This window comes from Phalacrocorax aristotelis, chromosome Z (assembly GCF_949628215.1).
Source record: "Phalacrocorax aristotelis chromosome Z, bGulAri2.1, whole genome shotgun sequence".
NCBI classification, from domain to species: Eukaryota; Metazoa; Chordata; class Aves; order Suliformes; family Phalacrocoracidae; genus Phalacrocorax; species Phalacrocorax aristotelis.
In genome coordinates, this window is record NC_134311.1 from 17,347,237 (window position 1) to 17,407,569 (window position 60,333).

The following is a 60,333-nucleotide window of genomic DNA, read 5'->3' on the forward strand; positions in this document are numbered from 1 at the left end:
TGTCTCCGTACCCAGTGCAGTCATCACTTACATCAGGACTTGCACAGGAGTGGTTTTGGCACTACCTCTGTTTCAGGAAAGCCCTGGAAGTAGGTTGCTATTGTTAAATGTATAGTCCCGGTTCACAGGAATAGAGATACCCAGTACATTAAGCAGCTCCTAGAGGTCCCAAGGAAACATATCTACATCTCGCTGAGATGCACTTATTTCTGTTCCCTCACTTAGGAATACGGGCAAGTGCTTTTTAGTGAAACTATGTTTGGCTTGTAACAGCGTCTGTTGATTTGTGATTGCTGCTTTCTTGTTTTTTGTTTTTTTTTTTTTTCTTTTTGCTTGGAATCTTTTTGAGATTTCTTGCTTCTCTTTATACTCACTGAGCTCATACATTTCGTTTAAATGGGGGGAAATGTACTTTTCAAAACCTACTCCTCCCCTCTAATGAAAGCACTGAGTTTGATGTTGTATCTAGCATTCGTAAGGGTACATTCACCATGCCGTGAAGATAGAGACCTTATTAACTGTGGATGAGGTACCTTCTGCCAAAAGTCCCTAGGAAATTTCTCAGAAGTGCTGACATAGCTCAGATCAAGGGTTTTTTATTATAATTTCTTAAAATAACTCTGGGGACTCTTTGAAACCATTCAGCTGGGTCCCTTTGGCTGCAAGAGCTATCGTAACAAGAGGTATTATTGTGTGTGGCTTATTTCTCTCCTTTGAATTTTTCTGCTAGGCCTCCTTAGCACCTATTTGTTTCCCAGTGTGATGTCCCTAGGGCTCAAATTAACAGAGAAGGACCTTGCTATACTGACAATATTGCAATAGGATTTCTAGGTTTTTTTCTATTGAAAGTCCAAACATTGCACCCATGAAAGACAGCTGCTGGTCCCAGCCATGCAAAATTAAGTCCTATTTGTACCTTGGACCTGTACAGGGAAATGTGCTGCAAGCACTCTGCCAGCATGAGTTACCATGGTCTTATTTCATTCTTTCCTCATTTCTTTCCTGAAATTCTCCACATGGCACCAAACCAGTAAGGACAGTCTAAGGTGCAGATATTTGTACCTCTTAAACCAGCCAAAGTGCTACCTAGGCTAGTAGCACTGAGCAAAGAGCCTGGCTTCTATCATCAGCATTACTATCAGCCATCTATCATCTACATTACTTTGAGGGATGCAAAACACTGAATACCTTTTTCATGCACAGCTTGGTGTGCAAAACAGGTTCTGTAAATGATACGGTTTTCACCCAGGGTGTCACCAAATTATCTTGGGCTTTTGCCACAGACCACAGTCTAAAGGGGCTGCCTAGGAACTCAAATGAGCATCTAGGTGGATGACAAACCAGCACTTGAGCTATAGACTTCTGCTGCAGTCCAAGAAAAAGTCACTTAACCACTCGACCTCCACTTGGTCTTAAAAAGCTTACCTTCCTCTGACCCTGAGCAGGGTGCAAAAATACAGCAGAGGGGAACTGTGCACTATCAGCACAAAGCAACAGTAGTGGGCTTTGAAAATCAAATGTCTGCTGGAGCCACACTGCTAAACGCAACCCAATGATTGCCATGTAGAGGCACAGGTCTCACTGCATCCCTCACCTTGCCCACATGACACTCAACATCACTTCAGCAGCAGGGTCAGGGCCCTGCTTCTGGTTTTTAAGGAGAAGATGCAAAGAAGTTAAAACTAACCACTTCCCTCCCCAGCAAACAGTTCCTTGCTGAAGAGGAAAAACCCAAGGCAAGAGCACCCTTCCACATGCTGAGCCATGCCAGCCAATGTCTTAGAGCCAAAGACTTTTAGCCTAATGAAGAATAAACGAGACTGTCCCAGCAACCCTCCATATGTTTAAAGCCAGCTGCATACTTAAGTGCTTTCTTAAATAACATGTCTTAAGGAGGCTGACAGTGGTTGAAAGATCTATTCACTGATCCCAAGCCTGTTCTGCTAATGCAGTATTTCTTCCCTCCTTGAAAAAAGGCACATCTGATATTACATGAAAGTTAGGTTTAAACTTCAGTGATGGGCTGATTGGCTGCCTGCTGTTCTATACAGAAAAACACATTGCATGCTTACCTGCAGTACTGTTTTCTCTAACCAATTCCTTCCTAAAGGTATTTTCCACTCCTCCACCTCCTTCCTTTGCTCTGATTAACAATCGTAGCATGATCTCATCAGGCCTCGACAAGTATTGATGGGCTGCAGTATCATGAGGCTAATAAAGTGTGTTACCCAGTATTTTCTGGTGACACATAAAAACTCCCTTATGAAAGACACAGGAGACAGAACAATATAAATGCCTTTCTAGTAACAGCAGAGTACCGCAGAGCCTGCGGCGCTGGGTGCGAGTGCGTTATTAAATGGATCTCTGCTGGGCAGCAGCACCCAAGTGTGTGGTGGAGGGAGGCAGGGAGGGAGCAATGGGGCTCCCAGGGCTGGGCACCCTGCTGTTCTGCAGCCGTGATGGAGAGGATGGGGTTGGGCAGGGCCCAGAGCACTTTGTGGGAAATCAGAACACCCAGGCAACCTCCCTGGGTGCTGCCCCTGCACCTGAGCAAAACCTTCCAAGATCAGCAGACCTGCAACTCTGTGTGCACTGCCTTCACTTGCTGTTGCTGTTTTCTTTTCTCTATTACCTCCACATTGCTCAGTTAATACAAGAACATTATTAGAGTACAATTTCAAACTTTTGCTGTGTAAGTCCATTCCTTTAAAAAGGATGGGTGGAAATATATATGAGGTACTTTGCTTGATTAACCTTCCTCCTATTTACAGTTATTCCCTGAGCATGTGTCAAACATTAAACAATAACGGTAAAAAGGCTAGATTATTCTACCTTCTCTGCAGTGTCATGACACAAGTGTCAAGCCCAGCAAAGATACAAGCTATGAGGACAACAGCGTCAGTTCGAGGCCATGACCAAAGACATGGTCCCAGCTCTGCAATTCTCCACTGGCCCCTCTGGACCCTCAGCTACACCGGGGCTGGGAGAGGCTGGTCCCTGCGCCAGGGCAGGGTGAAGAGGCAGCTCCCCCAAAGACTGGGCGAGCACACAGTGCCTCTGCAGGTGTCCTGTTTGCACCAGTGTCCCTGGGGTGATGTGCTCATGGAGCCCAAGGGGAAGCTGGGCTGAGCCACCCTCCCCAGACCCCCACTTCGGGAGGAGCCTCGCAACTCCCCCTTGCAGCTAATCCAGAGCCTCTCCCTTCCCTTCATTTGCCAGTGAACTGATTGCTCCTTATTTTAATAAAGTGCAGATCCTGAAATTCCCATTGCTGAGTGGAAGGCAGAGGAGAGTCACAAGTTTAACAGCTTGGGGGCTTGCTGGGGCGACTTGTGTAATAGAAGAAAAGAGAAAAAAAATTCAACAAGAGGTGCAGCAACAAAGAAAATCCCTTTTCTATCTATCAAGCCCTCTTTACCCCGCCTCTGTGGATGCTTCACCTCCTGCATAGCCTCTGAATATAAACTTTGCTCAGCACACTCAGGGTAATCTTTTCACATCATAAAACTTATAATCCTCCTAAAGTGGTTTCCGAGGGTTTGAGGTATGATGCACTTATCAAATAGCTGAAACAAATAAATCAGCTTATTTAGGCTGTGGTCAGTGTGTGTGTATCTCTGTGTACGCAGGGAGGAAGCCAGAGCCATACCAGCATTTGTATACATTAGCAACAAAGCTGTCTGTGACAAGCTGTCCTCTGCACAACTAAATATTTAGTTGCGTATCATAAGTAACTTCTTAAGCGATTAAAGCAAGAGGGTGCTCTCTGTCCGTGCTGGTGCAGGGAGCCAGGGTGTCGGGGCGAGCAGTGTGGCAGTGTGGCTGGGGAAGAGACCCCTTGCCATAGCGGTGCGGATGTGGGAAGGAAGGATGCCCATGGCAGCCTCCATGCACCCGCGCTGCAGAGCCCCAGGACCTGGCGGTGCAGCTGCACTGCTCGGGGACAACCCCAGCTCCTGCCATGGGTGTGCGGCTTTGGGCGTGCTCTGCTGTCACCCATCTCTGCCTGGAAACTGGCTCTGACCAGGGTCCATGTGGCTTTCTTGCATAGTTGTACAGAGTTCAAGTTTTCAAATATTTGTTGCTAGCTTTTATTGGTGTTAGAGCAAGGTTTATTTTTAACTGGGCCTGTATTTATGGATTCCCGCAGCTGCATACTTTTTGCATGTGCAAAATTAAACTAATAAAGCAATTTCATATTTAAGAATTATAGAATATATGCTTCCCATTCAATATAAACACATTGTTAATAAGCTCAAAACCTATTAGCTTATAAAAATTAACTTTAAACAACAAGCTAAAAAAGCTATCCTAAACTTGCTCCCTGCATGTTTTCTGGCATGTACAGTAAATGCTTTCTTCAGTGTTTAAGTACCATCACAACAGTGCTCACTTAAAATTTTGGGGTTGCTGGGCTATAGATATATGATTAACAGAATATCTTGAATTTGATATTTTACCTAAGGAAAAAGAGATGGAAACCAGCCTGCCTCAGGGACATGGGCCCAGTTTTGGGGTGTGTGGGTCCCTGCTCCTCCTACTGCCTCCTGCCCCTTCCCCCAGGCTCTTGCTGCCTGGCTTTGGCTCTCCAGAAGATATTTCAGCTTTTCCTTACTCTGAGGGGGAAACTCCAGAGGCAATCTGAACTATTTTCAAGAATATTGACGTTGTTCCTGTTTCAATATGTGCCATATGCAGGCAAAGGGCAGAGCAGCATAGGGCTGTTGCCCTGCGTGGAAGGCTGAGGGGTCTGATGGCAGTGGCACCTGTGGAGAACGGATGGGCTCTCCCCTGCACCTGGCACATCATCCTGTCTCCAAGCGCCCCTGGAGGCTAGCCTTTTCCTGTCCCAGCCCTCCCTCGGGTGCCTTGGCCACCTCTGCCAAGGGCCATCCTCGGCGCACGGGGTACATTTTGCAAAGGCTGGTGTGGGGTTTGGGAAGCAGCTCTCAGCTCTCCCTATTCCTTGTAGAGGTGTTTGTTTACTCCCAGATGCTGGACTCACAAAATGGTTTCAGCTACCAAAAAAAAAAAAAAATGCCAAGAGTTTGCTCCGGTATTGATGGCATGGAGAAACATCTAAGACTTCGCTTCTACAAAACCTTTCTCAGAGATTTTGTTACTTGCATCCAGGAGAGCACCATGAGGAAGACAGTAGCACCATCATCTTCTTTTCTAGAACATACTGGGTTAACAAGAAAATTAAAACTCAAATAAATATTCACCAGAAAGTAATTTCAGTCTGTCATGGAAATAATCTACATTTATAAGTTATCTAAAGTAAAGTGAGCTGTACTAGCCTCCAGCAGCTCTGAAACCATTATGAATTATTGAATAAGTCATCTTTTTTTTTATCGTTATTGACATAACAAATATATTTGCTTGAAAATATCCGGAGCTGCATTGGCATAGAAGTATTTATGAGCTAGTGCTCTTTACAGCACCGTTTTACAGGGTGCTGTCAACTGTGGAGGGGAAACAGAATGACAGAGAAGAAAGTTTCACCTCTGATGTTCTTGTCAGCAGATACAGTGCTTCAGTCAGCCCGATCTCTACAGGCTCTTGTCTTCATGGTCCAAAAAATAAAATTAAAAAATAAAATTAAGTTGCAAATGGTGTGGCTGGATTTACTATTTTTTTTTAAATGGTTAATTCTCGAACAACTAGCAAGTCTATGGTCCTGCAAACTGAAATAATATTGCTTTTGGTAACACAGAGAAGCTTAGGCTTCAAGTTGCCAGTTGGCACCACTGGGGCCAAACACTGACATCTTCTGGGAGACTTCAGGTTCCCCTCTGGATACTCCAGGGTGCAAAGTACTTGAGGGAAAAAACTTCTGCAGTAAAAACTGCATTATATTTTTTGTCTCCCTAGGCAGTAAATATATCATCAGTGGCTCTTCAATTTCCCATAAGTTAAAAAATTAGCAATTACTAGCTATGGATTCACAGGAGTGCTTGCTATAAGCAAGAAAAAACAGCAGCATATTTTAAAGAGCGCTTCTCCCTGGAATGCAAGCCCAGACAAAGATTTAGCCCATTTTTTTAATTTAAGTCTAGTGGAGCAACATGTCATATCTCAGAGGTTGACAACAAATCAGCCTTTATTCAAGTGTGAAAATTAAGGCATAAATTGCTGGCTGCTTAGCTCTCAAAACAATGTCACATTACAAGAAATGTGATATTTTGAAGAGAAACAGGAAAAAATTTATCAAAGTTTTTGTTATTACTGCATTATCCTCCCGCTTGATCTACTAGCTATAGATACTTGGTGTCTGCTTAAGTGCTTTCCATTCTTCCCATAAGCAAATTCTGGTTGAAGACTATATATCATTTTACTCTTGATCACTGCTAGTCTCGGTACCTCATTACAGCAGAGCACTTTTTGAAACTGAGCTATAGCCCAGATAAATGATTGTATAAAGTTTTAAATAAACATACAACATTTATGTTATGTTGTTTCACAGGGATGATTTATAGTCATTTTCTTCTTCCAGTCCTGAGCTCTGGACATAAAAGACACTGAGCTCTCTGCTGTTTATCCAAGCTAAATCCTCTGTTTGTTCTGCATAAGCGTTCTTGATTCTTTAATATATTGCAGGCTTTAGCTTCAGGTTTATTCCCTCTGGGATGGTGGAATTAGATACATTAACTGACAAAGATAAGGTACGGACATTGCAGCTTAATAGCCATTAAAATAGATACTGGGATAACAAAAATGAAGCTAGAAAAGGGAGTCAAGCTTGTGATATTTTAAAAATATGTATTTATGAGACTTAGATGAATAAATGCAAGATTTCAGAAGTCTCCACAAGGAAACAACTAAATGACAGTGGTATTTTGTTTGGGTTTTTTTTTTGTCTTGTAAGAATAAAAGAAACAGAAACGGAAGACATTGTCAACCAGATTACACGTTGTCTCTTGTGTCCCCAATTTCTTCTTATTAAAGTGACATTATGTAATCTGGATGCTGAGCCACTGAAATACTGCTCTGTGATACAGAAGAAAATTAAGAAAGTGCTGTAAGATAAAGCAAATCTCCCTGCCTTGAGAAAACCGGGGTGGATTCTGCTAACCGTGTTCTTTCTTTCACTAGTGTATTTAAATACACACATATATATGTTGAAACCGTACAGGGTAGTCTGTTTACTTCATACTGCTATTCTTCATCGTAGCCCTTGTTCCTCTGTTAAAAAAGCAAACACTAAGTGGCTGGTATTTTTTCTTTTGTGAGCTTAAATAGAACAAATTTTGAGCTAAGCCTACTACAAGTTGCTTTGTAGTTCAACTCAGTATTCATTCTTAAACTTTTGCGTAAAAACACAGTTAACGTTTAAAGACCTAGTGCTTGACACGGAAGAAAGATTTTAAGAATTATAGTCTTAACGTGACATACCCTAAATCATGTCTTACCACAGTATAAAAGTTAAGCTAAGATTTTAGAGGCCCTAAATGGACTTCAATTTTTTTCTAAGTCAGGATTAACTGGTGTGTAAGTAACAGGCTGGGTGTTTTCACTGCCAAAAATTATCTAACTAAAAGTTTGAATCTGGCAGTATAAACAGCAGCTCTGCCTGTACTCATACAAGCTTGTTATTTTGTGGTACACAAGTTGGTATGTTGTCCGTGCTCTGTAACAGATTGCATTCCATAAAGCATGAAATGCGTTTTTATCTGAAACTTGAGTGGTAAAATAAGCAGCAAGCAAAAGAAAGACATGGGGAGTATTTTTTTAGATTTTATTTTATTTTTTAATTCCACAAGCATTTATTTTAGCTAAGATACTTTCCTTTTATAGTGGTGGGATACTTCCAGGAGTGATGGTACAGATGTTGTGAATGACTTGTTCAATGAGCAAGGGCAAAAAAGAAAACTCAAAAAAACCCTTCAGCTCTTTGTGAAAGACTGCTTGAGTGTGCACAGAAACTATCTTTAAAAAAAAATAATTTCCTGTAGATGCTGCTTTTTTAAAAAGAATTATCTGATCACGATTACTTTCAATATACAGTGTAAAAGTAACATGTGATTTCTTTGCATATGTAATTACCAAACATTTTTCTGTTATTTGTTGTGAACAAACCACTCCAATTTATTTTTTGCTGGTGAAATCCGTTATTCCCTTCATCATATGTACCTGTGATAGGAGGAAAATTGAAAAAAAGTGGGGGGATGCAAATTCCAGTCTGGTAAAAAACCTGGGAATTTGTTGCTATACAGGGAGGAGTTTAGGTTTAGGATCTGTAAGCAGCAGCAATAGCTTCTTTTCCCTGTGTTGGCAAGTGCAGTGGAGCAAATCCACTGCTTCCTCCTCCTTCTCCTCCTGCTGCCCTCTGCAGCCTGGCGGCCCCTGAGTTTTCATGCTGAGTTGCATACTTGGATGGAGAATTTGTGACCACCTCATGGGCATAGCCAGGTTTGGCATGGGGGTGCGGGCATCATGCTTGGCAGTGGCCAATTGGTTTCACAGCATTTGGAGTTATTTCGCTAAAAGTTGGCCTCCCCCTGCCTTCAAGACTCATTTCCAACAGTATCTGTCACGTTTGTTAGCAAAATAGGGATTTGCTTTTATTAGTATTTCAATACTAATAAGTCATGAAATGATTTTCCTATAAAAGTTTTAAATAAATACCTCGCAATTACTTATTTGTTCAATAGATGGGATATGGCGAACAATGCTTGACCTTTTCTTTTCCAAACAGCTGTAACAACCAAGCATTAACTAGCTATTCATCAAAGCATCAGTATAATGAGGAATCACCTTCATCTTAGAGAATAGAGAGACAAAAGCAAACAGTACTGTCCCATACCATGTACAGCCTTATTCGGGGAAGGCCCAAAACTCAAGGTATTTTGCTTTTTTTCCTGCCCTCACCAAGTGATTTTATTTAATTAATCTCTTAACAAGAAGATTAACCTAGCCTTTCTTGGAAGGCTGCAGCCTTGGACTCTCTTAATTTTCCTAGAAATTAGAGTTATACATGAGGATTCAAGTATTTTTCCTTTCTTCTAAAATTTTTTGACAAATTGGTGATTAGCCAGAAGAATGAAATAACATACTGATTTGTCTACTAAAGAAGAGCTAAGTTAGTAGCTTGTAGTCATTTGCTGAAGAAGCATCCCAGTAGAAGCTAGTAACTACTCCTTTTAGATCATTAAGATGACCATATCCAGCACAGATACTCTGAGTTTAAAGCAATTTGTGAACCACTTACACAGAAAAGCTTTTCCCACATTATTCCCATTTTGCTGAGGGAAGTGGAGGCCCAGCGCCCTGTTCAAGATCACTCAACACTGCTACAACCAAGGCAGGCAGAGAAACCACAGACTTTGTGCCCACAGACTCGCCTAGCAGTGGGAGCCCCTTTGTCAGTGATTCAGGAGACATTTTGCTGTGTTGCACCAAGTACAGCAACACAAGCTTTTGGTCAGGATGGCAAAGCATTGCTTTTCCCTTACACGGTGTTAGAGACATAAAGCCTGCTAAGATGTCCTCTTGCTAAGCCTACCTATTTCTACTTAGGCTATTACAAGGCTCCTGCACTGATGACAATATCTGTAAATGAAGTATCAGTAGCATAAAAATATTTATTCTCAAGTAGAACTTTAAGACCATTTTAATGATTTTCTATCTACATGCAGAAGAAGATACAGTCACGGAGTAAAAAAAAGTCCATCTGAATCCATCTGTTCTGCAGGATGTAGTAGGATGGGACAGGTAAAACTCAATGTAGAGGCACGTAAGCATGTTGCTGAGGTGTGCAATTTTTTTCCACAAATAGCAGTGCCCTCTCATGGCGTTATACGTACAGAGAAATACCTACCAATTCCTGTGGTAGTGGTGTGGTCTTGCTTTTTGACATTCTGCTTAATTTTTTCTTTTATTTTTAGTTACTAGCCCCATTTCTTCAGTGCAATAATTGGATTATTATCAGAAAAGTCAGGATAAATCAATAAGCTAGAGTATGTAAAACACCATATGCATCCACATTCAGGAAAACTGCAGTAAAAAACATTACTGCTATACAAGCATAAAAAAAAATTATAGTCCAAACAACATATCCTCTACATGGCCTGAACAGTTCCCTGGAGAGGCATGTAGGCTCTGTGGTTTACACCAAATATGCATCGATATTCATGAAAACATACCCGCAGTATTGGCTTAAAGTGCTGGCTGTAAGAACACACCATTAAGTTGTCTTATTTATTTGGATGAGAAGCATTGTGTCAACATCATGCCTACTATGAATGGACTCAACCTTCATCCATGCGTCTCTGATTATAAAGCAAATAACAGCTTATGGTGCCTTTCAGCCCTGATCTGGATGACCTATTCTATCACAGTATTAATCTTGTTGCCAAAAATAGCCTTCTGAGGTGAACATACTGATGGTCGGGTGTCCTGTACAACCAACATCTCTTAACACAAGATCAATAAAAAAATTTTCTGTACCTCCAGAGGTAAAAAAACCCCAAAAACACAACAACAAAAAAAGCTCCCAACCAACCAGAAAATCCCCCTCGCTTATGCTATTAAACAAATACAAAAGTGATGAAGACTTACCATTTACTACTTAAACCTAAATTCTACAAAACATTAGGTTGATTGCCTGCTCAACCCAGTGATTTAATTTTGCTGCCCTATTTACATTTTTATTTGTAAAACAAAACTTCTGTTTGTCATAGTAAATCATAATTCTCCTACAACAATTTTTACAGTTTTTTTCACAGTACGGTTAAAGCTATGAGCAATGTAAAATAACTGTTGAAACACTGTTAAGCTGTGAACTTTTACTACACTCCATCTGCCCCAGTAAACCGACTCTAAATTTTGACGCCATATTACTTTGTCAATGCATTATGTCTCGGTAACTGCATTAAAACCCTTTGGTCAGACATTCAGTAACACTACATTTCCATAATCATCTACTCTATATATATATTGTTAGAGCAAAACTTTTTGTAGTAATACATAAATTGTTTAAATGCTATCAAACTATTACAAGTATTTTACTTGGAAAAAAATTACTGGACTACAAAGTAGTGGGTGTCACTTCTCCAGAAGCATTATTAATGGGGACTATTTTAGTCTTCAGTGATGGGGAACGACAGGCTGTAGCGTTTCTTCAAGTTAAGAATAGAAAATAACTATACTTGCAAGAATTCAGTTACTCTGCATTAAAGCTGCCATGGGGTTACTGTACATTTATACATCAGAAAGTCAGTAAATTATTTTTCTATAAATTAGTCTCTCAAAGTTGACTTTTTTTCTTTCTGTTCTGAATGCCAAACTCCTGACTGCTTCTCCACCACAGAGACTTCATATCTGGATAGCCGACATCTGTAAAAACATTTCTAATGAAAACACTACTAATACAACCCCCTGGAGAAACAAATGAAATGAGATCTAAGTATGCAGCCGCCTTTCTACAGTTCTGTCTTGAACAATAGTGGGGCTAGTGCTTCCTATCCAAGACTTGACACAGGTCATGATCATTTAGGCACAGTAGTAGCAAAATAAATAATTGCATAAATATGTATTAACTGGCGTAAATACTTCAGTAGCACTTAGAAGATATGATAAAGGACTTCCGTCTTTAGTTGTGCATTAAGGTTTATCTCGGTGGATGGAACGGAGAAGCATTTAAACTGCAGTGAAGGAGAACTATGGATTGAATACTTGAAGGCTCAGTGCCAGACATAACATTGCTTCTTTTCTATTCTGCAACAGCAGTTTTGAAAGTGTATTAATGTTAAAAGTGTTGGATAACTGCTAAAATATTATAGAAACAGTGGTTATAGTTTCACCCCAAAAAACAATATACTGGAAAGATCAAAAATGTAACTATGTATTTAAATAATCCTGGCACAAAGCAAAACAGTGCTGACTTAATTTTAAAATAATTTGTCATATCTCTTTCATAATGCATTCCACTGCTTAAGTAAATAAGAATTCAGAGACAAATTTTCTGTTAAACAGTCTAACAATTAATAGGGGAAAAAAAGGTCCATTTCTTTGGAACAGTTCTCAAAATCTTAGCTAATGCTCCTATCAAGGTGCATAAACACATTACATCCAGATTTCCTGCCTTACTTTTAAACCTGTACCACGTAATTTGAGACAACTCTTTGGTAATGAAGATTGGTAACAGCAACAGCAATTCCTCACCACTGTAAGAATAATTACCACATACAGAGACAGGAGGGGATCATCTGGCTGAAGATGATCACAAAAAAGAACAGTGTTTCCAAATGCCCTCATTTTCAGATGGGCTAATGCTTTTCCTTTAAAGGACTGGATAGGACAAATACAGGGTATAATTGAAGTTTCCCCATCCAAAGCCAACTGCAAGTTCTGGGCCTGAATCCTAAGGCAGATGAGAGCTGGAATTGATTTGGCCATTGAATAGCTCACCACCACTACCACCAGCCACCATTTACTAATTTTTATGGGCATTTGGGCTCACAGAAACATATTGGTAAGCTCACTTGTTTTGAAATAATTCCATCATTTTCCCTAGTGAAATCTGGGTGCACTAAAAACAACAGCAGGAATTTTCCAGGATGCCAGGAGGGCCTAGCTGTTGCTCCTCTTCCCACCCCGTACGGAACCAGGACTGAACCTGTAAACACGGGTTTCATTTCCCGCAGTTCTTTTATACTGGATAAATTAAAAAAAGCTTGTTATCTCATGCATCTGCTTCAAACGTCATTTCTTGTGCCGTGAAGACAGATTCGGATAAAAATTGTAAGATTTTTTTTTTTATTAAAAAGATGGCATTTGGTCTTTCCACTGAATAGTGTAACCTTTAAAATTTTATTGCCTCAAAACCAAGGCAAATGGAACCCAACATAAAAATATATATGTAAAAAAAGAGTAATATTGAGCTCATCTCTGCTATAGATATCTACTACGAACACAGATTTTTTCCTAGAGTACTTCAGACTGAAGGCCACAGACAAATTGTGCTGAAAAAAATGAAGTTGAAAATTAAGCTTAAAGTATTCATTTTCACATTCTGATACAATGAACATGAAGCATAATGACTATATAAAATTAAAAATGCTAACTAAAGTTTTTAGTAATCACAAAATTAATGCTTTTCACCTTTTAGGTAGTGATCTTTCAAATGGCAAAATGGACCAAATAGCTTCAATTATCTGGCTTATAAAAGTTTTTTTTAAAAAAACTAAGTGGTCTCTCTTTTATTTTACTCAATACTTTGATCTACTAGAAAGAAAACTCACCTAAGTACTTCCTTTTTAAACCCCACAGTGACTGGACTGCTGTTTTCCTTACGAGCCATGAAAGAGGCTGAATTAGAAATTAAAAAGTGATATTAACTTGAAAGTCGACTTGTCAATTTTATGGTTTCAAGCACTAAAGACTGTCATACTACCAGATATAGTAAATAAAAAAATTGTCTTTAAATACATAGTTGAAAAGGAAACACAAAATCCTTAATATCTGTTTAAAATTAGAATTTTATTCAATAAAGTAACACACCTGAAAAGTCATAGAATACCGGTTCAAAAATCACCAGTTAGGAAAATTGTGTCAACGCAATATTTGTGATATTTAAGCCTAAGGCACCCTCCAGCGTTTAAAGAAGAAACTACACCTCTAGCAAGTGAGCAAGTATTTGAAGAATGACCCGAGCAAGTCTTCCTGTCAGGATAGAAGCTCCCTGATTCATTTACAGTAATTGCATACAATCACACATCAGTGATGTGACAAAGCCGTAATGTAAAGAAATTGTAAAATTACTTCTCATGGATTTTTATTTGATTTATGAAGGTGTTATTTGCTTTGCTAGTGGAGAGGGATCTCTCTAAGCACACTAATTTGAAAAATACAGTAGAGTGTGCAAAGTATTATGAAAGCATTTCTTATGAAGTCTGGTATTGGTAACTGGTAATTCCTCACAGAGCATGATCTCTATGTTTATACAGCTTGTTTAAAATTTTTCTAAGGAGCTTCAACTAATGGTTTACTTAACAGGAGATAGGCTCATGGTAGGGAGGAGGAAAAACAATGCACCTAGAGGCAAAGCCAGACACAATCTAAAAAAAACCCCATTTTATAATACCATATGAAACAGGAAGGCCACATGTATACAGCCATGTCCATGGAATTTCACTGGTTTTACATTAAAAGAAAAAAAAAAGATTTTTGCATTGGTATCTTTGTTCATTCTAAAAGTAACAAGACCTAAGATGCTTTCAGTACTTGTCATTCAAGCAGAGAAACATCTGTACATAAAGGACGGGCAAAAATGCCTATTGAAAGGACAGTGTTTTAAGTTAATGCTATTTGCTAGATCCACACATGATTTTAAAATTGAATAGAATGAATGCTGGAAACCAAAACTTTTTCAACTGTAATTATGCACAAACTAACATTTCTTGTTGATTTGTCTTCTGGCATTTAACACCTTGAGACATACCCTATTCATACTTCTACAACCAAACAAAACCGTGCATAAAATTTAAGTGGTAATGAGATAACATGCTTTGAAATATATGTTAAGTAACTGGGAAGTGGTTAGGTCTTGATTAAGGAAAACATATTTACTTAGAAAACTCTTGTTTTATGTATGTGTTCAGAATTTAAAGTGTATAAATTAACTGAATTAGTGCTTCAGGTATCTTTCCTCATTAGGGATGGATCTAAGAATGCATATTCATTTCTGAACTAGGTCTTTACCCTCCTGGGTTCACCCTTACAGGCCTATGAGCAAAACTGCTCGGGCAACAAACGCATTTTCATCCTGTACTTTCACTGCATTTTCAGCCTAGTTACTTAATAATTGATTCAGTTCATAAAGTTCAAGAGTTTCTCCCCCCTACACTCAAAATCTTGTCTCTTATTTACTAGACAACTTAGTTAACTACAGTTGGAGAAGCAAAAATTTATTACCTTGTGATTTAGTATAAAAGTGACATTTGGTCAGTGCTGCACTTCAGAATTAAGAGACCTGTCAGGGAAAACAGCTGATGTCACTTTTCCCTAGTACACTGAAGACATATTTCTGAAAACTGAAAGAAATTATGACAATATTGACCAAAAAACTTAGAATGAATATTAAAAATTTTACAAATAAGCCTAGCCAGGGTGATGCAAAAGAGGTAGAAAACATTTCAGAAGAAAGTACACAAGATAAATACATTTACATATATATACACATGTAAGTATAAAAAAAGATTAAAAATACAGACAATATCCCCATAAAACTTACAACTGTGCTTTAACGTCACATATTTCAAATATTTACATTGACTTCAAAAAAAGCTAACAATAGGGTGCAAAATTAAGCATGACCATAAATATTTCACAGAGTAAGTAGTACAGGTTCATAAAAATCACTCACTCTGTTCAAATTTTGGCTCTTTTTAAGAACTTTTTGTATGCCTTTATTTAGTGATGTTCCTTTTTGCAAGAGCTTCTCTGATTTGACGATCCAGTTCACTTACAATATGGTCTTCATGATTATATACTCCTGTTCTCAGCAGGGTATCCCTCTCTTCTATCAGACGAGAAAGATAATCATCCATGTTCTCATTTAATTTTCTAGAATGAAGACTATCCACTCTACCAGCAGAATTATCTTTAATATCTTGCAATTGCTTTCTCTCTTCTTCTTGTTGCTTTAGCCTGATGTTGATAAAATGGAAAGAATCAGAGGATGAGCCATATTATAAACAGCTCTGTTTATTTTCATATTAAGAGCTATTTATCTACTGAAGTCGTTAGTAAAATAAAGAAATCTAGAAAAGGTAACAAATTAACCTCTCTAGGGAAAATCAGCTAAGAGTAAAAGAAATGCTAATATAAAACTTAAATTCTAACAATACCTTTTCTATATGCATATGTAGCTACAATACTTGCTACCAAGGCTCATATTTTGATAATGCAAACAGCACTCCAATTAAAAAAGTTCAACATACAGAACTACTGCAGAGAGGTTTTGGAGCACAACAACAGATAATTTAGAATTTTAATATGTTCAAAATATGACTAGTACATGCCTCTTTTCTTAATGCGGCAGTTATGCTCAGAACTGAAGGTTTAAAACAGAAAAAAAAGCCTGGTGCTCTACAACTATGACCATAACATAAAAGGCAGGGTACAGTGGCCTTACACATAGATTTTCTATACTGCAGTACAGCTGCATTTTATAAATGTGCAATCTTAACCCAAGGGACACTAAACTGTGTTCATTTGCTGGACTGACAGCCAATTATAAACTTGATTTAACCTTCTCCTATTTTAAGACAGAGCGCAAGAAAAGAGGGGGGGAGGGGGAAAGAGTCTTACAAATGCTTTCATACCTGTTAAGTTCATTTCTGATATCCTCCAGCTCTTGTCGGTCTGTTTTCCCCAGCTCTTTTTCTTCTGCCGCCAAATAGCGCAACCTCATGTGCTCCAGCTCTTGTTGCTGCTTTTTAAGGTGAGCCATTGCATTTTCTTGTTCACGCTAATGTGGGAAGAGGTGAACACTTAACTCAGTTGACTAGCTGATTACATGTAGAAGTGCTAATTATAGCAACATGAGCAAAACTTCAGGAATGAAGTAACAACAATTATGTCTGCAGCAGTATTATAAATGCAGGAGTTAAAAAGAATGTCTTAGCTGTTGATGTCTATTATGCAGTAAGACCAGTGACTACCAAAATTGCACTAAACCTGTCCAGGCTGGATCAGTTGAAGTCCAGTCACAGATATCCTCCCATTAACAAAATAGCAAAAATGTTACAAACCCTTTTACAAACTCTGGCTTAAGCTGATAAACATAAAACTTATACTTGTGGAACTGCTCAAGATACCGAGATTCATTCCATCACTCCATGGTATTTTAACTTTTTTTGAGAAATAAACCCCAGAAAAATGCTAAACAGCTGCAGGAAACTTCCATCATTAGCCCCATAGTGCCCAGTGTCAAAGCTTTAAGAACTACTTTTTGAAATTGCAATTTGTGGTTAAAAAATAATCCTTGAAAACAGAACTCTGATGAGGTTTCCTTTTACATTTGTCTAGCTCTGTGCAAAACCTTAGATAACTTATCCTGTGGATTTAATCCATTAATCTATCCATTCTAAAAATCTACTTTGTTCTGTTTGTTTTTTTTTTTTTTTTAAGCTCTATATGACACTTTAACAAAACTAGGGCTTGAGGCCACTACCACTTTGTGACATTAAAGTGTCTTAATGAGAAGTGTGGTCCTTTCTCCACTTGTTTTCCTCCCAGTCATTTTCCATTTGACCTTGTGCACTAACTCAGTACGGTCAGTCTTACACTCTGAATGAGACAGAAGACCTGAAGGTAAAATGGCATTTCTTCCTGTAGTTAAAAATAAGGCAGGAGGTTACACAAACATCCTGGATCTAGACATATTGTGAAGTGCAAGGTTACCTTTGTAATTTTGACATTGCTTTCATCTGAAATATTTGATCGTTTAATACAATCAGTTTTATATTTATTATAGTGGTAAAAAAAGAATTGTTTGATGTGTGAGCCTATTCATTATACAGTCAACCTAATAATATTTGGAAGAGTCTAGTCAGGCAGTTTCCTGAATCTCAGTTCCCAGCATCTTATGCACTCCCTGTTGATGATCAATATGTGGTAAGAAGATCTGAATTTGACAAGGAATTGGTATAAACAAAGGCTCTAATTGTTAACATGAACAGGCAATGCAATAGAGAAGTACTTGACAAGAAATCATAGCATGTATGTAACCCCAAAATACTTTATTTTTGTACTAAATCCAATACACCAGCCAGTGTATTGGTGTAGAACTTCAGTGAAACAGGCCAAAGAGCCTGAAGAGCAACTTGTTGAAGCGATACATACTAATAACAAAACAGAAGCAGGAATCCTGCCAAAGAGTCTAAGCTGACAGATGCCTGAAGTATAACAAAGCACTCAGGGAAAAGATGGCCATAGTTCTTCCTTTGCCACCAAGAGTCCATTGCAGAAAAACATTCCCATGTGAGAGGCACCCTTTTTTATGCAGGACAGGTTTGAAGAACAGTCTCAGACTGAAGTAGAATAGATTTTAGAACAAGAATCTACAGATAATATATAGCAAATATTAACAAGTCGCTACAGCCAGCTGATATTTATCCAAGAGTTTAAGAGTTCTAGGGAAATTCAAACACAAAGTTGCAAGACTAACTTGAGGTGTAATCCATCACTAAAATTGGTGCTGACACCACAGGAATAACTATTTCCCTGTTTTTCATTTTATTCTTTTTTTAAACAGAGGCCTTACGAATATCCAGGAACTACCAGCAGGACCTACTTCTACAATGGCCAAATTGGTTGAAACCATAACAAAACCCAAAAGTAAGAGGATGCATATGTACACCAGGAAGAATTAATCCAGCTTTTGTAGAAAAGTCACACTTGCAACTAGTCTTAAAAAAACCAAACCCAAACCAACAAAACACCACACCAAAGAAATCACCTACAACCAAACACAGAACTAAGCTGGCACAAAGAAAGTCCTCTCAAATTACTCAGTGTTTAGAAGACCAGAGAAATCACTGTGGCCATTTCCACAATAGCAAGAAAGTTAACGGTGGATTCCACAAGAATCTACTCTTTGACTTCCTCGTTTATGAATATATCATTCTGGAATAAACAGTTTGCTGCCAATACAAAATTATTCAGTGGGGAAAAAGCAGATGCAAGAGAATAGAATATTATAGGGACAAAAATATGAATTAGTTTGAAAAGGAAACAGATAAACGAAGAACGCATTCACTGATGTCTGATAAACACAACAGCCTGAATGCAACTGCTGGCTCATGATGTATGTAACTCATTTACATACTAAGGGCAACAGGAGGATATTCAAAGATATTCAAGCTGTGTTTCTATATCTTCTGCATCTACTGCTGGCCTGTGTATGGGCTAGATTTATATTTCACATCAGTTGGCCAGTTTGGTTTCTTCCACCAATGAAAAGCACTGGCTGAAAGTCAAAACTAGGTACATTTCAAGCACAGACATGATTCAAGTTATTAAAAAAATAGAAATTAATCATTTAAGCAACATACCAAACACGTTAGGAGCTCCTTAATCACAGAATGTTTTGAATTAAGATAAACTTTTGTATTTTAAAAAATGCTACAGATCAAGCATTACTGTTGAAGGATTTAACAAAGACAAGACAGAAGGTGGCAATTTTTTTATTTATTTGCTTGGTTTTGTTTTAATACAGTCCCAGCAAATACCACAATAGTATTCTCTGGTTTCCAAATATCTGGATAGGCAACAGCATCCAGACAGTAAAGCCAAATTTCAAGTATACAATGGGCTATGAGGAGGAATGGAATTATCTTAACAGTTTTGATCATTGGACTTAATCTTGAGTTGTTTGCTTTACTAAATGCAGATAGTAAGATAAAATGCTGAGCATGACCTAGTCTCAAATAGGTTGGTATAAAACCAGTACAACTTAAACTATAGTACAACGAAATAAATGGACAGCAAATCTGATTATCTTGATTACCCAAAATCTAGAAGTATGAGGACAGGCTAACATTTACTTCTTTTTGAGACCATCACTATTCTTGGTATTCTCATTAGATCTCCTAAGTTAAATCATTTCCAAAATAAAGCAAGTTAAAATATTGCTGTGTTTCAGGGGAAAAAAAAAACCAACCCAAAGTTGGGATTAATACCTTAAGGCAAACATGAGACCTAAAATTCTGAGTATATTAAATCTCCTTTGTAAAGTTCTATTTAGCCTCAGGAGAGGAGCTATTGCCCTGTACATGCAGAACAAGTCTAGAAACTTCTACTTGTCTGTCACTACAGGTAAAGAATCCAGTAATTCAGTCTGGTGACTAGCTACTTTTCCTGATCAGACTACATGTCTACAGAAACTTGCTATACAAATCTCTGTATTAAATATAGTACAGCCTACATATCCAAGTTCTGGTTTTGGAATTAACTTGTGTAGTACAACCTGGTTTTCCTGTTGACATTATCTAACAATGGTAATTGTATTGGAGGCCACACAATAAATTACATAAGAATGCAGTTTACAAGCAAACTGCCTCATCTGTAGGAAAACAACCCTCATTACTGTGGAGGATGAGGCTGACATCTTCCTCTTAGATGATGTCAAAGATCTAACTCTCTTATAGGAGAGAGGACCCCTTTTATAGCCTCTCTACCTATGCTGGTTTCTAGATATTAGCTTCAGTCCAATGTATTGCTGCAGATGACAAGGAAAGGATTAATTTTGGAAACAGTATCTCCTTGAATTGCAGTTCAGTTTATTCATGCTCTAATTGTCCCATTTTAAACTAGGACTACTGTCATGGGAAGCTGGGGTATTAATGTAAGTCTGTCAAATCTGTGTATCTCAGTGATTCTATTAGAGAATTTTTTGGAAGGTATGTTGCACAAACATCACCCAAAAATTAAATGCTGGAAAACTAATGCAAAACAGAGTGCACTTATTACTAGCATAGCAAGACTTTTAACATGCCAGCAGAAAATTACACCACTTCCTACTAATGAAACAGATTATAATGAGACACATGATACACACAAATCATCAAATAGTTGTGACTACACTGAATAGAAGTCTTCTAATCCAGTCCTTCAGTATTCTCTGTTCAGTGTTCTGACAGTTGCAGCTTCAGAGGAAACACGTAACTGAGTGCTGGCCATAAGAAGCACGCGGAATATAAGTTTCATGACAAGTTGATACGTTACTATTTGAGGCAGGAAAGTTCAATGATTCAGAGGTTTCTGCTGTTCAACAACACACTCACAATGGCAAACTGACAGCAAAAAAGGCACTTTAAACAAATGCAAAGAAAAAGTATACATTAGAAGTAGTACACACACCAAAGGTTAACAGAACAAAGTCCAAAGCTTAGTCGGACCAGGAAGAATTCTGACAGAATATTCCTAATGCTTTCCTATTGATCAGAAGGGATCTCATTTAATACCTTGGTCCTTTATGCCCTCACTGAACTAGTTAGTTTCAGAACCATAAGTTTTTTTTTTTATTAAGGGACATCTTTAGTGATGTTTAATAAAACTGAGGAAAGGACAAAAGAAAATTATGCAAAAGCCAAGAAGAGATGCAGGAAAAGCAAGGCTTTCCTGAAGAATCCTTTTTTCAGTTCCTGTCCCTTTTAATATTTTTCTCTGGGAAAAATGTCTACAAAAAAAGAAAATTAGTGTCAATGGTCAGCATGCTCGTTGCTCAGGCTAATATATCTAGATTTGTAGGGAAGGAAGTCTGAATATAGAGAGCGCTAAATTCTCCTTTTCTCCACCAAGAGGAAAAACTCCTATCAGTACATTTTGTCTCCAAGGTAACATTGGGTAAGACTTATTTTCAGATAAATGTGATTAGAAATTTAGTTTGATTACTAATACAATTGCGATGTAAACATGACAAATATTAGGCATTTCCTTGTTTAGGAGGGGTGAAGGAGAGGACAAGATTAATTTTAGTCCTGTAAGTCAAGAATTTCTGTAGCGTGCCACGCCATGACCCTGAATAATGACATTTAAGCACAATAATATTAGCCTAAAAAAAAAAAATCAACATTTTCTGGGCAAAATTTCCCTAGCATTCAGTTTTAGACAGCTGAACTTGGAAAAAAGACATGAAAGCAAGTGAGAAGGGATTTTGCAGATTCATTTATGACGGATCTTGTGTGTAATTTAAGTTATACACTTTGTACTCTGATTTTCAGATGTCTTTCCCAACATTAGTCTTTGACTCCTTTAAAAGTCTGTCATAACAATTTTCAGGGTGCATAACAGCAAACTTGCTCTATGTATACCATTCATAGCAGAGCAACAGAAACCCATTTCCTAATAATCCATCAATACCAGAAGATGGCAAAGAATTTACAACAGTTTTTTGATAAGAAGTGTGGCATGCTGATTTTGAATTAATTTATATACAATTTTGTTATAAAATGTTGAGGGATGATAAAAAGACAGTCTTTTGTTACGATGAGAATGAAGGAAAGACTTCTTATTCATCACAGTCATTAAATTGGTGCTGTTTTATCAGAGACATTCAGGTATTAAATCTACTTTTTCCACCACGGTTTAACAATCCATTGGACAACAAGCACTTTTTTTTAAAAAAAAAAACAAACCAGACGAGGGACTAAACTCTGCTGCACGGTAGTACTTGAAATGTAACAGAATTTACTGTGAGATCTTCCAAAATGAAAAAAACAATATTAACAGAACACTTCTGCACATTTACAGCACTAATAAAACAAAGCCCAACCTATCTAAACCCACTTGTAACATCTTCATTTTATTCTGTATATGCTTAAAAGCCAAATTATAATTGAATATGAAGTGTTTTTTAAGTGTACCTCAGTGCACACAGGTTTATACATACATACTCACATGCCTAAAATTCTCAGTCAAGACTTTCTGACATACTTTGCATTTCTAGAGAGAATATGCTCCTACAATATATCCTGAAATAAGGAACATTTCAGGTTTATTCCCAACTGCTTCTTGTAGCCAGTCAGGTTGTTTTAAGCCTCAGTGAGAACTAGTAGAATACTAAATTTTAAACTCTTAGAATTTTGCATTTTTAAATTTCAGGTGAGAGAATGCTCCAGAATCATCAGCTGCTAGACTAAAGGCAGCTTTGTGAATAGAAGGTAAGACACACCAGAAATTCAGCACACTTGAAAACTTTACTCTTGCATCACCACCTAATTATCATCAGCCACTATCCCAGAGTGAGGCAATCACAGATAGACCAAGAGTATCATGTGCAAATTACTCTGAAAATTATTTTTGCAATATACCCTTAGTTGGCCCAGGTACTTCTTTTTCCTCCACTACTTTCCCAGCACTGCTAGTCATGCTATTCCTTTTGCTCATTTTCCTTCCTTCCCCCCCCCCAGTAAAACTTACCACCGATACTCCTTTCTCTTATTAATTTGATATTTTGCTATCCTCCTCTTACATCCCCATAAACAAAACAAATCAAATCCCAACAAAGGCACATACTAGTTATCAGATAATTTACTTCAATGTTTTACTATTTTCTTCATTAGTTTGCATCTCTAACATACTGCTTCAGATGCAGAATACTGTTTTAGGAGCTCGCATGGAGGGAACTTCAATCATGATTTCAAGCCTATGGTACTACAGGAATATCAGCATTAAATAAAAATTAACCAGTAATAAAAAGCCCTCAAAATTTCAATTATAATCAGATCATAAATGAATCCCTGTATGCCGCCAGGTGCTCTAGTTAAGAGGCTCTTCAATCAAGGAAGCACAATCTTTATTTTGCCATAGCTGTCTATAAATCCAAAAGGGAGATGTAAACATACATACTAGACTAAACAATGGCTAAATAGCAGCCACTATTCACTCTCCCACTCACACATACCATGCAAGTCTGTGGGAAAAACTTACGATTGAAGCTAAGGAACTCAAGTAAAGTTTTCTGAAAATAACCCAGAGCTGACAAGTCAGTAGGAGGGCCTGGATGGTTTCAAGACACAGTTTTTAACCAAGACTTGGACCTCCAACTGGGGTTTTTTTGGTGCCTTTTCTTTTTTTTAAACAAAGATTTACATCCCATCCTTGGCTACATTACTTATAAATTAATCAAAATAATTACTGAGTGGATAAGCAAGACACTGGACAAGACAGAGAGAATGTCAGCCAGACAATACAGTCCATGTTGTTTAAACAAATGCATCAGTGCTGGTTTTAACAGCTCTGTAGGGCGCAAACACATTAAAAGACTTAAAAAATATTTATACAGAACACTGAATAATGTATGCATGTACACTGTGATTTTGGTTTTCTAGATTGTAACAGAGATTATCAACTCCTGAAAATGATATTTCTGCCAGCTTTCATTTTTGTTCTGATACATTGTTTCTTGCACTCAGACAGGTACTGAATTTAGCATCTAAGATCTCTGTAAGTATGTATGCAATTTTGTGTAAATTGTTTCATTGCTTTCAGAAATAACACTCACATACATGAAAAACCAAAGAAGTCTCATTTGTGTAGCACTGAGATCTCCCAGTCAGCAACCTTTGAAAGACAGTTTTTGAAACCTCTGGAAATAATAAAATCTACCTGGATGCATTGATACATAGCTAACTTGACATTTTTGTCTTCATAATGCTGAGCAGGGGTATAATAGATGAAGTATTAATACAAACTTGCACTGAGTAACAAAGAGGGAAGAAAAGTAAGCCAGGTGAAGACTTTTCACTCAGCTTTACAAACAGTGTTCAAGTGCAACTAACTTCTGTATTTTGCTAAGCACAGGTAAGCCTGATGTATACATGTCCTCATGCACTTCAGATTTTTTTTTTGTTACTACTGGCACTGTGTTTAGCATTCAAAATACTAGACGTGGAGAAGTTTAGAGCTTTTTCTATTAACAGTCCCATACTTTTCTAAGTTATGTACTGCATATCTCATATTCTGCAAAATATAAAACCATCACAGATGTGTGCTAAGAACTAGTTCCAAAGTAAAAGGAAACTTTTTAATTAAGGAAACATTGACTTTTATGGTTGCAAATCAGAAGAGCATTTTACTAAATGCTTAGCCTGTAGATTATGCTTCTTTAATTCACAAATTGACTGTACTAGGTCACCTTTGAGTAATGGAAATCTCTGTTTAAACATTTTTTTGGCAATGGGCACAAAGCATTAGATCTCATTTCCAAGACTTACCAGCTGGGTTTTGTCATTAACATTTATTAACAATCTAAGATATGGCTTTCAGCGTCTAATCCTCACTACACAAATGTTTTGTATAGTTCTCTAGAGAGCTTTGGTGTGACAAATTACTGGCACAGATTACAGCCCTGTGGCTATTCACCAGAGGCAATGCAAAATTAACATGGTACTAATCCAATTTAAACAAAAAATTGGTCAAAGTATGCACAATTGCACAAATCTTCTGAACTAAAGCAAATCTAGAATTCATGAAGCAAAGGTTTCCAAATTTATATTTAAAACATAGTAAACAGTTTCTGATCAGCTCTGCTTCAACTTTTATTTGGCTCTTTAAAGTCACTTAAATCCTTTATCAATAGACTATAAGATGAAGCACAGGAATATAAAAACCACAAGAAACTACTTTGAAAGGGTTTGTTCTTAGTAGAAAAGTTTTTGGTGTTCACTGTATATGCCAACTTATTTTATGGTTCAGACTTTCAGCAAGAGAGTCAGCTGAAACCATCACATATGTTACTGAATTCAGATTGTCAGGTCTACAATGATGAAATTTATAATAAAAACCTGATACTGATACACACTAGTGTTAATCTGGCACACAACGATCTTCTCTTTTATTCTAGAGGGATTTTTAAACATGGCAGAAAGAAGAAGATAGCCTGGACATTTCATGTCTGCTGAAGAAACCTTAATCAGAGATAAGATTTATATTCTTCTTTATGATCTTGTCAGGCATGGATGTTTCAGGAATTGGAGATGAGAATTCCTTACCTTTTATCACTAGGCAAAAAAGGACCAATAAGGAGACAGCAAATAAATATGAGCTTTTAATTATTAATAGTGAATATAAAGCACATTCCCTCTCTTCAAAGAGAAATACAGATTAATTTTTAGCTTCTTACTCTCCAAAACCTGAGTACTCCAGCAGTAGGAATGAAGTAGGAACTATAGTCCTTAAAAAAAGCCCCTGCACTTTCTCTCAGGGAGGAAGTAGGTGTGAATACAGGCAATAAGAACGTTTTACTAAACTTGAATTCTGAAGCTTTATGCCTGTGTCAAGGTTTGTTCAGCAAAGGGATTAATAATTTATTGTTTGTCAAGGCCAATGGAAATGTTTGCCATCCTTAAGTATACTGTTGTAGCTAATGTTTACTGTAACTCATGAAAGACAGGCTATGACAAACAACACAGAGGCATATGGATTCATTGAGGATGAAGCTGGTACTCCTGCAAGTTTGAACACAGTATTTTCAAGTCGTATGTGTATGGCTCTGTGTGGGTATATACACACACAGAGACATACACACACGCGAGCTCTGTTAAAACACATTAGTATGAGATTAGGATTTCCAAAAGTAGGAGAAAAGTTTCCCTTGCAGTTTAACTTTTCTGCAAGTTAACTTCATTTTATAGCATTCAGCAAACCTTAAACCAATGCTCCTAAAAGCAAAGATTTTTTTCTCAACTTTACTCCATTCATTTTACAATTAAAATAGAGAACGGTTAGGACTGTAACTGACCAAGATGGTTGGACAGAAACAATATATTTTCACTGGAAGTGCTGACTAAGTATTATTGGGAACGAGATTTATGAAACTTCTTTTTTGAATCACACCTCCTTTTAGCTATGCTAGCATTCGTTACAGACATGAGCCTTGGTCTTTCCTGAGTACAACATCAAACTCAATTCAGTTTTGCTGTTCTCATTTTTGTAAAGAGCGTAGCTCAGAGCTTTAATTTTGCAAAGACAAACGCTAATAAAATGAAAATTGCCAGTAGTTTAGACTAATTTTAAGTAGCTTCCAACAGAAGGTTAACTTGGTTGTCTCATATGACAAAAGAAAACCTGCATACCTGTTTTAACCTTGCAAGTTCCTTCAAAGCCCTTGTCCACTGTTGTTTGTAGTGGAGCTTTGACTTGGTAGCTGACTCCAATTTTCTTTCAAGTTCAACCTAAAAGCAATTAAAATCATATCAGCTGAAGCAATAACAGCAGTAACAATCACCGAAAGATGTATATATACAAAGGGTCTGGTTTAAGAAAAGTGTTTATGTAGTGTAACATACAACATCATCTAAAGCTGTTACATAATATAACATAAATATTATGGCACATGAACATTTTCTTGTTTAAAATATAGCCTTATTTTTATTAGATAGCTGTCTATACAAAAAGGAAAAGATTAGTTTTTAGCACTAAATCTGCTGGTGTAACCTTTAAATTTAAGACTCAAATTAGCAAACTCCCTCCCCTCTTTTTTTTTCCTAAGCAAGATTATAAACACTAATTTAACAGAAACACTAATGGATAAATCTTGCCTTTAAAAGGTGTGTAGCTTTTTCTCTTTCCTGCAGCTGATAGAAGATATGTGCTACATTCTTTTCTCTGAAATAGACATCTGTTCTAATCATTCTTTAAAATATATGTATCTAGTGTGAATCTTTGATCTTACTATCTAAATTAATCTCTAAAATAAGTTACACACCTTAAAAATTTTGCTGCGTTCTGTGCAGAAAAAATTTAGCATTAGAAGGCAACTTAAAACAGTTATGAAGCACCCAGAATACAGTAACCTGAAAAATGAAGCATTCTTAATTAACAACTCTGATGCAGTGATATTTTCTTTTAATCAGGCAAAAATTGTTTACCACTAAATTTGTGAAAACCTAACAAAATATTCAAGCAAAGAGCTTAAAAGGTCTGTAGAGACAGAAAAATTTTTAATCATTTGCTTGCATTATTATAAATTATTCAAGCATGCAGTAACATGCAGACTGGCCATGTAACTGTGAGTGCATTTTGTGCCAAGAAGCCTGATCCAATTTTTTTCAGCATGTTTGGTCAACAGTTTGACCCAAGCTTCACAATATGGGCAAAATATGCCCATATATGTAATTTTAATTAAGCAAAATATCCTCTACTGAAGCCACCCATGGTTTCTAAGAAATCAATTTATGACAGGGATTCCATTCCACTGATAAGTAGCACAATCTCTTTTCAGAAATACTTGATAAAAAACCAATGCATATAATGGAATACCAGTCTAAATTAATTGTCACAAGAAAACCTTCATCTTTATTTAGTTCTATAAACAGAATGCTCAGAGTGCCCACATAACTCATGATGGTAGCAATTTAAATATACGTGTTAGTTTTTTTCCTGACTTAGCCTCTAACACTACTGCTTCCTCTGTAGAAACAAGGCCACTGTTGGCCTTATTTACGTCTGAATATTTCAAGTGTGAAAAAATTGTTGGAAAAAGTATAACAAAATGGAAAAATTAACCAGTTTATCATGCAAGGTTATTCTACATCTCCCTTATCAGTGTCATTGCAACAGTTTTTAAAGACTTGAAAGCTCCAAGATACCTTTTCTAAAGTGAGAAGATTTATTTCTGATTGTAGCTGGATTTCTGGTTTGCTGCTTTGCTGTTCTTTGTACTGCTGGAACTCCTTCTCAAAAATTTTATGCTTGTTTTCTGCTTCATAAAGCTACAATAAAGATATCAAGATATAATGCAAGTTAGCAGAAAAACCCATTCCCAGACAAAGAATTAGGTTACAGAACTTAAGGTACTCCTTAGTCCCTGAACAAGCATCTTACTGACAATTATCTGATATAATACAGACACTGAAAGCTACACATTCATAATTAATGATTTCTTGATGATGGCATACAGCAATGTTTTAATAGGAAGAATTTTAAAGAGGATCTTTGCTTAGTACTGGAAAGAAAAACCAAGTCTGTCCTCATATACAGAAGATCAAGATTTATAAACATTGCTGTTCACATTTCTAAAACAACTTGCAGAAGAAACACAGAAAACAAAACTATTTAGATTTATGCCCATCTTTTAAAGAAAACCAACAGTGTTATCTACTATATGAAGTTTTATTACTTACTCAATTTCACCAACATAACTTGTTTAGGAATGTCTGGAAGAGGAAACAATTAATACTTTGTACCACCAAATAATGATTTGGAAGAAAGGCTGAAGTAGGGAGACTTCAGTGACTAATGACTTAACACTATGTACCTCTGCCCTCACTGTGCGCTTCTACAGTTTCATGAAGATATTATAAAAAGACAGTTTTGCTTTTCATCTTAAAATGGTTAATTTGAAAACTATGCCAATACACAATTACTTTGCTACAAAGCAACTAACCAAGTCAAATGTTTAACGGCTTTTTTTCATTATACCATATTAAAAAATTAAGAATGTTTTATAAGATGTTTTGTAACATTAGGTTACATTTTCTTCTGTTAAATATTATTCAACTTAATACACCTGATGGAACTGATGCATTCCATTACAGAATATGATCCCAAATGCTGCACTTGCATTTTTGTCCAACTAGTACATGCAAATATTTCCACGAATTGTATCAAACAGTTTAGATTACTGGCTGAAAATGCTTCAGAGAATTAATTTCTGTTTCAAAGCCTCAACTTCTTCTATGAATACATCAATACTTTAATTCTTTGGATCTCCTAATTGGGTCATCTCTATTGTTCTTCAAAAATCTTGCTTTTTGCACCTATTATTTTAATAGAATTGATATAAGAAAGCAAAAAGGCTTCCTAGGGAGCCATACAAAAATGTAGTTCACTGCGGTTACTTTTCACATACAACCACAATAGCCAACTTTGACAAAATATACTATTGTTTGTCACCTTTCCGTTTTTACTGATTTTTTTTTTTTAAGGCAGACATACAGACATGATGTCTATGACGACAGTAATTAACTTCTTTAGCTATGAGAAATGACATCTCTCCCTAGAATTTCTACAATACTGTTTAATTTCTTGTTTGGTTCTAAAAGCACTTTCAAAAATTTAATTTCTCATGAGACCTCAGGTTCTGGACTGTTAGGGAACTGCACAAATCACACAAATAAACCACAATTTCCTGCAATAATGAAGCAATAATGATGATGTTCTAGGTGGATGCTTCAAGGATCTTCTCTTGTATATAGTGGAGCTTATCTCCAAACCAGTTAGACATTTAGAGAACTTTACAATTCAAGTGTCAAAATTGTGTATTGACAAGTCTCCTTAAAAGGTAAGGAACAAGTCAAAGCACATGGTTTAGAACTATTACCATTTATTCCAGAACACTCCTTGTTAAAAAACACAAAACACACAAACAAAAACCCCACACCCAAAAAGGTAAAAAGAGGCCCATCAGAACGGTTAGCAACAGCAACTTTCTGCTTGTGCACTTTAGAAAAGGAAAAATCTTACAGTGAGGCTCCAAAAAAACCTATACAAAACCCCACCCCCAGCAAAGCAAAAAAACTCAACCAACAAACAAAAAACTTGTCTTATGCAGAATGTAACAACCACCTTGTACTGAAGTATTAGAGAGATTCAAAACAGCAGGAACAGGACAGAGAAAGACAGCCAGGATGATCAGCTGGAAGGAACGGTCTTCATACAAAGCAAGCAAAACATAGAAGCTTTTGTTTGGAAGACAGTATGACAGACATGTGAGCAATCAGGAATGGTATGTAACACAGGCACTAAAGAATTATTCATAATTCTTAAGCAATGAGCTTAAAATGAACAAAAAGAATATGCAACACAAATTTTAGCACTCACTGCCTCAGGATGTTGCAATGCTACAAAGGTAAGTACTTTTTAAAAGGGACCCAATGAGTTAATGAAGAATACTTTCACTGATGGATAGTAAATATGAAATAGTGCCTCTGGCTGAGGGTACATGTAACTCTTGCTGGTATTGCTGGATATACCAAAATCATATTTTCTTGCTGTCCCACTTATTTTGTTGCCCTCTAAATCCAACCATTGCTGCAACAGAATGCTGAGCTAACTCGATCTTTGGTTGATACAGTATTTCACTTTTGAACAGGAAAAATAAAGTGATTGTGATGGTGTTGCAACCTAGCTAAAAAACAAGTCAGTGGAAGTCAAGAAGACTGAATTTGGAAGATGACTCCTAGGTGGTTGCATTTGGCTGCTTGAGCCTGAAGAACTACTGGCTATCTTGTCTGGACTGATACAGCATTGGTAGCTGCCAACGACACATCTACTGTGCAGAAGTGATCCACTTAGCACTTTGAAGTGGATTGCATTCTGTAGTTTGAAACTGCTCATCTCAGTTAAATGACTGTTCAGTAGAATAGCCAAGATTAGCATGCTCTAGATTAGCAGCATTTTTTGTATTAGCTATATTTAAAGAGTTCACAATACTGTAGTTAACATATGCTGACATGAAAAGAAGTAGGTTAACACCAGTGTTTAATATTAAATAAAAACCCCACAAAAATCCAGCACAACTCTTCCTAATACCAAATACAAAAATATGCCTTTGGCTGATACAGTTCTTCAATTAGTCAAAGCTACTGTGGGATTCTCACTATCACATATCAGAAATGGAAAGCACCAAAGCAAGTAATTAATCTACATAATTTAAGTATTTTGAAAACACATTTTACTAAGACTTAATCTACTTAATAACAAATTGTCTAATACTGAAACTGCTCAAAAAAGCCAGTACTAACTAATTTTACAGTATGCTTTAACAGTCAAGAAAAATAGCTAGACTAGTCATCTTAGTGCAAGAGCAAGCTACAGGACAGAAGACTATAGTCTACATTATCTTGGTTTAATGGAATTACTACTTTCAGAATAGAAGATCACAAAAGGAAGATAATCCATCACCCCCCTCCCCAATAGGTATAACAGAAATACTATGGAACTAAATGGAAGAACAAAATGAACTGCCAAATCAAGCTAGTTAGATGTTAACTGCTAACAGTTTATTAAGTTACTGAAATGTATATTGCTGTTCAGGTTGTATATGCAAGGTATGCTTGTTATTCCAGTCTGACTTTCAGTGTTGGGAAAAAAAAAAAATTATAAGCACTACATTGCAAACTGGCTCTCCTACTGAGCAAGACTGACAAGAGATGGATCCCAGCCTGTAGCTCACTGAACAATGGAGATAAAGTGTTAATTACAAAGTTGCCTGAATGTGCTTGCCTCAAAATATTGCTAAATTAAGTTTTCCTAATTTAAAAAATGCAAAAAATGCTTACTTAAATAAGTAAATGGCTGATGCATATAATTTAAGGATACTTACCTGCTGCTGTAAGCGAAGCTTGTCTTCTTCCAGCTGTTTAATTTTCGACCTTTCTAGCTCAACCTGGTGTGTACATTCTTCTCTGGCTCGCCGCACAGAATCCTGTAGCTCCTGCAGATTTCGTTCATGCTTTGCTTGCAACTCTTTCTTCACTCTTTGAAGCTTAAAAGTGAGACATATTTATATTAATCCAAAGGTGCAAGATCTTCATTTTAAGAGTCTTTCTTAAAACCGTTACTACCACTCATGACAGAAAAAATTGTTATCCATTTTAGAAATTAAACAATAGAAATTCCATTGTTATCTATGTTTGCTGTATACTCTTTTATTGGCTTTCAGTTTAACTAATGACTAATGCAAATTACTATATTTGGGCTTCAAATATGTTCTTGCTTGGCCCTTGCAAAAATGGAGCTATCTGTATCTCTATTGCACTTTCTACATGGGATTGCTAAAGGCAAATTTTATATCCAACTTTCTACTACACACTAAAAAGCTAAATATACCCCGTCACTGAAGAAACAGTGAAGTGACAGCTACAGCCAAGATGCCTTTAAATCAGTTAGACTGCTCTCTTCAAATTGAGCATACTGAGAGAATTTCTCATTCAGCTAAACAGAAAGGCAGTCCTTTACAGGTTTGAACTTTCTAGAAAGATCTTACTGGCTCAGATAACTGCTGGCTGAATAGAAACTTCTCCAAATGGCCCATTTCTCAAACTGTGTAATTGCTAAACGAACTCTATATCATTTTGTCTAGACACTTTTGGAATCCACTGATTTTTATTATCTCTAAACCCTCAGGTCAGAATCTAACTAAATTTAGAGCAAGTTTTTGAGACAAACATGCATGAGATTCAAAATAAATACTTCTACTCAAACTGAAATGCATTTGGCCATACCTCATTACCAGATTTTTTGCATAGATGTTAAAGGTAAAGTCAGACCCTATTCACAGCACAAACTGCACCTTGAGGGGTACAGAGAGCTTGAGTACAGACAAGGACACAGCAGACAGTCCCCATGTTGGGAGCTTTAACACTGTTCATGAGTTCAGGAAAGACTGATAGGATAAAAAGATTAATTTGCGCTACAGGAAGAAAGAGAGAGTTTGTTGGACTGCTAAATCACCACAGCAGTTTACTTATATAATTGTGAGTTCGTTCGGAAGTACAAACACATGCAGTTTACTTTCTTTCTCTTTTCATATGACTAGCTTCTCAGAGAACTCATCCCCACTTCCTCATCTTAGGGGTATTCAGTGAGACCTAGAAACAGTGGTAGCTACTGGTTTCTCCTGTATCTGCTTTGGCCCTGTCACTATTAAGAAAATACAAAATAGGAACTCTATCAAATTGCCGGATAACAAAACCTGGACAATTGCAGTTTCTCCCAGCTGTACTTTTTACTTTCTCCTATTTCAATGGTTAATCTAGCAATTACTGTTTGAGGTGCGGCACTCTTATACCCATGTACGGTGTTCACCTGACAGTACCAAACTTAAAATTGAGATATGCTAATGTGATATACATGTCTCTACTGACACTCTAATTCTGTTAACAGAAGAAAGTGTACAGTTCTACAATTCTAGCAAACCATTTAGAAGTTCATTGAACTTTCATTTCAGTAAAAAAGTGTAGTTGTAACAAAACTTGGCTTAACTTTCTAGTGCTCCTCTATGTTTCAGTATGAATGCAGCTATTTCAGTTCTTATACACAGGTCACAGTTGCCTCTATATGAAAAGTCAACAAGCTTATGGAAACAGCTCATGCAATTGCACTGTTTAAAATGACCAAACACTTTTTACCTCTGATTCAGCACTAAAAAGCTGTCGTTCTCGCTTATCTAGATCTGCCAGGGTTTTCTGAAGTTGTTCTTCCAAAACAGTATATTCTGCTACCTAAAAGAACAAAACAAAACAGCATTTTTCCTCTTGCAATAAAAATTATGCTTTAGGCAGGCGAAAAATTTACTCTTGTTACAATATAAAATATTTACAATTTTTCTTCAGAAATTTACATATAAAACAAATCTCTAGCACTTAATGACTAAATCATGATGGAGAGACTTTCTTTCTAATACAATAAAGGCTAACAAGTTACCATGCACAGCTGGGCTGCAGAGATGCTTTTTGCCCATACAAGCGAAAGGCAATTAAAGTTAAAAAGCCCCCAAAGAAAGCAAGCTAACCTAAAGGATTTCTAACAAGTGATTAAGGGCTACTTTTCATTTTTTACACTGTGATAGACTAGATGCATGCATACCAGTAGGTGTGAAGACAAGTCACAGGTGCTTTGTTCTATGCTATTGTTATGAAATCTTCTCAGATTTTTTAGTGATATGATATTTATAACGGGGCTTTCAGCAAGTACAAGTTTCCTTACCTTTTTCTTCACTAATGCTTCTCTCTCTCTATCTCTTTTCTTCCATTCTTCTGCAAGTGCTTGCATATGTGCCATTTCCTTCTTTTTAAGCTTTAAAAGCCAAAAAAGGGACAAAACCCCCAAATCAGAGAACCAAATCAAAGTTGTTGGAAGTTCAACTTTAAAGAAGAGAGTACTAGCAGAACTAAGCCTTGAAGCAAAAGAATTAAAAACTAAGTTTTGTACACTATGATTCTGATATTTCTTACCCTTAAGTACAAAATGCAAGGTAAGCCCAAGTTTGAGAAAAAGATCCTAACAAACAGACACTAGATTCTTGGTATCTTTTTTTAAAAAGAAGCATATGTCTATAAGAACACCTCAAATGACTTCCAAGAGTAGAAACACAGCAATGGATTTTGACTGAGAATAAAGAAAGGCAGTGTAGATATTTAACATCAACAATCTGAATCCTGAATACCTACTGTACTTCAAAAACAGTAAGGGGAATTTGTGAAGGGGGTATTCCGTATTTCACTACCTAGCACCTACTTCAGTCACTTAACAGAAAAGAATTAACTTTTTTCCTTAAGAGTATGGAAGATATTTGTGTACCTCTAAAGTTTCAATATTCTATATGAGCAAAATTTAGTTCTTATTTGAAACAGTGGCAAAGTTTAAGAAAAATGCAGTTAATATTCCTCTCACCAGTTCTGCTAAAGGTCTGGCACTCATGCAGTTTAGGAAATAAACAGAAAGAGGGAAAACCTGATTTTCAAAAATGTCCTCTTGCATTTCCTTCCACATTTCTAACTCCAGCGCTGCTTTGTATTCAAGAGTTTCTCGAGGTTCTGGATGTTTTTCTGGGGCACAATGAGGCTGAGTGTGAGGGACATGACACTGTTGACCGGCACCTAGACACTGATGTAATAACAGTGGATTTTTAACCAGAAACCCAACTTTTCAAAGAAATGTTCAAGGAAAAAGGATAAGATTTATGTAAAATTTACTTGAGAAGAATCTGACACCAGAACTTCTTGCATCTTCACAAGGCCATAGTCTTCCAAAGTGATAGAACATGAAAGCTCTGCTATTCTGTTGCCTGACCTATAATTAGCATTAGAATGTTATTTTAATGAAAACTGTCTTAAAAATACAGAAAGTGATTTGTAAGACAACACACAAAACAGCAAAATTGAAGTGCTAAAACCTTATGTGTAAGCTCAGAGAGTCTAAAAAGCTGGTTATGTGAGAGCCCAAACATGCTCTCTCATGTATATTGTTTTAACTTAGGGACTGAGTTATACATCTACAGTAAGCCTTCTGACTTTAACACATAACTTGTCATTGGGAACCTACTTAACTAACAGCTTACTATAATCAACACATTCCTGTAAGAAGAGAATGATCCAAAATTGTACCTGCACTCTTAAATCTTTCTAACAAATATACCTGTTGAATACAGGTATTACTGCTGACTTCATTTGAAGAATGAATTTCATTAGTCTTGCTTTTTTAAATGTTAACAGTAACTTTCTAGTTATCCACTGTATAATAAGTCACTTAGCATGTCATGTGTGGTAAGCCACCCCTGGTTTACTAAAAACCACATTTCTGGAAGCTTCAGCATGGAGAACTGACAATTTTAAATGCACTTAAAAGTTAAATATCTATCTGCTCTTGTACAGTGGAAAAATGTATAGATAACATATACTTTAATAAACTAATTTGAAATTAGTTGCAGTTTTGGCTTAAACAGAACAGTTTGTCTCTCGCTGTCTCATCTCTAATCATAGAAAAAATGTAGTAAACAAAGGTAGTTTTCTGCACAGAAAGATATTAAGAGAAGGAATACACCCAAATCATGTAACTGAGAGTTACCACTAGTCTAACATGAAAGGGCACTGCAGTGTAGACCTGTACTTGGTCAGGAACAAACTATCATTTCAGTTATAACTATTCAATGATGCAAAGGCAATTACACAATCACTAGAAGCCTGGAAGCTGCAGAATAGATATCAAGCAATTTGCAAGAAATGGCTGCAGGCATTAACCATGGCTATAGTTTTCACAGAAATTCTCTTCCAGCAAATATTAAAAGATGACACTAAAATATTTTAACAAAGTTGCAATCGTCTATACAGTTATTTGCAAGGGAAAAAAAAACCACCAAACATGTACTTCACAAGTTAACAAAAGTTAGTGCATTAAATTCTTACAACTTTCTTTCAGTCACTGATTAAAAAGCAAAAGAAAAGTCAAGGTAGTGGACCTCAGAAATCTGAGTAACTAAGTCAGTTTAACGTATCAGTGTAAAAAGAATGTTACACCAACAAAAGCAAAGCTAGAAAAGTATCAGCACACCAAAATGCAGAGATCTGATTACATCTTGAGAATGCCATCTAGTGGTTATTAAGTTTTGTGCAAAACCAAGTTTCATTTTAACAAATATTATTGGTGAAAATGTGAACCTTAAGGTATAGTGAGATCATAAAGTGACCCTCCACAGAATCATACCATCCTGGCTTTCACACAAAAAAGTTGAGACAAGGTCAAAGACCAGTTTTCTACCGATTTGGGAGGAGGATGGATACCAGTGTGTGCCAGTAACCTGTCTGTCAAGTTTAGTTGGTTTATCAAATTTTCCAATAAAATCAAAACTTATTTGTTAAATAAGTTTTCTGTGTGTCAAATATAGCATGTTTTAATTATCTGTAGGATTAGAGGTTTAAAACTGACCTCAGTCTTAATAGCAATTATATTTATTTCTAAAGGGATAATCAAGTTCCATTATCACACAGAAAAAGATCAGGGTCTAGACACTGTGCTAGCACACTTCACATCTTCAGCAAGGACACAGGACAGAAGTCGTTATAAATTAAGTTTCGTCATATACATAAAAAAGAACATCACTCTGTGTAAATGAACATTTATGTTCAGACAAAATATTAACTAATAACACTGCTCCTTCTGATGTACAAAAGCTCAAACCCCTGCTACTATCACAGGGTATAATCCTGAAATAGGAAACCTCTCCACCCTGTGGGTATATCTGTCCCAACTTTCACTGAAGTCAGTTGCATCAAAAAGCATACTATGGACAAGCAGTCTTAACCATTTTCTGGAATATCAGCAGCTTTTTGTAATTGTTAAGTAACTTATTCTGGAAAGTGCCTCAATAACATTTTTTCCAATTATTTATTTCTTTAACCTGTCTGTGAAGCTTACCCAAGATCATGATTATATAAAGGTTTATTACATTGAGTCTGGTAATGGTGCAGGGTTGCACCATATGCCTGTGTCAATTTAACTCTTCATCTCTTGGATGCCTATTCCATGCCCACGTTGCAGTACTCTGCAGCATGTTTACCTACTCAAAAAGGTGAACAGGAAGAGCTTGCCCTTTTTCAGGGAAACACAAAACAAACAATTCTTCAAAACTTGCTACAAAAATGATTTTTTAAAGTTTTACCCTTGTGCTGCAGTGACACTGACTGTTTCATTACAAGACTGACGCCAGCATTGTTCACCATTACCACCCAAGAAACGGGTTTTTGCCGAAGCCAAAACATTTGAAAGCTGAAGTCTCGCCACCCCTAGAAGTAAGTCTTTAGCTGTTTTATCCTTGTGCCACAATTCAACCAGCAGAGGTAATCTGAAACAAAGAAGTGATTTTAGTGTCAGGCATCAACACAAAAGAGGACGCATCCCTATTCATTTGGGAAAAGGACCTCATGTTCTAGAAGTAACTTCCCAAATCAGCATGGTCACAACTGTCAAACAATGAGATGAATTTACTGACTCTCACTCAGAGGAATGAGACTGACTTTGTATCTTCTCCATCACTTACTCACTTTGGTCAGACTGTCATTCCTTTCTCCAGTTACTAGAAAAAACAATCCTGCAGTGAAAGTAAATGACTGAATAATCTTAATAGACCTAGATCATCTTCATTTATAAATACCTATAAATAAATTTTAGTCACTGCCACTCCTAGAATACATCTCCTCCACCTCTTCTTTCAAAATGCCACTATTTTGATGACTCTGTATTCCACATCTTAATGAGGTATTGAAAGATGGTGTGACTACTGGAAAAATTGTGCCACAGCCCTCAGCACTGTACTCAGCTGCCTATGTACTTGCTGTATTTACAAAGATATCAGATTGTCATTGTGCATTAAAAAGAAAAATAAAAAACTTCTCTATTTCATTTGAAGTAATGCTTTGTTAAAACTATGCTATCAATCTTTAAAAACTTACAGCAACAGCACTTGTTACTGTAAGCAATGATCCTTGCATAAGTAGTGAAGAGATAAAACCAAGAATTTTAGAGTCCCTGTCTTTAATTGTAAGTTACAGAGAAACTGTAAGAGCAGTGTATTAAATATTTGTTGGCATTAACACTTGGATTCTTTACTAAATTCTCAAACTGATGTCCTTAAGTAAAAAATTTGAACTTCTGACTGCATTTACAATGAAAAACAGAGAAAGTGTAATTAAGTTAAAAAGAATGCAAGTTATCACCTGAAGAATGTATCTTGAAGCTGATGAGGTATAGTTGCGAAGTCAAATGCACAGTAAGACTGTGGAAGAAAGACTTCCATATTCTTTCTGACTTCTACAGGTGGGCTTGTCATAATAGGTGCTGCACTGCCAAAAAATGGATACGAGTACCTAATAAAAACAATAACAAAAGTAATCAAATAATAATTTAATTAATAGATACTTCTTATATCATCTGCAACAAGAAAACCAGTTTAGACACCTTTTACTGAAGCATGACTTGTATCAAAGTTAGTAAAATTTGCACAAATACATTCAAAAATAGACTTTATTCTAGTTAGAGTTAGAGAATTAGTTCTCAAACATTAATGTTTTTCAATTTTTCATTTATTTCAGCACTGATCCAGCTGCATTTATATTTGCTGTTATTTTGAAAAAAAAAGCTTTAATAACCTGTACGTTCACAACAATATGAATTAAACTTCTATTAAAATTCTGCAATCATTATATGAAGTGAGCAGGGGAACAGAAGAAAGGAATATTATAATCGGATGTGGATTGCTACTTCAGAACATTTAACACTATTTACAGCTAAGGCTGGTCTAACACGCAATAAATCATAACTATGTATACATACACACAGTGTCAGAACCGTTTGAAAATTTCAGTCACATTTGAAGAATTTAGTTTTTAATTCCCACAGTTTAATTCACTAAAAGGAAAGTTGAATCATTTTATCAGTATGATTTACAACGTGGCCTGAAAATACTAGCACAATTCAGTGTATGATAAACTACAAAGAGGAGGCCAAAACCCTCTCAAACCTCAATTTTCCCAAATTGATGATGCCAGCTATCTGCAATGTTACTAATAAAATAAATGCTGCATCAAATGCTGCCACTTATAAAATTCCATACTTCAACTGCTTGTACAAAACTGTTTAAAGAGCTTGTTTAGACCTGAATGAAATAATGCTCCCAATAAAGTGAAAACATAAATGCTAAGAAAAGTTGCAGGGTTAAAAATTATGTGTTTGGACGTTTCTCCTCTTCAATTTCTTGTCACATTCATCACTGACTGTAAAAACTGAAGTGCATGAAACAGCAAAATCTATTTGTTGCCACTGTTCTGAAGCAAATTAATTTCTGGAATATTATATGAAAAAGCTTTTATGTGACAAAATTCCATCCACTGTATGTTGTTTTCCACCTATTATGTAATAATATAGCCTATACCGAAAACCATTAACAATGCAATCTATATTAGTTGTGTTTTAAAATATTCCACCACCCCCCTGCCCTGACCCCAACACCTTTTCACCCTAGTTCAAACAAAGCTTATACACCAAGAATCATTACCGTGAACATACTTCCTGGACCAGTTAAAACTGTATTGAACCAAACTGTCAGAACAACAGGTGTGAAACAAATGCGGATGCACCTCCACAGCCACAAGTATTCAACCCGAATCACCATTTAAAGATACAATTCATCATGTGCAGCAAAAGAGCCCTAAAGGAAACTAGAAGGCAAACTGTAAAAACTGCTACAAACCACTTATGCCATCGATAACAAATATTTGACAAGTAGAAATTTTAAAAAAAAAACAACAAAATTATCCCTGTGTCTACAAACTCTTGGTCCTAAACTCTAAGGAAAACCTAAAACAAAACAAACGAGTTGATAAAAGAACGTTTCTCTCTTCACTGGTAGTGTTAAAAAACCAACCACACCCCAACCTGCCTGCAGACACTGGTTTCAATACCCTCACTTTTAATTGGTCCTTCACCTTTTCAGTTCTTCCTCCAATTTAACATTTACCTCCCAGCCAACATCTGCTTATTCTCCAAAAGTGCTCCCATACTTTTCTTTCACGTTGACAGCAGTAACGAACTAACGCCTAAGCAATTGTTCAAAACTAGCACTGGTAGTTTTCTCCTTTTGCTTCAGGCACAAAACTCATGTACCCAAAAAGCTTGCCTTTTTTATAACTCCACAAATTAATGTAACAAAACATGCTAAAAGACTATCAAAAAACCCTGATACTGCCTCTCAGAATGATAATGCATTTATTACACATCTTCACTTTAAGACTAGAATGTGCTTCCTTTAGATTCACTGCCACACCCAAACCAGGTAATCTGTTTCTTACCAATACACTAAAAGTTCGTGGTGGAGACATGGAAAGCTACAGAAATCACTCCTTCGTCCAGCTCGTAAGGCAGCCGGAAGGAGAGAAGTAATCCTCCTTTTCATCTAAGGACGGAATGATAACCTGTATTTTCTGAACTCAGATATTCAAGTGAGATTTAATACAAATTATAGTGCAGGTGAAGTGTTCCATACTATCTTTAACGCTGTAATGCTCAGGAGTTTCGTGATGAGCCAGATGAACATTCCAAAGTATTTTGCTACTGAAAATCAGCTGTGTAAAAGTAAAAGGCATCAGGCAGCATATTGCCAGCAATCATTCAGATTATGAAGGCTTTGTATTGAAAAGAAAGATACTGTTATTACTAAGAATAAGATCAACAAAAATAAATCATACCTTAAAATACAATTTATTGGAAAACCAAGTTCCAGACCACGTATACTTCGTAAGTCTATTGAAAAGCAAAAATGGTGAGAGGCTGCTGGAATGACAATTTTCTGTGCTGACACAGGCTCAGAAGAACTGGATGCACCCACAGGGTTGGGCTGAGATGCAGCTACTGGACCATTATCAGCTGAAAACACAGAAGAAATTTTGTGCACATTTTTAATAATTCGTTCTGCCCAAAATAACAACATAAACGCATATACAGATAGCTTGCTTCCCTAAGAGATTTCAATTCCTTGTAATATAACCTAATACTATGAAAAATAGCCACTCTATTTGTAAGTTACTGCTTCCAAGGGAAAACACAGCAAAAATGCAGTATACTTTAAATCTTCTTAAAAGATTCTGTAATATTTTTTCCTTTTTTTTTGTTAATATTCAAAGCTATGTAAGGTTATCTCACTGAAGAAAAGTTTAGACTAAGATCTAAGATATGAAATTCTTCAGAGGGATGTTGTAAGACTTCAATTTCAGCCATCCACATAATTGCTCCTAGCCAACTTGAGGGCATGCAGAAGAGGTGGGCTTACAAAAAAAAAAAATAATTGTAGTAGCTTAGGTTGGTTTGCATTAACTAACCTCTTTAGTTTGAGACTGAAAAAGACAGAGCTCCAGGTCAATGGCAGAGCTCATGTAAGGAAGCATCAAGTATTGGTCCCAAGCTGAGGTTTAACTATTGAAATAAACTAAAATGCTCTGGCTAGGTCTGTAAAGCACATCTGCTTATGCCCTTTGATCAGAACCCACCTACTGTGACACCCATTTTATAATTTCAGAAGCAGAAGCTACAGTGAGTGCCTGTCCCATTGGATCCTGGCTTCTCAAGTCCTTACACAGGGACCCAGTACTGCCTTTAAAGAATAACAGGTCAAACTACAAGTTTTACAGACCGGGCCTCTAAAAGGTACCCTCCAAAAACGTTTAAGACAGCAAAGCAGAGAAAGAGGCAAAGAAACTGTCAGAGAATACAAAACGCAGTTAAGTGGGAGTGGGAGTTGTTCTGATACTCTTTTTTCATAATTATGTAAAATGTTTCAATTTTTGTAATTTTTAAAGAAATACATCATTGCTAGCGTTGACTATTTTTTCCTGCTTATTGTTGAGTAATATATTTGCATTAGTAGGAACAATACAAAAAAGAAAATTTCAATAACACTTCTACATCAGCAAGTTAGCACAACATCAGAATGAAATAATTTTCAGTCACTACATTCTTCATGCAGTGAAGCGGCTGAAGAAAAGTTTAAGGCTGTCACAGCCTTAGAGAACAGGAGTTGCATAGAGTCTACTATGAAAACTCGTTTAAGTTGCTGCTACATACAAATTTCATGCAATGTACTAAATTTGATAAATTTTGCATTACTGGAATTTTGCAGATCTGATAATAGTGGTGACTTCGCTCTGCTCTCCAATTTGAAGACTGGAAGCTCTTCAGTATACTGTTTGTTAACATCTTGGCAAGACTCAGCCACCAGCCCTGAAAGATAAATGTGCAATTACTTGTTTTACATCTTACCAAAACAGAGAGTTATAAAATAATTACTATTAATAAAAAAGCACAATCCTGGATTTCTTAACTGCAGATTCAAATTAGTTCCTGGGTTCACAATACTTTTTCTTGATACATTCCATATAAAGGATTTAAAATCAGTTAGGATTATCTAAGCAAGGATTAAAAGAAAATTTGGCTGAATTAGCAGACAAATCCTGAGAGCATGTTCTAGGACACAGATTTTCCTATACAGAACTGGGTGTCTCTAGGACCAATCTCAAAAGAACAGTAAAGTAATATAAACATCACTAGAAATATGATCATTCTGCTTTATTCATAAACCATCTCTTAGGAAGATGCATGTTGAGTAACGTTTAGCAAACTAACATTATTCCTTCAGAGCTTTACTATATCAGCATAGCATTTCTTCTTCTCTCATCTCTGTTCCTCCTTGAGTTCTCCCCAATTTGGTCCTCAAATCAAAAGCAAACCAAGGAAAGTCTTAGAAGTCTATGTGGGCTACCAAGTCCCTACAAAAAGGTAATGTAAAGGAAACAAACAAAAACCACGGTTGCTTGGTTCTGTCCAGGAATCTGTACAGGATTAACTTTTTTCCACAATGTATTACCAACATAGTAAATTCCTTAGAAATCTTGAAAATCCCACATCTCCCCTGCCTTTCTCTTTAATAAATGTGAATGTTAAACCATTTCATCTTCTCACTGAGTGAGTCAGTTTCTTCATGGATTTTGTACTGAGCTTTCCCATTCTCAAATTCAGGGAATTCTAAACATTTATGCTATTATTTTTCAATAATACTTGTAATCACTTGTAGTCTACACACCACCAAGTCCACAAGCTGGGTCTTCCAAGTGGTTTCAACAACCGCTATGTTCAAATTACAACATTTATTCTCCTATTATTTGTTTTATGAAAATAACTCTTTCTTGCCTGAAATTTATCACTACAAACGAGTAGCACACGATCCAAGATCACACTTGACAAGTGGGGAAAAAAAAAATTATATACTGCATACCCTTTTTGTTTAGTTTTGTGCCTTTTTCAAACTGAATACTTTCCACTTCACTTTCTGTTGCGTCATCTTCTGTTGAGGAAGAGTGGTCAGCTTGAGACTGGACATTCTGGGATCTCTGCTGCAGGCGTTCTGTTTTTCCACTAACAGGTGAAAGAACTTTCTCCTGTGGCTCTTTAAGTTCAGTGGGAGCGTTTAAGGGAGTCAAAGGCTGAATGAAGTGATACAGTTTTCTTATTGACCATTGCTTGCACAGAAAAATTCTGTCTACAACGTTTTTGTAGTTTGAGATTATTTTTCTGACATAGAAAAATGAAGCAATGAAAGCATTATTCATGTAAGGCAACTTATTCTTTCAGGTTTTCTTTTACATACTTGACTGTCAAATATGACTTAGAAATACCAATTTTTTTCTGACATGAACCCATGCAACAGTGTCTAAACCAACAATAAACAAGTAAGCTATACCTGGGCACTCAAGCTCTCCCTTTGCAGAACTACAGATACCCCAACAGCAGGAGCCATATCCAAAGGCAACTGTGGCAGTTTCTGTTTAGCTCTATTTGGTGGAACAAGGACAAATGCTCCTTCTATTGCCACAGGGTGTTGATCAATCTCCACATTTCCCTTCTTCAGTAGTCCAGACAGGGGAATTTCAGTGCTTCCAAGAGACTGGTCCCCACAGCAAAGATGGATCTGTATACATACAAAAGTGCTAGAAAGTAACTGCCATGTGCATTTACACTTAAACTGCCCGTTCAGCCTCTACTAAAGGTAGCATAAATACAACAAATTATAATGATCATTCCTAGTCTAGTCCCTGGATGCTGAGAACCAGCGTCTTGAGGAACATAAGCGCAGCTGTGCAATTTCAGTAATGAGCAGGTAGGATTTGCCCAGTGCTAGCACAGAGGCAGATCACTGCACTGCCCTTCTGAGGGCCTGACATATCATCTGTTTTGGAAGCAAGTTCAATAGTCTGTGGCTTCTAAACACAGCGCAGACTCTTGCCCATAATGTACAGACATATAAAATGCATGACTGCAAGGTAAAGAAAAAATTTATATGAAAGCTCAGCCTTTGTACATGTATTTAGACACCACTTAAATAGCAAGGATTTTTGGAATTAAGTAACTGTGTTTTAATTCCTGGTAAGAATCATTATTCCTTTTTCAAAGCTGGACTCAACTCTTTCTTCATTCCCCAGCTTAATATTTATACACCTCAGTAAAAGATGGATCTTAAAAAACAAACACACTCCAAGGTAATTTATTTTCCTCAGTAAAAGTTACTCTTTGAACCTTAGTCTACTAAAACAGTTCTGTTTTAGCAGATGAGAACACTGTATTCTGATCCTTAATATTCATTACACTTAATGAAGACTTTAATGTTAAAAGATGTCAGCTGTCAATACAGACACCTAGGTGTGTGTATATGTACATATACACACACATATAGGTATATACAAATACAATCATACACAATACACACACACACACCCTTCCCCCCGCCCCCCAGTCTGCCAGCTAGGATCATTTATGACTACAATTTTATGACTACAGTCTTCATTTTTTGGAAAAAAAAAACAAAACAAACCCACAATATTAAATATTAAGGATCAGAATACAGCAATACAGTGCTTTGATCCTATATCCTACATTTTAAAAAGCTAAGTGAGGAGTCAGAGAAAAAAAACTGGAAGTCAAGATACAGATCTGACCTCATGACAACTCTTGTTCAAAAAGTCATTGTTTAACACGATTAAAACATTCATAATTCTATGGAAGTGTACATATGTGTAATATATGCTATATTAAATACTTTATTTCAGACCATAGACTAATATTAAATTCCAAACACACTGGCGCATGTTTCTCCAAAAACTGTTATTAGAGGACTATTTAAAGTTGAGACAAAAAATCTGAAACAATACAAGATTCAAACAGAAACATTCTTAAAGTAGCTACAATGGTCTGTACAAGTTTTAAAGAAAAATAGCTTTGAAAGGGTCCAGATTCAAGACTCCCTTTGTATAACTAACACTGTCTTATTTATCAGCCATGGTATGAGAAACCCTCAACCAGTCTCTTGTTTCATAATGAGTTAACTGTGAGCCAGACACACATTTCCATAAACACTGTCAATACCACCCAATATTTAGAATCATAGAATCATTTAGGTTAGAAGAGACCCTTAAGATCATTAAGTCCAACTGTAAACGTAACACCGCCAACACCACCAGTAAACCATCTCCCCCATTTAAAGGCATAGCTAAAGATTAGCAATAGCCCATAACAGCCCAAATATGGCTGGAGCGTATTTAAAAATAGTATTCAGTTAAGGAGTGGGAAAAGAGCTAGACCTCCCTTATTATACACAAAGAGTGCCACTGACAGTGATTTTAGAACCTCAGCAAGAGTGACCTGAGCAGCTGGTGTAGGTGAGGTTATCACAGGCAGCACAAAGCACTACTGTGCGTTGCAGATGGTCTGACTGCAGAGCAGGTCCCAGAGCTCTTGAGAATGCTATGTTAGCTCTTTGGGAATATCATGTTTCAGCAATACCTTTTATCATGACATGTAACCCAGCTTACTATAGTGACCATACTGAAGAGACTGCACTCCACCTGAGCTGGGAAACTTGCTGCTAGTGTTTCCCTCATATCAGCAAGCAACTTACATTTGAGCCAAAATACTGTAATACAATCTAGTTTTGGAAAGAGAAATGCTTTCCAGTTTCAGCCTAAGCCATTATCTATTTCTTTTATTTTCATTATTTATTTTCATTCACATTTGAGAAGAAACAGCTTACCTGCAATTTTGACTGTGCACAAAGGTAAACTTGAAGGACATCAGCTGTACTACGTATTCGAACTGAAGCTCTTTCTGGCTCAAAGTTTGGATTAATTAAATCAGTGAAAGGTTCATTTGTGACATCATTTCCGAGTAATGAGTAGTAGAAAAAAAACTCAGGCTGTCTTTCAGGAAGCTTCATAGTACTTGGAACTAACTAAAAAATGATGCAGAAAAGAAGAATGTATCTCCTTCATTAATATACAGTTACAGTAATCCTTAAGCATTAGCTCTGAAATTAAAGAGCTTACAGTGATCTCAAACTACCGAGCAGCTGACCTAAATCCTAGTTTGCACCACACACAAAATAAAAACTTTCATATTAATACTCAGAGTTTAAAAAAAAAAAATCTTACTTTACAAGCATACCAATAACTTGCAAAATGACCCATTTTGAATTACCTTTAAGATTTATCAGCACCAAGGACTACAACTGACATATACTCAATGTGTCAAGCTCTACACAAATATTCAGAAACAAGTAATGCCTCCACAAAATATTTGCAGCATAAACTGCAGATGAGACACTGAGTTAGATAATAACTTATGTGATTGAATAAAAGACTAGAACAGCCAGAACTAGCTACTTCATCCAGTAGCCACTGCAACTGCGACTTCAATGCCTAAAAAGGCACGAGCTACCCCAGAGCAATCATAAATTCATTTCACAAGGCCCTATAATTCTGACATGAAAAATAATTTTCTTTGAAAAAAAGATGACAAGACTGAGGAGAGTTTATCAAACGCTCTGAGTTACAGACCAATTAAAATCATGCTGGCTTGGAGTTGTGACTTGCACAGCTAACTCAGGCATACCTATATTTTTAAATCAGACAATGTGTATCAGTGTGGTACAGTACAGTATAAACACAGCAGCTGAGGTCTAAAGCTGAAATAATCACATTAGCATGGCACTTCATCCAAGCTAGTAAGTCCTTCCCTTTGGCAACATATAAACTCTGTTTTTTCATGTATCTTATGGATCTGAAAGGTATTTTGTCATTTGATCTTCAGCACATGGGCACCACACTGAAGACTGATATTATCCATACACATACTTTTTTTAATACTATATTGTGATATAAATGTATGCATTCCATAAAAGTGCAAAATTTAAAGTAAATGCAATTTTAGCGCTCCAGGAAAATTCTGATCTTTCATCTGTAATTTGACATGTAGGCACTACGTAAAGTTTAAAATGCAAATTAACATATATTAGTTATGGGACAGGTCTATATATTGCAAGAAACTTAGAACACAATAAAAAAATCCTAACTAGAAATAAGGCACGGGAGGACTAATACACAAATGTAGAACAGCACTTGTTAAAAACTGCACAGCGCAAGGAAACAAACCTGTTCCAACTGTGTGGCAAATGCAATGGTTACAGACAAGACAAAGTAGTCTCTACAGTACTCTACTGGTCCAATTTGATGATAACCCTCTTCTTCATTCAAGACCGGTACAATAGCTTTAGGGTCTAGTCCAGAAAGAAAGGCAGACACTAAGAGAAGAAAAAATTAACCCGTGATCTTATTAATTGTTGCAGGAATCTTATATATAATTGTAATTTTACTTTTATTGTACATATGGAAAGAAAAATTACAAATGAAGATCTTGATGCTTGGTTCCAATGCATTTCAACACAAGAAAGTCCCTAAGAATACTTAGGTATAGCTACAAAAAAATTCTGAAATTGATTTCAATTTGGTGGGCACAGGTGTTATTTTGAACACTATGCTAGACAGAATGCTAATGAATATTGTTATTTAATGTTAAGTGGGTAACATTGCAGCGACTGGAACTTTATTTCATTAGGTTGGACTCTACAATGCTGTTTCTTTATTTTACTCATTGAAGGAAATGTGAGACAGTAACTGCATGACAACCTGTTCAACTGTTGAAAGAAGTATGATGTCTTATTCTACAGACATTTGGAATGTTTCATTGTAAGATTTTTCATCTGAAGTCTTCAGTGCCTAAAACACTGTTCGTATTTGGGTTTACTAGTTTCTGCTCTGTAGTACCAGTAATTCAGTACATTTCAACGCACCTCAGGTTACACCAAATAGAAATAAACACACAGCACTTTTTGTTGTGAACCAAAATGCTCTGTTTCGAGCAAGAGAAGTTTTAGATCACTTTGGTTTTTTTTTTTCCCTTGCACTGACCTTACTCAATGCCTGGAACAATAACTTTAAACCTGCAAAAATCTACATGGTTGTTTTCCTCCATGGCCTAAATATGGTATTGACTAATCCTGAGATGACAGAAGAAAGGGAAAACCTGGCAAATGCATTTGCCAGAAAGCATGAAGTGGAAGACAACACTGGGTGAAGGCAGAAAGGATTTCTTTTATTTTCTGCCAGTGTCATGAGGGGGTATGAGAGACTGCAGGCAAAATGACCATATGAGAAGTACAGATTAACAACTAAGTTACAGCAGTTCCTTGCCTCCTTTAGAAACTACAGTATGCAAAATTCCCTGTGTTTTGTTGTGAACCTGAGAGGATGGAGTAAGCTAAGTGATTACACTTGAACTTCAATACTGCCTTAATCACTCTTGCAATGCAGCCATGTTATTGAAGTCTGGGCCAGAAACCTTGTAAAACACTTACTACCACTGACTACTTTGTTTTTCAGAACCACAGCCACCAATCACAATAAGCAGATGATGAATTTAGAATTAGGAAAGAGTTACCCTCAGGGCAAGAACTCAAAGTATTATAAGGTAAGTAGGAGAAACGCCGGTACTTGTAACAGAGGCTCAGTTTCAGAAATGAAGCAGATAGGCTTTTGGGTGGGGGAGATGAGGAGGTCTGGTTTTGTTTTGGGGTCTTTTTTTCTTGATCAGGTTTAAGGGTTTGTTTTTGGTTTTTGTTTGGGTTTTTTTTTTTAACTACTAACTTGCATTAAAAAACCCAGATAAAAAAAGAAGAGTGAAAAGCACAGCACGTAAAGACACCTACCTGCATTAATATTTGAGTTCTAATAGATTTTTGACACATTTCACTAATTACTCTTGAGAGGCATGTACAAGGGAATCCAGAAGTGGAATGAGTCCCAACAGTAAATTTGAAGTAGTTGTTACTACAAAATCTTATCAATAGAACATGATTTAAGTACTGAATGATTTAGATTAGATGAAAAACCCATCAGAAAAGAGAAGGAGACTATGCAACAACTGAGATACTGCACAGCTTTGTGATTCCAAGCCCAACCTACCAAAACTGCATTCTGTGAAGAAGCTCATTTCTTCCATTGCAGAACTTTATAAACCCCCAGATAGGAGTAAAATGCCCATAGGAGTAAATGTGAGTCTAATTCTGGTTGTAAAGTTCAGTTGGTAAAGTTAGATTATAAAGGTCAGAGCTGGCAACTCTGTCCATCTGAAAGTCACACAATTACCACAGTAAAGTATTCTTGTAAAATTACTATCACAAGGTACTTTAATCAGCTGTAAAGGATTTACACTGGAAATGCTATGAAATTAAAATTCTATTGAAACCTAAAACAAAAGATTTGCAACAAGTGATATGCTCATCTGACATAGGAACAATTTTAATTCAGAGTGAGTGATATTATGTTACTTACCTTTGCCTTCTCTAGGGGGTGCCTCCTTTGCTTTAAAACCATCAACCAGTCCTTTTGAATCTGTCTCCAACCCAACACCGACTTGTATTTCAGATTTAAATTTAGTGTACTTGTTACTGAGCAGAGGATACCATTTCGGTGTCTACATAATTAGAAATAAAAATAAAAACCAAAAGCATTTAAAAAGCAGGAAAATAATATAATATTTTTCCAGAAAAATTAGACTTGCTCTAGCATTTCTAATTCATCATCTACAGAAATATACCTTGGGTTTTACTTTCAGAAATTTGGTCTATTTTGAGTACACTATTATACTAAAAGATTCTATAGAATGATTCCTGGAAGACTAGCTGAACATACTCTTTTCCACAGATTTGTACAGTACACAAGTTAGCAAGAAAAGTATGCCATAAATCTTTAATTAGAAGTGAAATTCTTAAGTTCGACTGAAAGTGCATAGTAAGTTATATGGATCACAAATCTTTAAGAAGTGTGATGTCAAAATAAGACACCAGGGTCCTGTTATGAGCCATATCAGAATTATGTTTTCATCAAGCACAAGACAGAATTTTGATTAATTAAATTTATATAAACGATTTTATTATGTTACTCTATTCTGTGTCAAGGGGCTAGAACTTCTGATTGCCCAGCCCCTCTTCCACAGAGGCCCATTAAAAAAAACATAAGACTTGATTTAATGATAGAGACTCAATTCAGCTACTCAATATCAACTGCTTTGATAATTTTTTCCAGGCAATTAAATCATGGAATTGCTTAGAAGCATTGCTTACAAGTGTCCCAATTCTCAAATTCAGAAGTGCAAGATTAGTACAAAAGTATTTTCATTTCTTACTTAATTTCTTATTTCATTTCAGTTCTTATACAGTCAAGATGCCTATCCTCTTAAAAAACCATGTGCTCAACTAGGAGTCAAAACAAGATTTGAAAGTTATGCCAGTGCCTTAATTCAAATTCTACTATCTGTAACAGTACTGTTGCCAAAACCTAAATTTTTAAAGCTTTATACCCCATAGCATACCTGTTTCTTTTCCTGCACAGCCCTTAAATCGAGTACAATATAGCCTACATTCTCTTTAGCTGAAGATACAGGATCCAGTGCAAAACACTGAAGTTTGATAGGTGTACGCTGCAGCCTGAAAGAGCAACTCAGTTGAAATACAAAAGGTAGATGTTCTCTCTCCAATGACTTCACAAAAACAATTCATGTTTCAGTCACACCAATGATACAAAAGTTGTTACATAACTAGTTTCGGTAAATCAGAAACTGAGTTTATATTGAACATCTAGAAATTCGTAATTAAGTGACAGAATGAACAAGTGGTTTAACTGTGTAAGAGGCATGTTTTGGAGTCTCACAGAGCCTCAAAGGCTATTAAAAAGATGTTAGTGACAAATAAACTCAGTCTCATCCATGTGCAAGAAATAAGCCCTGCACCTCACATGAAATTGGAATTTCACCTGGAAGGGCATCTTAAAAATAGCACTTACACAAAAGATTTTTGTGCAAAGCACCTAACAATACTTACAAGCATAGATAAGGTGTCTAGCGTAAGGTACATTGAAGCATTCTTCTCTCATAGATAATATGGTCTTTTTAACCTCGGAGAAAATATGGAGGTAATATGGAGAAAATATGGAGGTAATATGGAGAAAATATGGAGGTAATATGGAGAAAATATGGAGGTAATATGGAGAAAATATGGAGGTAATATGGAGAAAATATGGAGGTAATATGGAGAAAATATGGAGGTAATATGGAGAAAATATGGAGGTTCAAAACCAAGTGACAGCTACGGAAATCTTATTCAGTTTCTCAGCTCTTCTGTTTGACCTTTTCAAAAATACTTTACTTAAGCTTTTCAGGCTTGAAGTTAAGTTAATTCTGTGTCACAGGATACATAAGCAAGCTTGAATCTAATGCTTGAACTATAGCATTAATTTGCTGTAAGTTCTTGGGTTTTTTTCCCAGAGCGATAAAAACATGACCTTTAGAATTTTTAAACATCACTTGTCTTGCCACACACTACTTTTTTTGTTGTGGCAACATTACATTAGATCAGCAAACATCTAAAAGAAAGTTTCTAAAACAAATATTTAGATAACAGTAACAAAACCAAAATGTATTTCAATAGCTGCAAAAACAAGAAAATTAAATTTTATCTCCAAACTAGACTTAACTTTCTAATGTTACCTGTGCTGATGAAGTGCTTTCCTATCAAGTTCCCAAGCCAATTCCGTAGCAAATTCTGGCTGATCAGTATGCTCTACGGGATCAGTAGCCAACTGTTCACCATCAAACTTTGCTTCAACTAGAAGCATGTGCTTGGGTCGTTTTGGAAAATAGCGCCCTGTAAAAGAGTGTAATTGCCATGTGCCATCACTAAAAAAGAAGCGAGAGCTCATAAACCAATTACAGAAAAATACCTTTCCCATATCACCTTTCCTGCACGTAACTGTAAATCTATGTTCTTCATATTAAAAAAATAGCCTTAGAAGTACACAGAAGAAAGAAAGAAGAACATAACATGAAACTGACTATTTGTGAATCATCCACAAATAGCAAAACATTAAGTAACAAAGAACAAAGAGAAAGAAACTAGGCAATTAGTATTACTTAATTTTAAGAAAACTATGATTGGGAATATATTAAGTGAACCGGGGAGAGACAGAGATTGAATGTTTTGCCTCTACTGGAGATTCTACCACTGTCCCACATCAAAGCAGTGAAACACAATCTAATGAAAGCAGTGAGAAGTGTTTTTCCAACTACTGGAAAAAAACCAAATCACTATTAGATTAGGAGAGCCTAAAGATGTACAGGATTTGTCCTGGGTTCAGCATCATCTTGTGTTCTGAGCAAGAATTTAAATGACAAAATGAAGAACACTTAAAATTTCCATGTACCACTGTGTGGGGAGGGGCTACATGCATGTTGCAGGACAGGATCTTATTCTAAAGCTACCGTAGCAAACTACATAAACAGACAGATATTAGGATTTACTTGACACAGAGAACACATTCAGCCAAAAAAACCACCCAAACCACCCAAGACAGAAAAAGAACACCCAAACAAACAAAATCCCTATGCTCATGTACTAATTACAGCTCAGTAAGTATAATCTGTAGAAATACAAGATGAAGAATGATTAGCTAGGTATTTGAGTCAACACCAGAAAACAGCTCACAGCAGATTGCTGACAGGTGATAGAAACACCAGAATATTACATAAAAAAAAAAAAAAAAAAGAAGAGTGGGCAGAGGCATAAAGCAATCCTGGTCATTGCAAGGCATCAACTGACTCCAATGGCTTGGCCCAAATCTTTCTTGAAGTATGACCCAGCTGAAAAGACCCACAGCCCATACAGAAGGGCACCCTGCAGCTGGGGAAAGGGTGGACTAACATGGCGTGGGGCTGCCCTTAGAATCATAGAATGGTTTAGGTTGGAAGGAACCTTTAGAGTCATCTAGTCCAACTCCCCTGCAGTGAGCAGGGACATCTTCAACGAAATCAGGTTGCTCAGAGCCCCATCCAACCTGGCCTTGAATGTTTCCAGGCATGGGACATCTGCCACCTCTCTGGGCAACCTGTTCCAGTGTTGCACCACCCTCATTGTAAAAAATTTTTTCCTTATACCCAGTCTAAATCTATCCTCCTTTAGTTTAAAGCCATTACCCTTGTCCTGTCACTACAGACCTTGCTAAAGAGATTGTCCCCATCCTTCCTATAGTCTCCTTTTAAGTACTGAAAGGCCGCAGTAAGGTCTCCCCGCAGCCTTCTGGTCTCCAGATTGAACAACCCCAACTCTCTCAGCCTGTCCTCATAGCACAGGTGGTCCAGGCCCCAAACCAAGTTTGTGGCCCTCCTCTGGACCCACTCCAACAGCTCCATGTCCTTCTTGTGCTGAGGGTTCCACAGCTGGATGCAGCGCTCCAGGGGTCTCACCAGAGCAGAGGGGCAGAATCACCTCCCTCAACCTGCTGGCCACACTTCATTTGATGCAGCCAGGGATATGGTTGGACTTCTGGGCTGCAAGTGTGCATTGCTGGCTCATGTCCAATTTTTCATCCACCAGTACCCCCAAGTCCTTCTCTGCAGAGCTGCTCTCAATCCCTTCATCCCCCAGCCTGTATTGATACTGGGGGTTGCCCCAACCCAGGCACAGGACCTTGCTCTTGGCCTTGTTGAACCTCATGAGGTTCTCACAGGCCCAGCTCTGCAGCTTGTCCAGGTCTCTCTGGATGACGTCCCATCCTTCTGGTGTGTCAGCTGCACCGCTCAGCCTGGTGTCATCTGCAAACATGCTGAGGGTGCAACTTGACCCCACTGCCTGTGTCACTGATGAAGATATTGCCTCTGTACAGGCTTGGTTCAGAGGGAGTGGTGGCCAACACCTCTCTGCTGGGGACAGCAGCCACAGTGGGGTAGTATGGCAACACAGGCAAGCTTTGCAATGCAATGACATGATTTTTTTTTCCTTTCAGGAAAGGAAGTTTGCTTTCATCATTGATTTTGAATAATATTTTGGGTAAATACCTGCAGAAGCAAACCAGCAGTAGCCTGTCCTGGCTTTATTGCAAATACATCCATAAACTTATGACTATAAAAACCCAGTAATAATTACAATAATAATATAATAACCAGTTCATTAAATACAGCTTGGCTTTCTCTCTCAGGAGGGAGCTGAGGACGAGCGGCACGGAGGCCGCAACCCACCCGCCCCCGCTCACCTTCCAGGACGGAGACGACGATCAGTAGCCTGTCGGCTGCTCTGGGGACCATCGCTCCGCTCCGGCGGGGGGCCGCTGGGGACGGGACGGGACGGGACGGGACGGGACGGGACGGGACGGGACGGGACGGGACGGGACGGGACGGGACGGGACGGGACGGGACGGGACGGGACGGGACGGGACGGGACGGGACGGGACGGGACGGGACGGGACGGGACGCCCACCAGCTCGTCCTCCCCTCCACCCGCCGCTCGCCGTCCTTTTACCGCCTGGGAGCCTTTAAACGCCAACCGCCGCCCGCCGCCGCACTTCCGCCTAGCAACGGCAGCCCCCCCCGCCTCACGGTGCGCCGCTTCCGCCCCATTGGCCCCGCCCCTCCTCGCCCCATTGGCCCCGCCCCGCCGCGCTGCCGCCGCCTCGCCGTGCTGGCCCAGCCCCCCGGCTGAGGCGCGGGGCTGCGAACAGGGTTTGAGCTGGCTACGTTGTGTCGTCGCGGTGTGTTTTCTGGGTTAGAAATAGGGAGTTTGAGGACAGGCCGGAGGTACCACCCAGCAGCTGTGGTGTTCGCACTGCCTCTTCCCACAACTCGCGGCCAGGATCCACCCACTGGCATTGGCAGGGCCCGGGCAGTGTGAAACAGGCTTTGTGTGCTGTGTCAGCCCCTGGAAAATGACAGAATCACAGAATCCCAGGCTGGAAGGGACCTCAGGGATCATCTAGTCCAACCTTTCTAGGACAAGCACAGCCTAGACAAGATGGCCCAGCACCCTGTCCAGACGACTCTTGAAGGTGTCCAATGTGGCCGAGTCAACCACTTCCCTGGGGAGATTATTCCAATGGTGACTGTCCTCACTGTGAAAAATTTCACTCTGGTGTCCAATCGGAATCTCCCCAAGAGCAACTTGTGTCCATTCCCCCTTGTCCTCTCCATGTGACTCTGTGTAAAATGGGAGTCTCCGCCTTCTTTGTAGCTACCCCTTAAGTACTGGTACGTGGTGATGAGGTCCCCTCTGAGCCTCCTTTTCTCAAGGCTGAACAAACCCAGTTCTCCCAGCCTATCCTCGCATGGCAGCCTTCCCAGTCCTTTGATCATCTTGGTGGCCCTTCTCTGGACCCCTTCCAGCCTGTCCACATCCTTTTTGTATAGCGGGGACCAGAACTGTACACAGCACTCCAGGTGTGGCCTGACAAGTGCTGAGTAGAGTGGGATAATGACATCTTTATCTCTGCTGGTGATGCCCTTTTTGATGCAACCCAGCATCCCGTTGGCCTTCTTGGCCACAGCAGCACGCTGGTCGCTCATGTTGAGCTTCCTGTCTACCAGGAACCCCAGGTCCCTTTCCACAGAGCTGCTCTCCAGCCAGGTGGATCCCAGTCTGTGCTGCACTCCCGGATTACGTTTCCCCAGGTGCATGATCTTACACTTCTCCTTGTTGAACTTCATAAGGTTCTTGCTGGCCCACTCTTCCAGCCTATCCAGATCTCCCTGCGGAGCAGCTCTCCCTTCTGGAGAGTCTACTTCCCCACTCAACTTGGTGTCGTCAGCAAAATTCATCAGGCTACACTTGATCCTGTTATCCAGATCACTTATAAAGATATTGAATAACATTGGGCCCAATGTCGATCCCTTGGGGACCCCACTTGTAACAGGATGCCTGTTTGAGAAAGAGTTATTTACCACCACCCTTTGGGTGCAGCCTGTCAGCCCGTTCCCCGCCCACTGCACAGACCACTTGTCTAGGCCATAATGCATTAATTTCTCCAGGAGGAGACTGTGGGGTACTGTATCAAAAGCCTTGGAGAAGTCCAGGTAGACAATGTCCACCACCTGCCCCATATCAACCAGACAAGTCACTTTGTCATAGAAGGCCACCAGGTTTGTCAAGCACAATCTATCTTTAGTGAAGCCATGTTGGCTTTTCCCAATCACGTGCTTCATTTGACTTGTGATGGCCCCCAGGAGGATTAATTCCATAACTTTCCCACAGATTGAAGTAAGGCTGATGGGCCTATAATTACCCAGATCCTCCCTTGAACCCTTCTTCTGGGTGGGGGTAACATTTGCTTTCCTCCAGTCTTCCAGGACATCCCCCATTCTCCATGACTTCTTGAAGATTATGGAGAGTGGCCTCGCAATGACATCAGCCAGCTCCTTCAACACCCTCAGGTGGATGGCGTCAGGGCACATTGATTTGTAGGGGTCAAGCTCCTGTAGTAATTCACATACTAGCTCTTCCTTCACTGATGGTGGGTCGGTGTTTGGATCAACCGGGAATTTCATTCCCAAACCCTGGGACCCAACAGTGTTGGTAAAGACAGAGGTGAAGAAAGTGTTGAGGACCTCTGCCTTTTCTGCATCGTTGGTGACTGACTCTCCTGTTTAACAGTAGGCCTATGTTTTCCTTCTGTTTCTGCCTGTGGTTTTCGTACCTGAAGAAACCTTTTGTGTTATTTTTGACATCTACAGCCAGTTTCAATTCAAGCTGGGCTTTTGCTTTTCTAACTGCATCTCTGCACACTCTGGCAATGCCCTTGTAGTTCTCAATTGATAATCCTCCACTTCTCCATCTCTGGTATGCTTCTCTTTTGGATTTGAGCAGGCCCAGGAGTTCATGGTTGAGTCAAGGGGGCCCTTTGCTCCACTTACTTCCCTTTCCTTTATAGGGGATAAAATGGTTTTGTGCTTTCAAGAGAGAGTTCTTGAAGAACTCCCAGCACTCACTAGCTCCTTTATCTTCCATGGAAGCATCCCATGGAATCCCTCCCAGCTGAGCCCTGAGTGAGCTGAAGTTTTCTCCTCTAAAATCTAGAATGCTTGTCTTGCTACTGACCTTCAGCCTGCTCAGCAGGATCCCAAACTCCACAATATCATGATCACTGCAGCCAAGGCTATCACTAACCAAGATATTACAAACCAGGTGTTCTCAGTCTGTGAATAGTAAGTCCAGCAGTGCGTCATTCCTGGTTGGCACATCCAACATTTGCATCAGGAAACAGTCCTCTAAGCATTCCAGCAACTTGGTGGGTGACATGCGAGCTGCTGTATTGTTCTTCCAGCAGATGTCTGGGTAGTTGAAGTCACCCATAAGGACCCATAAAGACCAGGTTCTGTTGGCCAGAAGCTTGCTTTAGTACCCCAAGAATCGCTTCATCGGCATTGTCATCGTGGTTAGGAGGTTGGTAGCAGATGCCCACTGTGCGGTCCTGCTTGGAGATGACCCCTTTGACTTTAACCCAGAGGCATTTGATAGAGCAGTCGCAATCACCGTAGTTGACTTCGATACACTTGAGGTTTTCTTTAATGTAGAGTGCGACTCTACATTACAAGTGGTCAAAAACCTCATTTACATAAATAAAAACATAAACATGGTGTTGCAGTTCTCACAAGCACTTCACATTGCCTGTTTACAAATACCAGCTACTTTAAAGACATCCTATCTATTAAAACAGTCGTGTTTCTTTTTTTTTTCCCCCACTATGATGAGTGGCGGGGCAGGACAATCTGAATCAAGTTCTAGCAAAATGCAGCTTTGCCATACTTAGACCACTTTTAAGGCATTCTATCTTTCAGATGAAGTAATAATCAGTTAAGCAACAATACCAGGAACTAGTGTCCCATGGCATCCCAGATTACACGTATGCCTTGACTGCGAGGCAAAAGAAACTAGTTTTATGTTTACAGTCTTTTCTTTTTTCAGTAGCCTAGCAAAAATTTTACACTGACATCAAATCCTTGTGTTTCAGTAACACACATATTCCAGAAAGATCCCCAGTTACAATTTGCAAACATCAGGAGAGAGAGAGCCCCCTTCCTTTTGCAGCAGTTTATTCTGGTTCTGAAACACTGTTAAATACATTTTCTTATTTCTGAGTTGAACCTGCCTGTGTTCATTTCTGGCCGTGGCATCTTCATTTTGTTGTGGCAACTTCTATTGTATAACACCACATTTGGCATGACAACCCTCTACCTTTATACTCCAAGTTCTTAAATTTCTATCGCTGCCAGCTTCTGCAAACCAGGTTCTAGGTACTTTTTAAAGAAGACCTGGAGGTAGACCTCTGAAAAGTCAGTGATTTTGGCTAGGGAGGGAACATGGTTACAGAAGATGACAAAAATGTACGTTTTATGTAGCAGCTTTTTTTTTCCTTTGAAAATTGATTTATCTTGGTGTGATTCCTGGAAATAATGTTGTCTTCTGGTGGCTCACATGAGTTTATTCCATATCAGAGTGCTGCAGTTTGTAACTAGAATAAACTACTGCATCAGTAAATAAAGATTTAAAACAAATAAATTGTTACTCTAGAAGTTAAAGCCAGTAGTGCTTTCTGGCTGAAAAAAATGGTTAAAAGTTATCCTGCAATGGGCCTCTCCTTTTCGTCACAAAAGTCAACTATATTTAATCACTTTTTTTTCCCCTCTATTTCTGGCCTTTCTTCCCTTATATTTTCCCATATTTTGCCTCTTTAACCTTTCCAATCCCATGAAAGATTTTTCCACTTTCATTCTTACCTTCTCTGCAGCCCAAAGCCCCAGACTGGTATCTTCCTCTAGGGATAGTCTTCATGGTCAGTTTCTTTCCTTTTTAATTCCTTTTGCTTTATTATATACTGCTTTACTGAATAAAACTGTTGTAATTTTTCTCATCATACTTTTTTGGCATAAACAATCTCAAGTCTCACATTCTCTCTGTTAGTTTTGTTTTCTGTGACTTTATTAATTTCTGTTGCCCTTCTCTGAACTGTTACTTAGCCCTCACCCTTATTCATTGACAGTGTCTCTAGGTGGATAGACTACAGCAGGGAAGGCTGGCTTAGTATTTTTGACAACAGAATTATTGCATGTTTTCCTGCATGTTCTTCAGCTTCTTCTTCTCAGCTACTGATGGAAAAAGAATTGCTTCTTCTTGTAACTGTTCCTGGATTCGCTTTCTACCCTTTCATCAAGCTGTACTGATTCAGCACAGGGTCAGACAAATGCCAGAGCCAGTACAAAAGAATGAGAGCATGTGGCTAACAATGCTGGTTTATGCGTGTTTGTGTCTGCACACAGCAAAGCATGTGGGATCTCCCTTTTTGGCAACAGTAAGCCATTAAATCAGGTCACCTACTTCATGAAACTTTATCCTTAGACATTCTCTCCCTGCCCTAGCCTGGTTTATATCTTTATGTTACAGGTTTTGACTGTGCCAAGAGCCTCATTGCCATTAACCTTTTCCAGTAAAGACTTTAAAAAAAAAAGGGGGTGGGGGAAGAAAGAAAGAAGACATTAGGAAGATGTTAGGACCTCCTTGGTCTGCTCAGCTTCATTTGT

General features: G+C 37.8%; 1 protein-coding gene across 2 annotated transcripts; it reads right to left on the reverse strand.

The window, feature by feature from the left end:
• Window positions 1–13,461: 13,461 nt before the first annotated feature.
• CEP120 (centrosomal protein 120) lies at window positions 13,462–55,384 on the reverse strand. Of its 2 annotated transcripts, none has more exons than XM_075078471.1 (21): window positions 55,023–55,384; window positions 52,486–52,642; window positions 51,313–51,427; window positions 50,274–50,415; window positions 48,036–48,160; window positions 46,640–46,837; window positions 44,297–44,524; window positions 43,832–44,039; window positions 42,667–42,780; window positions 41,253–41,430; window positions 38,727–38,876; window positions 37,673–37,855; window positions 35,211–35,307; window positions 34,969–35,121; window positions 34,222–34,311; window positions 33,645–33,737; window positions 31,838–31,999; window positions 28,101–28,223; window positions 26,586–26,684; window positions 16,329–16,474; window positions 13,462–15,651 (listed from the first exon to the last, which is right to left on the reverse strand). In XM_075078471.1, the coding sequence occupies exons 1-21, from the start codon at window positions 55,072–55,074 to the stop codon at window positions 15,411–15,413; spliced, it is 3,054 nt and encodes a 1,017-aa protein (XP_074934572.1). In that variant the 5' UTR covers window positions 55,075–55,384; the 3' UTR covers window positions 13,462–15,410. The 2 variants fall into 2 exon arrangements, with proteins under 2 accessions (XP_074934572.1, XP_074934571.1); XM_075078470.1 differs by having other exon boundaries at window positions 48,036–48,184; window positions 55,023–55,339.
• Between the last annotated feature and the right edge of the window lie 4,949 nt (window positions 55,385–60,333).

Excerpts from the sequence above, each read along its gene's own strand:
- CEP120 (XM_075078470.1), bottom strand. The coding sequence starts at position 55,074 with ATGGTCCCCAGAGCAGCCGACAGGCTACTGATCGTCGTCTCCGTCCTG. Across the intron at positions 26,685-28,100 it reads ATCTTCTCACTTTAGAAAAG|GTTGAACTTGAAAGAAAATT; the intron begins GTATCTTGGAGC and ends AATTGCTTTTAG. Across the intron at positions 15,652-16,328 it reads ATCAGAAATGAACTTAACAG|GCTAAAGCAACAAGAAGAAG; the intron begins GTATGAAAGCAT and ends TATCAACATCAG.